At 43.8% G+C, this 62,316-nt stretch overlaps 2 protein-coding genes, 1 long non-coding RNA gene, 1 other non-coding gene and 2 pseudogenes across 5 annotated transcripts; 3 read left to right on the top strand and 3 right to left on the bottom strand.

Annotated features, from left to right (window-relative positions):
- Positions 1–6,557: 6,557 nt before the first annotated feature.
- LOC129173702 (U2 spliceosomal RNA) lies at positions 6,558–6,730 on the top strand (annotated as a pseudogene).
- Positions 6,731–9,636: 2,906 nt separating this feature from the next.
- zgc:91910 (Zinc finger protein 706-like) lies at positions 9,637–19,061 on the top strand. Of its 2 annotated transcripts, none has more exons than XM_054763889.1 (4): positions 9,637–9,656; positions 10,571–10,709; positions 17,117–17,222; positions 18,318–19,061. In XM_054763889.1, the coding sequence occupies exons 2-3, from the start codon at positions 10,575–10,577 to the stop codon at positions 17,210–17,212; spliced, it is 231 nt and encodes a 76-aa protein (XP_054619864.1). In that variant the 5' UTR covers positions 9,637–9,656; positions 10,571–10,574; the 3' UTR covers positions 17,213–17,222; positions 18,318–19,061. The 2 variants fall into 2 exon arrangements, with proteins under 2 accessions (XP_054619864.1, XP_054619865.1); XM_054763890.1 differs by lacking the exon at positions 9,637–9,656 and adding an exon at positions 9,669–9,813.
- On the bottom strand, positions 18,661–37,909 carry bmp8a (bone morphogenetic protein 8a). Its single transcript, XM_054763886.1, has 7 exons — positions 37,203–37,909; positions 23,892–24,084; positions 23,623–23,771; positions 23,372–23,551; positions 22,790–22,869; positions 20,903–21,013; positions 18,661–19,305 (listed from the first exon to the last, which is right to left on the bottom strand). The coding sequence occupies exons 1-7, from the start codon at positions 37,843–37,845 to the stop codon at positions 19,156–19,158; spliced, it is 1,506 nt and encodes a 501-aa protein (XP_054619861.1). The 5' UTR covers positions 37,846–37,909; the 3' UTR covers positions 18,661–19,155.
- On the bottom strand, positions 19,666–19,856 carry LOC129173713 (U2 spliceosomal RNA). Its single transcript, XR_008567290.1, has one exon. It is a non-coding gene; the product is annotated as a U2 spliceosomal RNA (small nuclear RNA).
- A 5,944-nt stretch (positions 37,910–43,853) lies between the features above and the next one.
- LOC129173197 (uncharacterized) lies at positions 43,854–46,525 on the top strand. The gene is made up of 3 exons (XR_008567190.1): positions 43,854–45,000; positions 46,194–46,245; positions 46,360–46,525. It is a non-coding gene; the product is annotated as an uncharacterized LOC129173197 (long non-coding RNA).
- Positions 46,526–56,727: 10,202 nt separating this feature from the next.
- Positions 56,728–58,363, bottom strand: LOC129173604 (uncharacterized; annotated as a pseudogene).
- Between the last annotated feature and the right edge of the window lie 3,953 nt (positions 58,364–62,316).

Here is a 62,316-nt window from a genome sequence, read left to right as displayed (position 1 = left end):
CTCTTGGGGCTGGCTGAACCAGGTGGGTGACAAAAAATACAACAAAGTCAAGAAAATCATACAATCATCCCTTTTTACTACGTAGAAATGACTTTTAAAAACCTTGTTTCAGAGACTTTGAACGCACCTGCATCTCATAATAACCACACCCTCCTCTGCAGTGCGTGGCTTCACCCCCCTGACACATCAGCGTACAGGTGGCAGCATCAGAGGAAGAGTTGCTCGCTCTTGATCTCCAAGATAACGTTCTGCAGGTTTTTCATCACCTCCACGTTGTCCTTCAACTCCTGATCTTCAATTGTCACCAACACTGTGAAAGGAAGCGGTATTGATCATTCTTCAACTGTTTATTACTGTGTTTTCCACATAAACATTCATTAGTATCACTATCATTTCGGGGATGGAATTCATCTTAATTGCTTCGAATTTGAGCGTTTTTGCTGTTGTTAGTCTGCGGTTGATGCGTTCAGCGACCGTCTATTACCTGAAGCTTCACTCGTTTACAGTCAATGGTGCAATTTGACAGTCATTTGACAATATCTGTCAACGCTCCATTTTCCCTTGAGGAAACTCCGGTATTTTGTCCAGCTTTCCCTCCACCCTCTTGTAACTTTCATGAAGCTACGATGTGGGTTTGCCTGACCACCTCGTGTAGTGTGCGGTATCTGCCGCTTGATGTCGCTCGTGCTTGCTAGTTAGCAGTGTGAGTCTTGGGGATGCTGAAGATTTAGGTAGTTGACCAGACTCTCCTATAGATGAACAACCAACGCTTACCATTGGGCAAATTGTCGTGTTGTATTTCGCCACTCGTCTTGATGTGGAGTCGAGAAAGGAAAACCTCCACGTTAGCCCAACACCTGGTGTGTGGTTGAGTTGGAAGTTTAATGGTGTAATTCACACTCTGCGTCACTTGGTGGCGGTCGTGACGCTCTCGGTGGCACGAAGAAGAAACCAGAAGTAGTTTAGCAAGGCGGGCTCGATGATTGCGTTTATTAAATGTTTACCGCGCAGCTCGTCTGCTTTTTGTAGCAATAGGACACCAACGTTTGTGTGTTGTATTGACTGTTCGTTGTTTTCGTTGCTTGTAAAAGACTGTTGTATGGAAATATGTTTGCCGCCGCATACTATTGGACCGACGGGAGCCACGTGATCGTGTCAAGCTGAGTAATTGTCGCTAATCATTCATTTTAAACCATCAGAAACAGCATCATTACATATTCTATCATTGGAAAAAGTGCACGGTTATTGTTTGGCTTAGTGCTGTGTGGCGTCATTAGTTGCTGCATGTAACCGTCACTTTAGCTTGTTGTGTCAGGAATCACGTCCCCCCTCTGAGTGAGTATAGGCATCGCTTCTCGGCCTTTTGGCTAAGACTGCGATCGCCTCCTACGGGTGGGGAATTGTATGCGTTTATGGCATAGGTTCCGGCCAGTCATTTGGAGGATATTCTTGACACTTTACAGTGCATTGTGACTTTATTGATTTCAAAGTATCTAAAGCAGGTGGTGCCTCCATCATGTCGGCTAGCCATACCGGAGACACCACAGCGTGCGTTTTGCTCTCAAGCAAGTGGATGGTGAAGAAGTTGGAATGTCCAGACTGGACTTTTCCCGGAAAATCATCCAACAGACCCTGAAATTCAAACCCGAAGATTGAAATTGCATTTTGACACTGCCTTTTCACAAAGGCTTTGATGTAAGTTTTCAGTCTGCTGCAACTCTGAGAGATTTTTGGCGAAGGTATGAAGATGCTAAACCCCAGTTGTCTGTGTTCAATGTGGAAAAACTGACTGACAATGCTGCTAAAAGAGTTATTGTTCGAATGTTTAATGAGACAGTGACCGCAGACGACATTTGTTTTTGGCTTGGCTGGGAAGATATTGCACTGTTAAAGGCCAGGCTATGAAGGTGAGAGATGAAGACGGTATCTGGAATTGTGCCTGGAGGGTCCCCATCCAACAATGGCAGGACCCTCAGGGCTTCCAGGGCCTGAAACATCTCCCATCGATGATAGTTCTGGGAGAAAACCGAGGCTACATAGACTACCAGGGTCAGCCCAAGCTCTGCCGCAAGTGTGGAGAGCACGGGCACCTGGCAGAGGCATGTCAGCAGACTGTGTGTCGAAAATGTAGAGAAATTGGTCACACTTTTGAGCAATGTACCAATGGCAGAAGGTGCAACCTCTGTGGAGATTCAAATCATCTCTTCAGAGACTGCCCAAAATCATTTGCCAACAAGCTGAAGGCTGGAAAAGGAAAACAAAATGAGGAAATAGGAGAGGAAAATGTGAGGGCCCAAAAGGCCTCTGAAACTGTTAAAAATTCAAATCTCCCGCCAAAACCTGTGATTGGAGGAGAGGAAGTAGGTGAGGCGGGAGAGAGGGTGGAGCCTACAGAAGCCCAGGAAACCAAGACTCAAAGTGGCCTGTTGCCAAGTGAGGGGTGCACTCACCTGGACAGCAGCCAGGAAATACCAGAGAGTGTGGAGGAAGACACCAAAATGCCCAACAGGCCAAAAGACTTGCTTCAGAGTTGTCTTCTGACTCTTCTCTTTTATCAGAAAAGAGGGGAAGGCCAGAGGTCCTCTCAGACAGTTCTATGGAGGAGCCGCGGGTCTTCCCCTCAGGCTCACCAAATGAACTGTCCTTCTTAAATATTGTTTTACAGTCAACCCCAAGGGCGAAAAGGACTTTGAATGGTAGACTCCAGGAAAGGCCGACACCCAGACGCCAACAGGGAAGGGAGCCCCTCCCCCTCCAGCCCTCACCAACTGGAGTGAAGGAGGAGCTTCACTCACAAGAAATTTCTTAGTCACAGTTTAAATTTTAAGTTGTTTTTCATTTATTTATTTATTTATTTAGGCCCTTTTAGTTGTTTATTGGTTAAAAAAAAAAAAAAATCATACTTGAGTCTCACCTTCTCCACCGTCAATGTGAGAAGTGTGAAGTCGAAAGTTAGAGCTCAGTGTTTTATCCTTCCTTCAAACTTTGAAGTCGGATGTGTTTTTATTACAAGAATGTGGTTTACCCTTTTTAAAAAGCTACAAACAGTGGGAGGGAATGTGGCCACAAACATCCTTATGGAGCGCATCAAATGAGAACAAAAATGACGGAGTGGCCATTTTAATTAACAACCCCCACGTCACGGTGAAGGGGAGCACCGTGGTGAGAGAGGGACGAGCACTATCGGCACACTTGACTTTTATGGGACAGGATTTTAACCTCTTAAATATTTATATTTATGTTAGGCCGGGTACCTATAGTGGTGGGGGTGGGGGGGGTTAATTGCATTTTAAGCAGGAAAGACCGAAGGGGGCCGGGGGAGGATTTTAAGGTTGATAAAACATCGGTTTTATTACAAGCCATGAGCAGGGATTTCAAAGTGCACGGTTGTTAGAAAGCCATGCATCCTAGAGAGGAGGGCTTCACCTGGTTCAGTGGCGACAGCACCAGAGCCTCTCGCATAGATTACACATTGACACGGGATTGGCCACCTACTGATGCTAGATTGGCCCCTGTCGTCTTCTCTGATCACCTGATTCTCTCCTGCACTCTTCCACTCCCCTCGGGTGTGGTCGTGGGAAGAGTCTGTGGAAACTGAACTGCTCCCTGCTGGAAGATCAAGACTTGGTCAGTCAGTACAGGGAGCGCTTCAGGGACTGGCAGACCCTTCGAGACTTGCAAGTTTCACCAGCACAGTGGTGGGAAATGGTGAAGTTAAGGACCCGGCTTTTCTTTCAACAAGCAGGACGGAAAAACTCTTACAAAGAAAAAAGATTCATGATAGGACTGCAAAAACGCTTACAACATTATTTTAACTTAACACTAAAAGGGCTGAATTTCAAGGAAGAAATCAAGCAGGTAAAAAATGAAACGGCTACTCTAGCAAAAATCAAAAGTAAAGGTGTTATCTTAAGGAGTAAGGAAAAAGAAACAGAAGAAGGGGAAAAATGCACCCGCTATTTCTTTAAAAAAATCCTAAGCAAGCCAGGAGGTATTTTAAAATGGCAAAGTAAAGAAGGGCGCATCGTGGAAACAACAACTGAAATAAATGAAACAATAGAACACTTTTATCAAGAACTCTATGCAACTAAAAACACAAAGCCTGAAGCTATTTCAGAAGTTTTAGGTTTTATTGAAAAATCAGTGAGCGAAAATGTGCTTTTAAAACAGGATTTTACTCTCAAAGAGTTAAATAAATGCGTCGTGGCTTTTAGGAAGGGGAAGTCCCCAGGTGAGGATGGACTCCCCTTGGAATTTGATTTAACTTCTTGGGATATTTTAGCACCAGAGTTACTCGCTGTTTTTAAGGAATTTGAACAAAGTAGCCGACTACCTGACAGTTTTAGAGCAGGGATAGTGACACTCCTTTACAAGACAAAAGACAAGACCGATCTTAGAAATTGGAGACCTATCACCCTTTTAAACTGTGACTGCAAAAGTTTTAGGAAACTTTCAGCGACACGTATGTCCATGTTTTTAGATGACTTGATTGACCCGGATCAAACCTGTGCCATCCCAGGGAGGAAGATCAGACAGCCTCATGCTGATTCGTGACACCATCTGTCTTGCGAGAGACAGAAACATTCGGTTCGTAGTCCTAAATTTAGACTTTCAGAAAGCCTTTGATCGGGTCTCGCACCAGTACCTTTTTAGGGTACTGCAAAAAATGGGTTTTCCGGAAAGATCCGTAGCGTGGGTGGGACTGCTGTACCAGGATATTACCAGCAAATTTGTGGTTAACGGGAATCTGACAAAAGCAGTCCAAGTTAACTGCGGTGTCCGTCAGGGATGCCCGTTATCTGCCCTCCTGTATGTTTTATGTATAGAACCTCTGGCACAGATTTTGAGAAGGGACAGATGGATTAAAGGGGCGACTATTCCAGGGGGACTCGTCCCAAAATGTATTTTATATATGGACGATTTTAACATTTTATGCACGGATATTTTATCTGTTAAAAGAGCACTGGACCTGACTGACTGTTATGGACGGGCCTCTGGGTCAAAACTCAATAGAGAAAAGACCCAAGCCCAGTTTTATGGACCCTGGACCGAATCGGAAAAGACGGGACTTCCCCTGACTGTGACACAGACTGACCAAAAAATACTGGGAATTAAATTTGGTAAGGACGGGGGAGGGAAAGTTAGGCAAAGACTGGGGTTTTGGGGACTGAGACAGCTGACCCTGGAAGGAAAGGTTTTACCTTTGCTTTTATTGATCAGCTCTGTTTTCACCCCCAAAAGAAACGTGCTTTTAGACCTGGACCGAGCCATTTTTTACTTCCTTTGGGGCTCCAAGTGGGAGAGAGTGAGGAGGGAGGTCATGAAGAAACCAAAAGGAAAAGGAGTGCCAGACCTCCAAACGTTCCTTGGAGTGAGATACACGTCCCTACACCCGACGAGTGCGATGAGCCCATCCAGTAATCCCAAAACAAAAGCGCTGGCACGATACCGGATGGGCTCCTACTTAAGACGGCTCAAACTGATCCCCTTAGATCAAACTGTACCTGTTTCCTTACGTGTACCACCAGCATATGCTTTTATAAGGACCTTTTTAAGACATTTTAATCTGGAAAAAGAAACTTTTGACGTTTTAAAAAATCATCGCTCTGTCGTTTCTGTTGTGCAGGAGCGGGATCCGGTGAGTCCAGTACGCGGGCTCGCACTCGGCGAGCCCACAGATATTGGGCGCAACGTCAACCACCCGGCTCTCCCAAACAGACTTCGGGACCTGGCATGGATGGTGGCCCACGAGGTCCTCCCAGTCAGGTCCGTTATGCACTCCCGAGGAATGGCAGCGCACTCAACTTGTCCCCGACCGGGTTGTGGCGCCCCTGAGACGGTGAGGCATCTCCTCTGGGAGTGCAGTGCTGCCAGAGACCTGTGGGCGACAGCCGGCGACCTAAATTTCCCGGACTTGCCAGCAAGGGAGGTCCTAAACGCACAGCTTGTTCTCTATGGGGCGAGCCACCAGAAGTTAAACTGCAAGGAGTTTGAAAAGCAGTGGCTCGCCCTCGCCGCCATCAAAGACGCCATCTGGACCTCTTGCAACATGCTGGTAAGGAGGCACAGACAGACCCCCCCCCGTGGCTGTGATCCGAATGGCTACAGCGACTCTGACAGCTGCAAGCGGCGGGCCGAGGACACAGTCACAAAGAAGAGTCGTCTGTGCCCACCCGGAGGTGGCACCCGGAGCTTCACAGCAAAGGTCTCGGCAGCGACGGCCTGGCTCTCCGGGAGAGGAAGGAGGGAGAAATGAAGAAGGATGAGGACCTCGGGACATCCTGGCAGCGTCCTGGAGAATTGCTGTCTGTGAGAGTGGGGTGAACCCACTATTGATAAGGACTCACTGCGCTCCTCTGCAACAGACGACACTGAAGCTTATTATGACTTTTTAAAATGGACTGTACACATTTTACTGCCTGCAACACTTTTAATTTTACAGAATTTTACTGATTTTATTTTTACTTAAATTATTGGTGTTGTAAATAATTGAATTTTAAAAGGCAGCTTTAAAAAAAATATTTTGAAATGTGGTGAATTTTTGTAACAGTGACAATAAACATGTTCAAAAGAGAAACAATCTGTTATCAGTTTAATATCTAATACATCCCCTATCCGGGGACTTTACATTAATTTGAATTTTGGAACAGGGGGATGGAGTAGGGGCTTGCTCCGCCCACTCCACGCATCGACCTGGCATTGCAGTACCTCCAGGAAGGGCGCTCTCCTTATCACTGTTGGAAACAAATGGTTAGGACATCGTACCATTCTCAGTTACAATGACTTGGCTGAAATCTCACATTTCTAATCTTCATGTGCACACGAAACCATCTCCTGGGCAGCTGTGTAATCACAGCTGTGTTGTATCTTACCCACATAATGGGTGACGTCTGGAATGTTTGTGTCTCTTATGGCCATTGGGAACATCAATAATAAGTTTTCTCCTCTTATGAGTTGTGGGGAGTTCTAAAGGGGGCAGCAAAGGTGCTGAATTCCCCTTATTTTTGGGAGAATGCTTCTTTTCAAATGTAAATGTTGACAGGTATGACATGCTTATTTACATTATGTCACCCACGTGTGTTTGCTCCAGGTTCACCTTCTCAAACCAGACGAGGTCCCCAAGGCGTGCTGCGCCCCCACCAAGCTGAGCCCCATCTCTGTGCTCTTCTACGACGACAACAACAACGTGATCCTCAAGAAGCATCGCAACATGGTGGTGAAGACGTGCGGGTGCCTATGAACGCACACGACGCTGACTGGACACTTTCTTGGCAATGTTTAGCCAGCACACACGTTCATCTTGTTTAAATATCAGCGAGTGCACACACATACCCTTTCCTTTTCCGACATGCTGCTTTTATTTTTACGACAAGCCACTTTACACAATTGTGTATACTCTGTAAGCTAAATAGTCATTTAAAAAGGCATACAAACATGAAGACTGGTCACGTGACATACAAAGTTGGATTTATTGAAATGTTTACAAAGAAAGGTACATCTAAAGTAACTTTTGGTATGTTTGTGTGTTGTTGAAGTCATCAGCTGCAAGAAATGAAATGGAAAGTAATGAAGGTCATTAATACTCGTTGTGGCTGATGAGTGTCAGCGAGAAGAAGAGTGAAAGGTAAACTTATTGCGTTGATGTAAGGACGTGCGTCCAAGGAGGACCACAGTGACTTGAGGTACCCTTGTGGCATCCCGCTGACTGACTGAGGAGCGGCAGCAGAGCCGTTTAGTGGTTTCCAAGTGTCACCTCTCAGCAAAGACTAACTGTCCAATTACAGGATGGAGCGCCTGGAACAACCAACACACTTCATCTTGTGATCAGGAGGAGTAGGAACTCTTCATTCAGCAAGCACAGCAAGTTGCTTTATGCAATAAATATCTTTCTTTCTTTTTTACATGGGCTGTTCTTCTCCAGCCTTACTCTTGCCTACACACTGTCCCAGTGTTTGTCATGGTTCACAAAGTGTGTGAAGAATTACTATAAAAGGAATTAACCATGTAATTATGTTGAATATTTCAAGTAAAGATAAAGTTTGTTAGTAGGAGTACTGGGTGTATGGCTTAGGGTCACAGGTCTGAAGGGGTACGCGACTTTAAAAAGTTTGGAAACCACTGGGGTACACTGTACAATATGTGTTGCTATTACTGTAGCTCACCTCCGGGCCAGAGGGGCGCTGTTCTTTTCCATTTCAGCTTTGCAGCGGACACTTTTGGAGACGTCATTTGTTGTGTCGTTCAAATATGACGACAACAAAAGAGCTACCGTCGAAGTCTGTTACTCAAATCAAATACATCCGTCAGTACACTTTAATATGTGTACTATCTACACTGCGTACTTGGTTCATTTTTTAAATTATGAATCGAGTTAGTCCCTCCTTTTCCGCCCGAAGCCAAGATGGCGATGATTGAGGGCGGTTCGGGTCACTGATCTGTATAATATATCTGGATAGCTCATACACGCACGCCGCAGTGCAAGCCGCTGAAGCCAAAGAGACGCCATCTTACTACTCACATTGACTACATTGGCACAGCGTACATAGTGTACAAAGCAGATGAAGAGGCTAACAGAACATCTATATTTGACATTAAAAAGCGGGGAGATTCTCCCATTCCTTCAAGTAACGCAACCTTCGTCCCTTAAAAACCATTTGATACGTTATTCTCTATCTTTTGGCTATATTAAATGTACTTTTCCCTTCCAATTCTCATTGCCTTTGGGACAAAATTCTACTGTGCCCCCTGGCTCAGCACTCCCCTATAGCAATGATAGTTTTACTCCTCTAGAAAGAGATTTTAAATTAACTACATATCCCATCCCTTTTATCCACTAAAATCCATGGTCATGATCCTTTACTTTTTATTCTTACTTTCATACAATTCACTATGCTCTCGTCTGTACAAAATATGAATCATAAAAGAGAGTGCCTTTGGACAAGTTTTAAAATCCATCCATCCATCCATTTTCTATACCGCTTCATCCTCATTAGGGGGCATGCTGGAGCCTATCCCAGCTGACTTCGGGCGACAGGCGGGGCACACCCTGGACTGGTCGCCAGCCAATCGCAAGTTTTAAAATCATTTTACATTTTGCAGATTTTTTTGTTTGTGTTATGAAATACAAATAAGCTCTTTTCTGATATAGAAATATATTTGAACAAAAACCACAGGAATAATATGTAATATAATATGTAATAATATATAAACATTGTCTCCATATGGGGGTTCATTTGAAATTCGGGTAAACGAAAAAAACGTATTTTTTTTAATATTTGCAAGCAACCGCAAATGATTTAGTAGTTTAGTGGCGGTTGTTTGTTTACATATCCCCCACGGCCCCCTATAAAGCCGTTATGACTCAGGTATGGTATGATATCGAGAGAATTTTTAAAAATGATCATACCCGAGTCCTTATGACTAAGCTCAAGCACATCTGTTGTGCCTTTAGTGTGAGTGGGTAACAAACTAACAACACACTTAACAACTCCCAAGTTGTCACATAAGTCATTGTGACAAGTGTTTCTTGGGAGTGGCAATATGGCGGCCGTGTGGCTTCACAAGTCATCGCCAATGAGCTATCCAGATACTGTATATCATACAGATCAGTGGGTTCGGGTACATCGCTGCACACTCAACAATTTGGAGCGTGTTGAGTAAGTGCAACATCCGGGTATTGAAAGTGCACTTCAGTCACGACGTACAATGTGGGCACACTTATGTACTGAAACTGTTCAGCGTAAGTACGGAAGTGCGCGAATTGAGATCCAGCCCCAGAATTTGGATACAACTCGAGCGTGCTAAACGTCGAAGGTAAATGAGTAAACTAGTTTGTTATATAGGTCTTTTAACATGGCACACTTATTTCCTCCCTTCGTTGCAGCGTTTAAGTTTCGACACGGCCTAAAAGCAAGCAATTTGTATATCGGAGTTATCTTGGCGGCGCTTGTTGTCTCGGGGAGCTAATTCTGTTAGCATGATAGCTAGTAAGCCCCCCCCCGTGTAATGCATTTTTACGTAACTCGTGTTTTATTACCATTAAGTTGAAATAAATTGTGTAACTGCAGGTAGTAACGGCGATGACAATACCTTGACAAATATAAAACATGTGGCATAGAGATATTTATTTATACGTACGTACAAGGTGACTCACAGGCTAGCATGCCATGTTCCATGTATGTTAACGACAAGTACTACACACTGTTATTTCTGTTCAAGTAAGTTATGAGTTCAGCTAAATACAACAATATAATGTAAGCAACAACGTATTTTCAATAGCGGTGGCGAGAAAATGCAACCAAAACAGAATAATTGTGGTTTTAAATTTGAACGAATGTTAGTACGGTGGGTGTTTTGAGGTTTGTTTAAAAAAAAGTTTATTTCATTGAAAACAAAGTGCTAAACTACCACTGTATGGCTACACAGTGTGCTACTAAGTGCACACTACCCTTACATTGTTAAAATTGACTCACTAGAAAACCACAATGGACTTAGTCGTACACACACTAACGAAAGAAAAGTGTACCCTACTAACCAACGTGGTGGTTTGATGCTGGTGTGTTTGTTGCAGCGCCATGGCTCGCGGGCAGCAGAAGATTCAGTCCCAGCAGAAGAACGCCAAGAAGGCCGCTGAGAAGAAGAAATCTCAGGGCGCCGACCAGAAGACGGCGGCCAAGGTGGCGCTGGTCCACACGTGTCCGGTCTGCAGGGTACGTCCATACCTTTGTCTCATATGCAAGCTGAAGTAACTTGTAGTAGTAGTGTACTTCGTAATATGGACATGCATACAGTCATGGAAGAAATGATGACAGCACCCTTGTTTCTTCACTTTATTGATGCATTTTAATGGCTGCTACAACTAAAGGTACATTTGTTTGGAGTAATATAATGATGCTGACCAATACAGTTTCATTGAAGAGCTTATATCGAACAACTTCCATGCTTTTCTTGATAATAACGTCTTACATGAATAGCTACAGCATTGTACTGCCAAAAGACGGAACTCTTATGAGCTATTTTTGTTGTCATTTTTATATTTGTCTAAACAAGGGTACCTTTAGTTGTACCATTCAAATGAACAAGAACTGAAGAAACAAAGGTGCTCTCATCATTTTTTTCCATGACTGTTGATACATAGTACGTAGTCTGCACACTACACTCCTGATCCAAATGTTAGAGCAGTTGAAAATGTCTAGAATGATCATGTTGCACATTTGGATCTTAATGAGGTTTTAAGTAGAGCTACAATATGCAACAACAAGAAGGGGGGGTGAGACAAAGAGCACTTTGAAGAAGTCATTGATTGAAAACAACAATTCAACTGAAAGAGGCTGTTTATCATAGGGAATCCCGTAGAGAACATTTGGGATGGATGCAAGGGAAGTTTCTAAAAATGGCCATCAGTTCCAGACAGTTGATGCCCTTGGTGAAGCCATCTTCACCACTTGGAGCAATGTTCCCACTAGCCTCCTGGAAACACTGGCATCAAGCATGCCCAAAGCCATTTGGGAAGTGATGAACAAGAACGGTGGAGCTCCTCATTACTGAGTCCTACTGAGAACATGTTTGGTTCTGCTTTGGAGACTTTGTGCTTCTTTTGTCAGCCATGGTCTTAAACTTTTGATCAGCTGATAAGCTGTGTGCCTGTTGGGTTAGTAAATAAAAGTCCTTATATTTATTGATCCAATACATCAGTAAATGAGAACTTTGGTGTGCACACGTTGCTAGTCAAGCTTCAACCAAGTGGTTGTCATTGAGGAAGATGGACATGTCATTCCAATTTCTAATATTAATGTAACATTTTTATGACACCCTTATTTTGTTTACTCAATTAGGCAAGGCGGTTTTATTTTGAAAGCCGGAAGTGTTGTGTGTGTTGAGAATGCATCTTGATGGAAAAGATGAGCCGGGTGCCAGGATAAACACGCCTCTTGTCTTTTTTTTTTTTTTTTAATATAATTTTTTATTGAGCACCGACAATGTATGTACATGAACTTACATGCAGTCATACAAACATACAGACAAGGGAAGACATTTTGGAACAGTGCTCAGGTTTTTTTCTTTTAACAATATAACATTCAGGCGGGACGCCTGTCATACCCTCCCCCCACCCACGAACAAAAGGGACACCTCCCAGCAAAAGGCAAACAGCAGGGAATCTCAGATACATTGAGAGAAGAAACGAGAGGAAAAAAAGGAAAAAAAAACCCAGAAAAAAAACAACAAAAAAAAAATGGAGACAGACTGAATGCGTGTAAGTGATAAAAATGTGGATAAAAGATATCAATAGTATCTATACCATAAAGCTGCACACTCCTCACTGATTACATGAATTGACTTCACTTTATTACATGGGCCATCCAATCCTGTCAAGTGGGGATAGTTTGGAGCTCACGCAAGTATGTCAGTACTGGGTTCCAAACAGAAAAAAATTTGTCTCTACACCCCCGGAGTGAGTATTTTATTTTTTCCAACTCCATATACTGTATTAGGTCACTCATCCATAGAGACACTTTTGGTGGCTTGGTTGATTTCCAATGGAGTAATATCCTTCTGCGCGCGAGTAGTGTTGTAAAAGCGATTATGTTTTTGTGACTTCTCCTAATTGTAGGACAACTCTCGTCTACCACACCAAATATGGCCACTGTGGCAGAGGGTTGAAAGTCAGTATGTAGGGCCTCCGACAGAGTTTTGAAGACCATGGACCAGTAGGGGGTCAAAGATGGGCAGGACCAAAACATGTGAGTTAAATGTGCAGGGGCCGTGTGGCATCTATTGCATCTTTCATTTATATTTGGGTATATTTTTGCTAGTCTCGCTTTTGAGTAGTGACTGCGGTGCAGAACCTTAAATTGTATTATACTTAACCTTGCACAAGAAGTGCTATCGTTTACTCTTTGTAGTGCGTTGTTCCAGACATCCTCCTCCAAGATAACTCCCAGCTCGTTTTCCCAGTCTGTCCTTATTTTTTGAACAGTTATATCTTTAAGAGAGGCTATACACTCCTTAACTCTTGAAATAATTTTTTTAGGGTTTAGAGGACTTTCCAGAAGCTTGTCTAGCGCAGATACCGGAGATGCATATGGGAAATTCGGATCGCTACACTGAAGGAAGTGGCGAATCTGGAAGTACCGAAATAGGCTGGATCTAGGGAGGTTGAATTTAATTGATAAGTCTTCAAAGCTCGCAAAGGTACTATTTATATACAAGTCTTTAAAGCTGCAAATACTCTGTTCCCGCCAGCGAAAAAAAACTGAGTCCGATTTAGCTGGGGGAAAGAGGTGATTGTTAGTTATTGGACCAATATGGAGAAGGTTATTCAGGCCAAAATTCTTTCTAAGTTGGGACCATATTCTAAAAGTGTGTATTACGACTGGGTTGTTGGTGAAGTCTGAGATAGTAAGGGGGAGGCTTGAGGTCGCTAGGGCCTGGAGAGACGTAAAGACGCAAGATGAGGCCTCCAAACAACACCAGTCCGTGTCAGAAGTGTGAAACCAGTACATAATTTTTTGAACATTTGCGGACCAGTAGTAGTAACAAAAATTTGGAAGCGCCAGGCCACCTTTTAATTTGGGCCTTTGTAACAGTTCCAATCGTATTCTCGGCTTCCCACCGTCCCATATGAATGAGGTGAGGGCCTTGTCGATCGTTTTAAAGAATGATTTGGGTAGATATATTGGTATACACTGAAATAGGTATAGAAATTTTGGCAACACGCTCATTTTAATACAATTGACTTTCCCTGCCAATGACAGGCAAAGCGATTTCCATCTTTTTAAGTCCGACTTAACTCTTTCAAGCAGAACGCAAAAGTTTTCCTGATAGAGTTCTTCTATGTCCCTTGTAATTTTGATGCCCAGATATTTAAAGCCCTTTCTGGATATCTGAAAGGGAAGGTGGCTGTCAGACAACAGGAGAGCCATAGCGTTTACCGGGTAACATTCACTCTTACTGAGATTCAATTTGTATCCTGAGAATGCACCAAATTTTCCCAAGGCGTGTACAATGTGAGGTACACTTGCAATGGGGTCTGACACATACAGCAACAGATCGTCCGCATACAAAGATATTCTATACTCCCGCCCACCTCTGTGAATTCCACACACTGATGGAAGCGACTTAAGTGCAATAGATAAAGGTTCAATAGCGAGAGCGAATAATAGTGGACTGATGGGGCATCCTTGACGGGTCCCTCTTGACAGTTGGAAATATTTAGATTGTTTGCCATTTGTAATTATGGAGGCTCTGGGTGAAGAGTATAGGCGTTTAATCCATGAAGTAAAATTAGGGCCAAATCCAAATTTTTCAAGACACGCGAACAAGTATTCCCACTCGACCCTATCAAAGGCTTTCTCTGCATCCAGCGAGATGACCACCTCAGGCAGCGTTTGGGACGTAGGAGAATGGATGATATTCAGGAGCCTGCGAATGTTTGTGAGCCTCTTGTCTTTTTAACTCAGAAACCTGCACACCGCTAGCGGGTATTGCGGTAAACGCTAGCTTACATGAAAGCCGTAAAAGGCAACACAGTGTAAACACTCACCCAGCCCAGGTCTGTCACCCACCCACACACACACACACACACACACACACACAGCAGCACTAGCATGCTCTGCTAAACTAGGCTAATCACGCTAGCTTCCATTCATGCTCCATAGGAGTTGTCAAGTTTTTTTTTGCCACCATTTTACATGTTAATTAGGAGGAGGAGGTTACTGTTTGTGATGACATCCTGCCACAACTGAGCGGTCTGCTGTGGAAATACTTCCCCACGCAAACGTTCCTTCTCCTTGCCATGATGCCATTTCATTCACAGCATTTCACTTTCCATGACATTCCGCATTTAACAGTAAATTCAGTTTTGATTGGCCAATTCCAATTCCAATTCCAATTGTGCGGTCCCACCATGCTGTGGTCCACGTGAGGCACCAAGGTGTCAGTACAGTGCACCGTGGTGCGCAGTCGCAGGAAAAACACATCATCCATTTGAAATGATCATTTACACCAGTAGAAGTCATTTTCTACCCCTACCACTAGTGACTTCATACTACGCTACATAGTTAGTATTTACACACTGATCAACTACGATGGTATGCATACTATAGTATACTTAAAAGTACACACACTGTTAACTGCGTAGTATGCTGCTAAGTGTACCCTGCTAAACTACATAGTTAGTATTTATGTCAGGGTTTCTGTTGCATGTAATTGATCATGGTGGTGTGCCACTACAAAATAAAAGCTGCCACACCTTAAAAATGAGTTGTTTTTTTAAGTTGAAAACAATGTTAAGTATGACTGGATCTACTGTGTATGCTATATTGATACACACACATATATATATATATATATATACACACACAGTCAAACCTGTCTTAGCGGCCACCTTTATAGAACGGCCACCTGCCTATAGCAGCCACTGAAAAATCCCCCCCGCAAATTTACATGTTATAGACCCTGTGTATAGCAGTCACCTGTCCAACGTGGCCAGCGTCCACCCATTTTGTCTCCCTTGGTCAATATCTGACCGCATATAGCGGCCAAATTACCAACTCAAGTAGAAGCTTCATGCACGAAAAAGTTTCGTTTTTCAATCAATGACGCCGTCGTGTGTAGACTTTAATTACTGAGTCCTAGCTCAGTCACAATCATTCACAAGATCCACACAAACTGTCAGTTGTTCCACATAAAAAAGCCATCTTCTTTTGAGCTTGCTATTTCCTGGTCAAACATGTAACTTTAAGAGCATTTGCACCAAAACATTACCGCAAAGTAGGCTGGGAACAGGACGTGCTCCCAGCGACGCTACAATAAAAAAAACATAGGCTAGCATGCATGCGGCAGTGGGAGCAAAACTGAGTTTGGTTGTACTTAACTGAAGTATTTTATCAGTTATTATTAAGCCTCTAGCCTCCTTTTAGTAAGTAAAAACCTTGGCTATGATTGCACTACATTGTCATGTAGACCTACAAAGTACACTTGGAAGAACAAGAGGTGAATAAATGTATTGCAACTGATGTGAAACTGATGAGGGGTAGGATTAAATAAGCTTTGCTTCTTCCTACTCCTTTTTGGACATGCAAAATTGTGAATTGTACTATGTGATGTGTGACTGTTTGACTCATATGCATGTTCAGGATTAAAACCATGAACCATGATAATAACAAGCATAGTAGTGCTGTACAACTTTTATCAGCAGTCCGCAGTGCTGGTCAACATAATAATTATTTTTTTCCCTTTTTTCCTCTACCGGTCAACATTCAAACTGGACGCCAACCTGTCTATAGAGGCCACCTGTCTATAGCGGCCACTTTTGCAGACTCCCTCTAGTGGCCGCTATAGACAAGTTTGACTGTATATATATATATAGCTTATTGTTTATGCACATATTGACCACATTTCATTTGAAACCAATGAAAAATATCATACAAATGTTTCACTGCGCTTTATTTTGATAAACATGTACTGGAATCGCCAGCCTGCCATGTTGGCGCTTGCGTATGTGTGACCGGTCTTGTCTTGACACATTCTGCCTGGCTACAGAGGCAGCTAGCCAGCTCTTTTTTGTCCCACGGGCGAGCTACCAGTGGCTGTCATGTTCATGCTAACTTACAGCTTGTAAGATCTCCATAAACATCCACATGTAGCGTGTCTAGCTTGAGGATGATGACACTATCACAGGTAGCTCATATGCTAGCAGTGGCTGGAGTAGTTCACCAAAGAATATTTGCTTCAGCTCGTAGTATTTGACACCTGTAGTTCATGACAAATGAGGAGTACTTTGTAATTAATACATGTAAAACATGAAATAGCTCACCTGTCCTTTCTTTCCGTCAAAGTAGCTTTAGTAGGAATGCAAGTTGGATGCACCTGTGCTATCACAACCCTGGACTCTCAATTATACACCACACATGTCTGGAACACAAACATTTACATTGTTAAAGAGTCTAGACGCTACTAAACTACTACTCTATATACTTAGAAGTACAACATAGTTGCCCTACTCAGGAAGTATGTACATACCAGGTGTACTTGATCAGGATGAAGCAAATAGCTGTCATGTACTATTATGCCTATGAATATGAGTACTTGTCATGTATGTGCGTGTGTATTGCAGACACAGATGCCTGATCCAAAGACGTTCAAGCAGCACTTTGAGAGCAAACACCCCAAGTCCCCGATGCCCCCCGAGCTGGCTGACGTTCAGGCTTGACAGAGTCCAGGTTGGTGAAACCATTTGCATGTAATACTGTCTAATAAATGCTTATTGGATCATCACTCATAAAAATGAGAAACCAACCACCTGAAATGCTTTCAAAAAGTAGTCGAACTCAAAAGACGTTATTGTTTATTTGGCAAACACCAAACTCAATAAATAGTCCCTTTCCATGCATAACTACTTCATATTTCATAACTTTGTTTCTGTTCAGGAATGCAAGGGAATAACTTTACTTTGGCAAGAACTACTTTACTATTTGTTCCTACACCACATGAGAAAAAGAATGGCTGACAATAATAAGCACATTTTCCATCTTACAACAATAGAAATGATTTTACCAACGTTGTGCAGTAAATGCACATGCAGTGGAATAGACCTTCCACTGGGTGGTGCTCTAATACATTTGTTAAACTGTAGAGCAGGGGTCTCAAACTCAATTTACCTGGGGCGGCTGGAGATAGGGTCTGGTTGTGGCTGGGCCGCATGAAGTACTGGGAATGGTGCTGGGAATCTCAGGGTACTCCACAATACGGGATGACACGCGATGCACGGCTCCCGATAATGATAACATCTCAGTACAGTGATAGGTGAAACAAAAAAATAAATACATTTCATAGTTTGTATTTTGCTGCATTCAGCTGGGATAGGCTCCAGCTTACTTGTGACCCTATTGAAGACAAGCAATGCAAAAGGGGTGGAATTTTAGCAGCATATTTAACCAGACAACAAGCAGCGATGGTACAAAAACAATGAGGATGTTTTTGCAACATAAGTGGAAACAGGATTTTAGGTTCAGTGTCTGAAAAGCAGTCAAGCTATTTTAAACTCAAAACACAACATCTCATGTCTCTCAAGTAGATCAAGGTGATAAAGTAGAATCAGATCAAAAAGAAATATTTTTTAGAGCATTTACACTACTCCATGTCGAGTTGCGGGCCGTGAGTTTGAGACCCCTGCTGTAGATGGACGTTATATTCTTTCATGTTTCCTGACAGTTAAAGTTACGAACTTACAGCCTACATTTTAGGTGAGGAAATAAATGGATTAGTTTTAGTGTGATCATTTGTTCAACATTTCCACTTGTTTTCATTTCTTTTAGACAAAGTACTACTTGGACTAAAATGCTGACTCATGGACCATGAAGCACTTCATAGTACGCACTTGGAAGTATACACTTTGTGGACCATGAAAGACATTGGGACCTGGCAAGTTAAGGACATTGGCCAAAGTGTGTGTGTGTGTGTGTGTGTGTAAGCAAGGGTAAGAACAGCCCATGTAAAAAAGAAAGAAAGATATTTATTGCATAAAGCAACTTGCTGTGCTTGCTGAATGAAGAGTTCCTACTCCTCCTGATCACAAGATGAAGTGTGTTGGTTGTTCCAGGCGCTCCATCCTGTAATTGGACAGTTAGTCTTTGCTGAGAGGTGACACTTGGAAACCACTAAACGGCTCTGCTGCCGCTCCTCAGTCAGTCAGCGGGATGCCACAAGGGTACCTCAAGTCACTGTGGTCCTCCTTGGACGCACGTCCTTACATCAACGCAATAAGTTTACCTTTCACTCTTCTTCTCGCTGACACTCATCAGCCACAACGAGTATTAATGACCTTCATTACTTTCCATTTCATTTCTTGCAGCTGATGACTTCAACAACACACAAACATACCAAAAGTTACTTTAGATGTACCTTTCTTTGTAAACATTTCAATAAATCCAACTTTGTATGTCACGTGACCAGTCTTCATGTTTGTATGCCTTTTTAAATGACTATTTAGCTTACAGAGTATACACAATTGTGTAAAGTGGCTTGTCGTAAAAATAAAAGCAGCATGTCGGAAAAGGAAAGGGTATGTGTGTGCACTCGCTGATATTTAAACAAGATGAACGTGTGTGCTGGCTAAACATTGCCAAGAAAGTGTCCAGTCAGCGTCGTGTGCGTTCATAGGCACCCGCACGTCTTCACCACCATGTTGCGATGCTTCTTGAGGATCACGTTGTTGTTGTCGTCGTAGAAGAGCACAGAGATGGGGCTCAGCTTGGTGGGGGCGCAGCACGCCTTGGGGACCTCGTCTGGTTTGAGAAGGTGAACCTGGAGCAAACACACGTGGGTGACATAATGTAAATAAGCATGTCATACCTGTCAACATTTACATTTGAAAAGAAGCATTCTCCCAAAAATAAGGGGAATTCAGCACCTTTGCTGCCCCCTTTAGAACTCCCCACAACTCATAAGAGGAGAAAACTTATTATTGATGTTCCCAATGGCCATAAGAGACACAAACATTCCAGACGTCACCCATTATGTGGGTAAGATACAACACAGCTGTGATTACACAGCTGCCCAGGAGATGGTTTCGTGTGCACATGAAGATTAGAAACGTGAGATTTCAGCCAAGTCATTGTAACTGAGAATGGTACGATGTCCTAACCATTTGTTTCCAACAGTGATAAGGAGAGCGCCCTTCCTGGAGGTACTGCAATGCCAGGTCGATGCGTGGGGTGGACGGAGCAAGCCCCTACTCCATCTCCCTGTTCCAAAATTCAAATTAATGTAAAGGCCCCGGATAGGGGACGTATTAGATATTAAGCTGATAAGAACAGATACTACACTTGATCTTAGCCAAAAGGCCGAGAAGCGATGCCTATACTCACTCAGAGGGGGGACGTGATTCCTGACACAACAAGCTAAAGTGACGGTTACATGCAGCAACTAATGACGCCACACAGCACTAAGCCAAACAATAACCGTGCACTTTTTCCAATGATAGAATATGTAATGATGCTGTTTCTGATGGTTTAAAATGAATGATTAGCGACAATTACTCAGCTTGACACGATCACGTGGCTCCCGTCGGTCCAATAGTATGCGGCGGCAAACATATTTCCATACAACAGTCTTTTACAAGCAACGAAAACAACGAACAGTCAATACAACACACAAACGTTGGTGTCCTATTGCTACAAAAAGCAGACGAGTTGCGCGGTAAACATTTAATAAACGCAATCATCGAGCCCGCCTTGCTAAACTACTTCTGGTTTCTTCTTCGTGCCACCGAGAGCGTCACGACCGCCACCAAGTGACGCAGAGTGTGAATTACACCATTAAACTTCCAACTCAACCACACACCAGGTGTTGGGCTAACGTGGAGGTTTTCCTTTCTCAACTCCACATCAAGACGAGTGGCGAAATACAACACGACAATTTGCCCAATGGTAAGCGTTGGTTGTTCATCTATAGGAGAGTCTGGTCAACTACCTAAATCTTCAGCATCCCCAAGACTCACACTGCTAACTAGCAAGCACGAGCGACATCAAGCGGCAGATACCGCACACTACACCAGGTGGTCAGGCAAACCCACATCGTAGCTTCATGAAAGTTAAGTATGGACAGGTATGATGTACGCATGTATGTGTCATCAATGCATGTACTGTAACTATGTAACGGAAGTATATACAGTATCTACCCAACTATATGCACGTTATGGATGTGTTTTTAATTATGTACATACAGTGCATACATACAAACGTAACCTATACATACTGTATCTGCATAGACACATACACGACATGTATGCATTGATTTTAGTAGTGCGTACTTACACACACACACACACGCATGCACACACAAGCTCTTGAACACAACAGTGATGAAGGGGGGTTTTCTTTAAAAAAAAAAAGGCACTGACTACTTGCTGGATGAGGGCGTGGTTGGTGGCATTCATGCAGGCGCCCAGAGGGTAGAAACACTCTCCATCACAGTAGTAGGCCGAATAGCCTGTGGGGGCCAGAACCCAGTCCTGACCAATAGAACACAGAGCTGACCATCACGACACAATGATCAACGTAGACTCATAGAAACATAGTAGTATTAGCTAGAAATGTCTCTGTGTAGGCTCTCTGTCGTACAGGAGTTGTCCATCGAGGGAAAGGCTTCTTGAGACGTCATCTGTACTTCTGTGAAGAAGGTGTCGGACATTTCGCTCCTCATCCGAAGAGCTTTGTCAGCGAACTAATAAGTGCTGGTAGCCTAGGCCTTAAATACAGTAAGAGTGGGCGGAATTGGTGTGCCAACACCCTCCTCCTATTGGTTCCTTACACTAAGACTGGGAGGAGTTGTGGTCTAATCCTCTCCAGCTATTAACACCTCCGATAAAAGGGAAGTGTCGCTCCCTGAGTTGGGTATGAACGACTCTTAAACTGGCTCATTAGCATCTATTGTTCTGGCTCGATATAGGATATAATAGGAGAGGACAGACAGCTACTTACAGCTACTTCCTCTCCTATAATAGGAGAGGACAGACAGCTACTTCCAGAGGTCTTTAGAAAGGCCACACACACTGACCAATACCTGCTTTTTGAATCAAACCATCCACTACAACATAAACTAGGGGTTATTAGGACCCTCCAACATGGAGCGGAACAAATACCAACTAGTGCTGAGGGAAGGAAAAAGGAGACACAACATGTCCAGAGAGCACTCTCAACCTGTGGGTACCCACGGTGGGCTTTTAACAAATGTCAAAAGAAGAGCGTAGGGAAAGAAACCCAAAAGCCCACAGAAGCAAAAAGGAGAGGAGTGGTAGTCCCTTATGTAGCGGGGGTCTCCGAAAAACTCCAGAGGATCTTATGGCAACACAAAATTCCTACCTATTTTAAACCAGTAAATACCCTGAGACAAAAATGAGTGCATCCTAAAGACAAGGCTCCAAACCAGAAACAGAGCAATGTGGTCTATTCCATCCACTGTAAAGATGAGGAATGCAAAGAGCACTACATTGGGGAAACTAAGCAAATGCTCCAAAAAAGGCTTTATCAACATCGCAGGGACAATTCTAGTGGTCCTCAATCAGCAGTACATCTACACCTTAAAGCTACCAATCACTCTTTTCAGGACAGCGAGGTAAAGATTTTGGCCAAAGAAAACAGATGGTTTGAAAGAGGAGTAAAGGAAGCTATTTTTGTCAAACAACAGAACCCATCATTGAATCGGAATGGTGGTTTGAGGTTTAATTTGGACCCTGTGTTCAGCAGGTTACTGAGACCCAAACCCACAGCTCTTAGTCTTGCAAATGAGGTGGAGCCAGGGCCGAGCCAGAACAATAGATGCTAACAAGCCAGTATCAGAGTCGTTCATACCCAACTCAGGGAGCGACACTTCCCTTTTATCGGAGGTGCTAATGGAAGGAGAGGATTATACCACAACTCCGCCCAGGCTTAGTGTAAGGAACCAATAGTAGGAGGGTGTTGGCACACCAATTCCGCCCACTCTTACTGTATTTAAGGCCTAGGCTACCAGCACTTATTAGTTCGCTGACGAAGCTCTTCGGATGAGGAGCGAAACGTCCGACACCTTCTTCACAGAAGTACAGATGACGTCTCAAGAAGCCTTTCCTTCTGTTAGCTAGAAAAATAATTGGGCCTTCTACCTGTTGCTAACATAATATGAAGTAATAATCAACATCATGTGACATCAGCAGAATCTTTGGATGCTCTTATTGCTTGTTTTGCTCCATTCATGATAGTTCTAGGAAGCCAATGTGTGGATTTTCTTCCTAAAAACAATAACATCCCACCTTCCATCCCAGGTCACTGAAGCTGACGTAGAGCTCGTGTTTTTTACACGGCTGACCTCCACTGTTGATGGGACTTCGATCTGAGTGGGAGCGGGGAAGAAACAAAAGTTGATTTCAATCAAGAAGAAGGAAATGAACATGCTGAAGTTGTTTGCAAGTCAACCAGTATTCCTGACATGGAAATAAACAAGTGAGATGGTGTTTTTTTACTCCTAAAGAGTATAAATAGAATCCATCCATCCATCTTCTAAGCCGCTTCTCCTCATTAGGGTTGCGGGGGTATGCTGGAGCCTATCCCAGCTGAATTTGGGTGACAGGCGGGGTACACCCTGGACTGGTCCCACATTCATACCTATGGGCAATGTAGAGTCTCCAATGAACCTAACATGCATGTTTTTGGAATGTGGGGGGAAACCAAAGTACCAAAGTACCAAGAGAAAACCCACGCACGGAGAACATGTAAACTCACACAGCAGAGATTCTTCCCGATCTCCTGACTGTGTGACCAACATGCTCACCACTCGGCCACCAAATATAATATCATCAAATGGAATATCGCCACAGTAAAACAGCAAACTTAACTATGAATGCTGGGGACAGGAAGGTCATATTTGGGCTTCTTCCTGCGGGGGTGTGTCTTGACGGCGCGAGGGGGTCGACAGGGGATCTGGCTCTCCCTGAAGAAGGTCACCATGAAAGGCTGCTTGGAGCGAGGACCTCTGCGGCCCACCAGTCCGATCCAGGCCGCCGAGAGGGAGCGATCTGGAACACGACGACACCCGAGTGCTTGAGAGCCCAGCGAGTCACACGTGGTGTCAAACAGCGACGCCCACCTTCCTCCGTTTCCACGTAGAGACGGATGCCCAGGTTGCTACGTGGGTGCAGGAGCCAGTGGTTGGAGGCTGAGGTGACGTCAAACGCCAACCAGCCTTCCTGGCCTGCAGGCACGGACTGCATGTCCAGCAGGACCAGCTCAGGATCCCTACAAGGACACCACACATCCTGATTAGGCCGCAAATGCTACGCCATCATCACGCGTTTCATTGCGGGTAGAGTGACAAAAGGGGGGCTAAGAGGGAAGGGCAAGCACAATGAAGGCGACCTGTGTCTGTTGTCTCTCTGGATCTCGTAGACGGAGATGTGCAACGTTCTGTTCGCCCGCTGGCCCAACGTTAGCGTCTTGTAGATGCGAAACTCGGCGGCGGTCACCGTCTCGCCCTGCGGGAGCGGGGTTAGGTCGAAGCGGAACTCCTTCCAGTACGGACGAGGCTGCAGGAGGTCTCGCTCCTGCTCCACTGCAAACGCAACAGCATGAATGAACCAATGAACAACAACAGCATGCAAATCATTTGGCGTCGCCGACACGCTTCCCCTGCACACAGACTCAGCAACACCAGTCTGCCATGCTTATGGAGCGGAAATGGGTTATTTCTCTCAAACAATTGTGTGAAAAAGTCCAGGAACAAGTAAAACCGAAACCTTTTGAACAAACTGTACGTAATAAAAGGGGATCGTTGTTTGTGGCGGGGGATATGTTCCCAAAATAGCCCGCAATAAGTGAAATCTGCGGAGCAGCCGACTTGACTTGTTTCCAATGACTGTATATGTTTTAAGGCTGTGAAAGCCCCCACCATACACTTGATACACTTTCTTTTCCTCACGTTGCTCTCTTGTTGAAACGCTCTCAAAGAAGTTCCTTTGAATTGTAATGATCGACCTACGAGGTTGGACACAAGAGACGATGAAGCGACTCGCGTGTTTTCACTCCTGTGATGGTGCCTCTTTGTCCCGGTGCCGTTCTGCTGTAGCTTTTGTATCCTGGTTAAACCTTATTGCTCCTGTCGTAGTATTTTCCGCCCCCTCATCGTCCTCCATGAACTGAAGGTTCATTTACAGCATTCCGTAATGGCGCCCTACAGCCGCGTGACTTCTGCCTTCCTTCAGCGCGTCCACAAGTCCAACTTTGGTTTGGTTTGGTTTGGTTTGGTTTAGTTTATTTGAACATGAAGGTTACAGTGGAATACATCTCATGAATCATTTTTTTTTTCACAGTTCCACATGTCCAAAAGGAGTAGGAAGAAGCAAAGCTTATTTAATCCTACCCCCCATCCATTCTACATCTAGTACAGTACATGTAGTTCACTTCCTGGATTCCATGTCGTGTTTTCAGTGATAGTCAGGATAACACATAATAGATAATGGTGAGATAGCCCTCCCCCCAAAAAATAAAAAAATTATATTTCTATATATATATATATATATACATATACATTAATAATAATAATAATGATGACAATACTAAATAAATAAATAAAAAAGAACAAAGGTTTTTCTTTTTTTTTTTTTTAAACAAAACAAAGAAAAATAATTAAAAAAAGAAAAAAAGAAAAAATAAATAAAATAAAATAACAAACCTGACAGAACAATCAGGACTCTTCTGCTTGTATTTAGCAAACATCAACTGCTTGTATTGTTTTTTGAATGTGCTCATCTCTGTACATTGAGTTCCTTACTCAATCCGTTCCATACTTTAATTCCACATACAGAAATGCTGTGGGTTTTCAGCATAGTTCTCACATATAAATGTTTTAAGTTGAATTTTCCTCTAAGATCATATTTCTCTTCTCTGATTGAGAAATACTGTATGAGGTTTTTGGGTAACAAGTTATTCATTTTATACATTATTCTAGCGGTTTGTAAGTTTACCAAATCTGCAAATTTTAATATGTGTGATTTTAAAAATAGAGGGTTTGTATGTTGTCTATACTCGGTATTATGAATGATCATCACTAATATGTGATATTAAAAATAAAGGTGTGTATATTGTCTATACTTGGTATTATGAATGATCATCACTAATATGTGATATTAAAAATAAAGGTGTGTATGTTGTCTATACTCGGTATTATGAATGATCATCACTAATATGTGATATTAAAAATAAAGGTGTGTATGTTGTCTATACTTGGTATTATGAATGATCATCACTAATATGTGATATTAAAAATAAAGGTGTGTATGTTGTCTATACTTGGTATTATGAATGATCCTCACCATCTTTTTTGCAGTACAGTGAGTGAGTGAAGATTGCTTTTGTAATTATTTCCCAGATCTCCACACAATACATTAAATATGCTAATCCTAAATAACAGTACAGGGTGTGGAGTGATTTTTGGTCAAGAACATATTTTGCTTTATTCAATATAGAGATATTTCTCACCACCTTTTGTTGTATATATTTAATATGAGATTTCCAACTCATTTTTTCATCTATTATAACCCCAAGGAATTTATATTCTTCCACTTTTTCAATATCCACTCCATTAATTTGTATTTGGTCACACGTATCCTTTCTGCTATTACCAAATAGCATTATTTTAGTTTTACTTAAGTTCAGGGATAATCTGTTCCTGTCAAACCATGACTTTAATATGACCTTTTCATCCTTGACCTTTTTAATGAGTTCATGTGTGCATTCACCAGAACAAAAAGCGGTGGTATCATCCGCAAATAAGACCAACTTTAGGTCCTTTGTTACTTTACAAATGTCGTTGATATAAAAATTGAACAGTTTTGGTCCCAGTATGGACCCCTGGGGTACTCCACACGTGGTGTTTAAACTCCCAGATGTGTATTCTCCTAGCTTTACTAATTGTTTCCTCTTTGCTAGGTAGCTTTTAACCCAATTCAAAACTAATCCTCTAAATCCGTACCTTTCTAATTTTGAAATTAAAATATTGTGATTAATTGTATCGAAGGCTTTTGTCAGATCCATGAATACTGCAGCTGCACACCTTCTGTTGTCCATAGCAGTAGTGATTTCCTCCGTGATTTCCATCAGTGCCATAGAAGTTGAAATGTTGGCTCTGTAACCACATTGGCTGCCTTCAAGTAATTCATTCTTATTAATAAATTTGTCCAACCTATTATTAAATAGCTTCTCCACAATTTTAGAGAATTGTGGTAACAAGGAAACTGGCCGATAATTTGTAAATTGGTGTTTGTCTCCTTTTTTGAAAATTGGAACCACCTTGGCTGTTTTCATTTTGCTTGGAAATATTCCAGTCTGAAATGATAAGTTACTAATATATGTTAACGGGTCTGCGATCTCATTGATGACCCTTTTCATTGTTTCCATTTCGATTCCATGACAATCAGTTGATGTTTTTGCCTTAAAATGGTTAACAATGTCAGTGATCTCCTTTTTGGTTCCAGCAGTGAGAAACATAGAATTAAGATTCCTATCAATAATATCAATCCCTTCATCAATTGTGTCTTGTTTTGGAATTTCTTCTTCCAGTTTTTGTCCAATATTTACAAAATATTCATTAAACATTTCAGCTACCGCATTCATGTCCTTCCTGTAAGTGTTTCCAACCATGAAATAGGGAGGATAGTCTGCTTTCTTAACGTTGTTCTTTATAATACTATTTAAGATGCCCCAAGTTGCTCTCATGTTATTTTTGTTCTTATTTAGTACGTGACTATAATATTCCCTCTTACACACTCTCAAGATAGTTGTCAACTTGTTTTTGTAAGTCTTATACTTTTGTTCTGCTTCTTTAGTTTGTTGAATGATGAATGTCCTGTATGATGTCTTCTTCTTCTTACAGGCGTTTTTTAGTCCTTTTGTCATCCATGGCTGCTGGTTTTTCTTTTGCTTCTTGGGCTTTTCTTGCCAGGGACAGTTCTTATCGTAGAGCTCCATATAAGTACCAAGGAAGCTGTCATATGCTTCATCCACATCTGTTGCACTGTAGACACTCTCACAGCTTTGTTCTTCTAGTCCTATCTTGAAGGCACGGATGTTATCCTCTGTACGCAATCTTTGAAAAGTCTTTTTTGCCTCCACCTGTTTTTTCTTATAATGTTCATTGTAGATTGTAAACACTGGAAGATGATCACTGATGTCACTAATTAGCAGGCCACTGATGGTGTTGTTATCCAAGTCATTGGTGAATATATTATGGATGAGGGGGGCACAGTGGTCTGTTATTCTACTTGGTCTGATGATTTTAGGATATAAACTCAAACTATACATTGTATCTATAAAGTCATCTATTTCCTTGCACTTGTGTGAGTTCAAGAGGTCAATATTGAAGTCTCCACATATGAAAATAGTTTTCTGACCTCCTGTATGTCTGTAAACGTTGTCTTAATCCAATCCTCAAACATTCCAATCTTTGACTTTGGAGTTCTGTACACACAACTTATTAACACATTTTTGCTTTTTTCTTTACAGATTTCCATTGTTATGCATTCTAAAATGTTATCAATGACAAATGACATATTCTTTACCATTTTGTAGTTCAGATGTTTGTCCACGTATACGGCCACACCTCCTCCATTTGCATTGTTCCTGTTTGCACTCATCATTTCATATCCTTCCAGCTCGAAGTCCATTCCTTTGTTAGCATTAATCCAAGCTTCTGAGATTGCTTTTACTTTGAAAGGTTCTTTGAATTGATTCAAATATTGTTTAATATTAGTAAAGTTTGCGTTCAAGCTTCTGCTGTTTATGTGGATGATGGATAACTTGTCGTCGTTGATGAAGATGTTGTTGTATTGCTCCTCCGTATAATAACGGCAGTCGTTTGTAATGTGAGAGAAAACATTTGAGTCTGGATCAATGTCTTTTTCATATCCAATTGTTTGTGATCTGTAAAGTGAAAAGTGTCCTATTGTAGATCTTCTTGTAGCATATTGAAGCTGTTTTCCCCCATGTTGGGAGACCTCAATATCTTTCTAGGTCCTTGATGTCTTTGACACCAAGAACTCTGGCCTCTGGTCCTCCATTTGCTTTGATGAAGATTTTGCAGTTTGCACTCCATGTTCCTTGAATCTTTCCTTGCTTCCTCAGATCACGTGCTTTCTTCGCAATCTCAGCGTTGCGCTTGGTCAGGTGGTCATTCATGTAGACATTTGTTCCTTTCAGCTTCTTTCCCTGTTTCAGCAGAGCAACCTTGTATTTCCTATTAGTGAATTTGACGATGATGACGGGTGTAGTAGGTTCCTACCATACAGTGGGATGCAAGTATCAATAGATTGGATGTCTACATCCACCTCCTTCGATTGCAAGAAATCAACAACTTGTTGCTCCGTTGAGGCGACATCCATTTCGTCTGGTTCTTCAGTATTCGCCACTGCTCTGGCATAGGACCTTGGTTTGATTGGAAGTCCCGTCACGACCACGTCATTCATTCGCGTGTTCTGATCCATGTCATCTGTGGTGTTTTTCAGCTTTTCAATGATTTTATCCTTTTCTTCACATTCATTTTTGAGAGTGGCTCCCAGTGCATCATAACTTTCCTGTAATTTTTTATTCTCCACTCTCAGACCTTGCATTTCCTTCCTTAATATCCCCATTTCATTTTGAAATGCTTCTCTCTGAACTTGAACTTGCTCTTTCATACCTTGCATTTCTCTTTGTATGGCGTTGGTAGTCTCTAGCAGACTATAAGTTAGTTTTTGCATGGAGTTGGAATTCTCCACAAGTTGCTGCATCTGTTTTCCATAATCCTCCATGGTTTTCGCCATGGTGTACTCACTCTTTTCCATTGAACTTCTTTCTTGCTTGTTTGCGCGGTGTTTAACCTTCTGCAAGGCTGTCGCTGTTGCTTTGTCTATATTTCCACTCAAGTGTGTCATCTGGTTAACTGTGTCATCCTTGTTGGGGCTCGGCGGCGGTTGTGGTACTAGGTGAGCACCTCCAGTTGTCTCAGGAATCTGTTCTAGATCGACATCTTCCGTATATATGACTGAATCTGGAGTACTTCGACCAGAACTGCTAGAGCCACCGCTTGTTGCGCTTCCTCTTTTGGCTGAACCCACGTGGACATTGTGGGTTTTGTCAAGGAGAAAACTCGCAACCACACAGCGTTCAGAGTCACACGCGGTTCGCTTCTTCTCTTTCCTCTATTGTTGACAGTATAGGTGGTTAGCAAGCGGCTCACACGGTTTGCTAGTTTGCTAGCCATGACCACAATTGACAATGGTCCACAGCCAATCAGGACGCGGAAGTCGATGGGAGGTGCAGACAGAAGAGAGAGATCAGAGAGACACCGCCGCTTCGTGCTAAAGAACAGAACTACACTCAACTTCCCATGATGCAGTTCTTCTTAAAGGGCCAGGCTCAGCTAGCAACAACATTCATACGCTGTAATAAAAAAAACAAGCAGCACTAAAACGGCACTAAAAAAATCCACTAAACAGCAAGTCCACAAAAGGTGAAAGACGATGGAGCGAGGGAACACCCTGCTCACAATTTCTCACCATTCGCAGGCGGTCTAGGGACTTAACAGCAGCGAATGTACTGTACTTGGTATCAGATCAACACCAAAATGTGCAGTATCACCCACCCCCACGATAAACAGCTCTTAAACCACACGTGTCCATAGTGCAGCCCGCGGCTGTTTTTTTATTGGCCCACAGCACATTCTAAAAATATAATTTAACTAGAAAAAAAAAACAGCAAAAAGGGAAAAATCAGCTGTAATTTTACAAGAGTGAAGTCAAAATATGAAAAGAAAGGTGTGACGTGTGGAGAGGGGGTTGGGACCCCAGAAGCAGAGGCAGGGAGCTTTAGATGTAGTTCAACACTTTAATGCAAGTGTGCAGGCAAAATTCCAACAGAATAACAGAAAGCGATGGTGCAGAAAAAGGCAGAACGAGGAATCACCATGAAAATAGTCCAAAAACACAATAGAAGGAGCTGGAGAAGCGGTCCACTATAGTGAGGATGACTGTCTTGCCGTTGGATGGGGGTAGTCCTGTAACAAAATCCAGTGCAATGTGGGACCAAAGGCGGGAGGGGATGGGAAGCGGCCACAGAAGGCCCGCCGGGGCCGACTTGTTCCGGGCGCAAATGGGACAGGCGGCCACGAATTCCTGGACATCAGCTCGAAGGGAGGGCCACCAGAATCGCTGCGACAGAAGGAACGTGGTGCAGGAGACTCCAGGGTGGCACGCCATCTTCGACTCGTGTGCCCACTGAAGGACATCGGGGCGAAGTTTCGGGACAACAAACAGCCGGTTAGCAGGGCATCCTTCAGGAGCAGTGACTTCCTTGATAGAGTTGACCACCTGCTTCTCAATATCCCACTGAAGGGCACCAAGAATACGGGACTGTGGGATAATAAATTCCTGGCGGGGTTCCTCTGGGAAAGGAGAATGTAGTCGGGAGAGAGCGTCTGGTTTACTGTTCGGAGAGCCCGGGCGGTAAGTCAGGGTGAAGTTAAACCGGGTGAGGAAAAGGGCCCACCGTGCCTGTCGGGGGTTGAGGCGCTGTGCCGCGCGAAGGTATGCCAGGTTTTTGTGGTCTGTGTGCACAATAAAGGGGAGCTCCGAGCCCTCCAGCCAGTGCCTCCACTCCTGCAGCGCTAAGATGACGGCCAATAACTCTCTGTTGCCAATGTCATAGTTGTGTTCCGCAGGGGTCAGGCGACGAGAGAAGAAGGCGCAGGGGTGCAGCTTCTGGTCGGTGGTCGAGCGTTGGGAGAGGGCGGCCCCTACGCCTGTGTCAGAAGCGTCAACCTCGACGACAAATTGAGAAGAGGGGTTGGAGTGAATAAGCACAGGAGCAGTAGTAAATAAAGATTTTAGCTTAGTAAATGCTGAATCAGCCTCTGGGGACCATGTAAAAGGGGTTTTAACAGATGTGAGCTTTGTCAAAGGTTCTGTGACACGGCTGAAGTTTCTAATGAACCGACGATAGAAGTTGGCAAAGCCTAGGAACCTTTGAAGGAGCTTCCTTGATGTAGGAGCGGGCCAATCGACCACAGCCTGAATCTTGGCCGGGTCGGGACTAAGTTGACCACGTTCCACAATGAATCCCAGGAAGGAAACTGTAGGGGTGTGGAAAGAGCACTTCTCTGCCTTGAAAAATATTTGTTTTCTAGTAGCCTTTGGAGGACCAACCGAATGTGTTCCTCAAGTGAGGAGGAGAAAATGAGTATGTCGTCTAAATAGACAAAAATAAATCGGCCAAGCATATCCCGAAGGACATCATTTATAAAACTCTGAAAAACGGCAGGGGCGTTGGTGAGCCCAAAGGGCATGACTAAATATTCGAAATGTCCGAGGGGAGTATTAAACGCAGTTTTCCATTCATCACCCCCTCGGATGCGAACCAGATGGTAGGCGCAACGGAGATCGAGCATGGAAAATATTTTAGCAGTATGAAGGGGGTTAAAGGCAGAGTCCAGTAATGGCAGAGGGTATTTGTTCTTAACAGTAATATCATTGAGTGAGCGGTAGTCAACACAAGGTCGTAGAGATTTGTCCTTTTTATCAACAAAAAAAAATCCAGCAGCTAATGGTGACGAGGAGGGGCGAATGAGGCCGGCCGCAAGAGATGTGGAGATGTATTGCTCTAAGGCTTCCCTCTCAGGTTTGGAGATGTTATATAGCCGAGCGGATGGCAACGCAGCACCTGGGAGAAGTTCAATGGCGCAGTCGTATGGCCGGTGAGGAGGAAGTGACTGGGCTCTCTCACTGCTAAATACCTCCCGAAGGTCGTGATAAACAGGGGGAATGGAGGAAAGGTCAATCTTTTCAGGTGGCTTTACATGCGCGGGCGAAGAGCGTGGGCATGCGGATTTAACACAGTGAGAATGACAGAAAACACTCCAGTTAATAATGGTAGACTTAGCCCAGTCAATGTGTGGGTTGTGTTTAAGTAACCATGTAAGCCCGAGCACAACTGGTGCCGCGCGGGAAGGAATGACATAAAAGTGCATAGATTCAAGATGATTACCTGAGACACGGAGAAAAAGTGGAACGGTTTGGTGTGTAACGGTTGCAAGGTGGCGCCCATCAAGGGAGTGCACTACTTTGTACACAGGTAATTTAGTTACAGGAATGCTAAATTGTGTAATAAAGGACTCGTCAACAAAGCTGTCATCTGCTCCGGAATCAATGAATGTGTAAACATCTATTTGTCCATCAGACCAGGAGAGTGTACCTGGGAGTTGTAGTCTGCCCGCCGTGTCCAATGAGGAAGTAATGCCAGGGGGCGTGTCCGTGGGAGAGCGTGGAGGGCTGGGATGGGAAGCTTGAGTGCGTGGGCTGTCGGGGCGGACGGGACAGCGGGAGATGGTATGACCATGCTGGCCGCAGTAGATGCATAGACGTAGAAGTCTACGTCGGTTCCTCTCGGCGGGAGTGAGGCGACTTCCTCCCAGCTGCATGGGCTCGTCAAACCTTGGTGCCGGAGGAGAGTCGAGAGTGGACTGGTGAGGCGGATTCTGGTGAGCAGGGTATCCGCCATGGCCGTATCCAGGAGTTGAGCGTCCCTCGTCCGCCTTGCGATCGTTGAGTCGCTTCTCAATGCGGATCGCCAACGCGATGAGGTCATCGAGGTTCGCAGGAGCTTCCAGAGGGATCATCTGGTCCTTGATGGTGTCGGCGAGCCCGTCGAAGAAAACGTCTAGCAGATCAGGGGCATTCCAGTCGCTCTCTGCCGCGAGCGCGCGGAACTCGATGGCGTAATCCATTGCGCCGCAGCGTCCCTGCTGTAGTCGTAGCAGAGAGCGTGCCGCTTCGCGGCCGGGGGGGGGGTACGCTGGAATACCTGTTCCATGGCTTTGGCGAAGGCGGCGTAGGATGAGCAGATGGGAGATCGACGACTCCACTCCGCCGTGGCCCACGCTCCTGCCCTTCCGGTTAGGTGGGACGTGACAAAGGCGACCCATGCTCGCTCGGAGCGGAAGGCTGCCGCTTGAAGCTCGAAGTGTAATTCGCATTGAGTGAGGAGAGATCTTACGTCGCCAGAGTCTCCGGAGAACCTTTCAGGCTTGGACAGCAGTGGGCTGCATGCAAGTGAGTTGGCGTCGGACGTGGGTGGGAGGTCGGTGAGTGTTTCTGAGTTAGCTGGCGGCGCCGTGGCTGAGGCGTCGTGTTGCAGGACAGTCAAGACAGCAGAAAGTTGAGCCTTCAGAGCATGCATATGGGCGTCTTGTCTGTCTGACATGCCTTTTACACGTGCACCCAAAGCGTTTAACTGTTCTTCTTGCTTTCCCAGGCGTTGCGCCTGGTGGCGTAGTGCCAGTTTTACGGGCTCAGACTCTGCGGGGTCCATAATCCTTTTGGCTAGTTCTTTCTGTGACGAGTGGAGAGGGGGTTGGGACCCCAGAAGCGGAGGCAGAGAGCTTTAGATGTAGTTCAACACTTTAATGCAAGTGTGCAGGCAAAATTCCAACAGAATAACAGAAAGCGATAGTGCAGAAAAAGGCAGAACGAGGAATCACCATGAAAATAGTCCAAAAACACAATAGAAGGAGCTGGCTGGGTAGCTGGGTAACAGCTGGGCTAGCCTGGTTAAAAGTAGAAGCGATGAAGTAGAAGGCGATGACTGGTAGCGTGGTAGGAGTCCACGTTGGGGCAGGCAGCGGTTGTCAGAACCAAAGAACCAGCAGCGTCCAGCTGTAAGCAGTCAGCTTAAATGGATGCCGAGTAATCAGTTACAGGTGTGCCCAGCGTCCCCGCCTCCAGCCCGCTCAAGGTGTGACTGCAAGGGAAAAACACAGGCCAGGAGAAGGCAGGAACTAGAGCGACATAGAGCACGAAGACAGACCACTGACGAACGTGACAAAAGGAGTTGTAATTTTATGAGAATAATGTCATAATAATAATCTCACTTTACGAGCATAAAGTTGAAATATTGAAGAAAAAAGGCAGTATTTTTTAAAAGTTTGAACAATCTGAGAGAAACTAACAAAACCAATAAAGTTGGAATTTTTGGAAAATTAGGTCGGGAGGGAAAAAAGTCAAAATATTCAGGAAATAAAGTCAGAATGACACGAAAAAATGTTTAGTAGTTGGACAATAAAAAAAACAGCAGAAATGGAAAAAGAATGACATCAAAATATTAAAAGAAAAACGTCATTTTATGAGAATAATGTTGTAATATTATAAGGAAAAATAACGTCTTTTTGTGGCATAAAGTTAAAACATGAGAGATACTGCATGTTTTTTTTTAATATGAGAAAAAGAAAAACAATAAAGTTGTAAGGGCCTCTCTCCATTTCACGTGGCTTGTTAGGTTGGGGAAAAAGTCCAAATGTAGAGGGAATAAAGTCATAATATGAGAGAAAAAAATTGAAATAGCTGAAAAATAATTTAAAAAAAATCAGAAATGTAAAAAAACAGCCGTAATTTGACAAGAATAAAATAAAAATATTAAGAGTCGCATTCTAACAAGGGAAAAAAAGTCATGATGTCACTTCGGTAGCATAGCGTTGAAATATTAAAGAAAAAAACGTTACTTGGAAAAAGTTGTAATATTACGAGAAGCAAAGAAAAGGAGAATAAAGTTGTAAGTTATGTAAAATGATTTTTGTACAATTCGAAAAAGTGTTAGTATTATGGGAATAAGTCAATATATTATGAACGTAATGTCACATTTACAAGAGGAACATTTACTAGAAGAAAGTTGAAATATTTGGAAAATGCAACAACAAAAAACGGGAAAAAGAGCAAAGACTGAAAAGGTTTGGATGCCCTCGTCTTAAAGGGACAGGCCCTCCTCCAGAGAGGCTACAAGATGAGCTTGGGGGGCACCTTCTGGCAAAAGCGGGAGAATACCAGGACAACGTGACAACATGAAAAGGTCAATGGAAGAAGAAATGTGTCGTAAAGGAAACATGAACATAAAGGAACAACATTGAAAAGGGAAGAGCAGCAAAAAGAGCAGAAGCCTTGCAGATAAATTCACGAGGGCACGTCTGCGTGGATGATGATGATGACGATGACGAGATGGGGATCTCAGCGGCTGATGTTAACAATCTTTTTTACTGCCTTAATTATAGGCACAAAACCTTCCCTGCCACTCAAACGTGACACAAGCACACTTGGTGCGCACACACTGCTGCAAACCAACATGCACACGTGTGTGTACACACAGGAAGGCAGCTGTGGACACACGCACACGCACACTGGATGGATGTTAAATAGAGATACTAAGGGTTGGACACTCCTGATGCTTTGAGCCTCTTCCACACACACACACACACACACACACACACACACACACAGAGCAGTAATTAGAGGCACTTAGTGCCGTGCACCACAGCAGCTGCCGTGCACACACACACCATAATTGCAGGTCTGCGTTGTATTTTTAGTCGCTGCCTCCGCAGCCACATTTTCATCTCTGCTCGGGCGTGTTGGCTTTTTTGTCAATGCGTGCCATTCGGGGCCTTTAATTGAGTGCAGCTGTGCGCTCCCTCGCGTACGTGCACGCTAATGAGGTCACGAGCGGGGCTAGAAAGTCAGTGTACCTGCTAAGAGAACAGGTGAGAAGCTTTCCGACGCCAGCGGGGAGCTTTTTAGGGGCAAAATGACATCAGCGAGGGTGCTGCTGTTTGCACAACACCGCTGCGCTGGACCTGCCAACGCTAACCCTTTCCTGCAGCGCTGACGGATAAATTCCAGGGTGCACTCGCCGGCCCAAAACACAGCACAAGGTTAAAGCTGTCTAAGCCTTCTTGACGTTCAAGCATCAGGCGGTGCTGTCCTGCTGCAGGAAGGAGGCCATCCAGACGAGCATGCTAATATTTATATTGTGACAGATAGACATCAGGCGGCTTCTCACACGCTCACGTCTTCATCTCAACTCGTGTTCTCATTCGCTCATGCACAACATCAAACCAAACGACTTTCAAAAATACAGAAAAGTGTTAGCCTTGATCGAAAAACATGCTAATGTCCTTCTTCAGCCTTGCCATCTGTCAACCTCTTACATAAACGCTACAGACTAAAATCACACTCACTTTCATCCAATTTCACCCAGAAAATATTCAAATATGGCAACTCCACTTCAAATTCATCAAGTGGTTCGCTGCCAACTTGATGATTTTTCATATTTGTTTTTCTTCTGAAAATAGGTGCTTTTTCCCACAGCAAGCACATCTCAGTCCCCACAAGTCAGTAATCATTGATAACCATGTGATCATACAGGTCAAATGTACAACACCCACATACCACTGTTGGAACATCACACAACCTTCACGTGTTTTTGTCTTCGCTCCATAGCCACTGAGACACGCAAAACTTAAACTTGAAATCCTAACCCTAATCCTAAATCCTAAACCCTAATCCTAAACCCGAACCCGAACCCTGAACCCTAACAGCGTGAGTCGATGGTGGCAGAAGGCATCTCCCACAGCAGTGGTGGCTCTACTGGGTTTAACGTGAGACATGAGCTCACTTCAGTGCTACACACGAGGAATGTTTCCCACGCGTTGATGGCCGCCATGTGGCGCTAACTAATCAACTACTAAGCATCAACTCTGTGGAAATGAACTAGTTGTTATTCTTCCTGTTGCTGTGGCGTAGTAGCTACTGTTGGTCATGTCATTATGTGTGTAGCGGCCACGAGCTAACAAATGTCAAACTACTTCCTGTGAGAACTCACCCAGGTTGACGAAGCTCATAACAGTGTCGGCCTCGGTGACCACGGTGCCGAGCGGCGGCGTGTGCGTGCTGAGGGTGGGCAGCGCCGGGTGGTGGGCAGCCGCCCGACGCTCTCCGCCTCTGAGCTTGACCACGGGCCCGATGATGTCGTTGCCGTCATCCTCGCCGTCCACAGCCATGGCGTGGTACAGGTCCAGCATGAAGAGCGGCGCCGAGGAGGGCGGCCTGAGCGGCGGGTGGGGTCTGGGCCGGCCCGGCAGGCCCAGGATGGACAAGATCTCTTTCTGCATCTCCTTCTTCTCGCGGCCGCTAAGGCGGCGGAAGCTTGAGTGGAGGGCTGCCTGCGCCTGCTGGGCGAGGAGGAGCAGCAGCAGCGTCCTGGGGAGGAGGTGGAGGAGAACCTGGCTGCTCCTTCTGGTCATGTGTCGCTGTGGAGACTTCCTGCAGGAGAAGCTGAAGGACTCCTGTGAGGCCATGACACTTTGTCGTCTTCTACTTCCTGTCTCGTCAGCGTGTTCCACCTTGGAGGAGATGCTCACCTCCTCCGCTCGTCTCCCCACTCCCCCAATGCAGATCTCCTCCTTCCGGGCGAGGACCAGCTGCAGACCTTTAGGGAAGAGCAGGTGGTGCTGAGATTGTCTCATCGGGATGATCCCAGCTGACCTCTCAGAGGGAACAACAAAGACAACTTGAACAAGCGGAGCTTCAGCCTGCTGGAAGTGTGTGAGCAGCTGAGCTGCACTTTGAAGTGGCAGGAGGGGGTGTGGTTCCACCCAAGCTCCGCCTCCACCAGCCCTCCCTACCAAAGGAGCTCATCTCTCGCCTCCTCCCCCTCCTCCTCCTCATGACTGCTTCCTTTCATCACCCCCTCAGTCCTCCTGAGGGTCCAACAGCGGCCGTGTTTACTCACAACTTGCCAAAGACATGAAACCTTCAACTGACTTGGCCAAAACCACCCAAGTCCTCCATGATGGCTCAAAATGTCTTCACACAAACATGTCTTGGGAAGGCTAACACAAGAAGAAGACTTATTCTGCAGTCTTTTCCACATCAACAACAGGTGGGGCTCTCAAACATCTGACTCACTCGCGCCACACCAGGACCACAGCGGTACTGCAGGAGAGTAGACTTTGAAGTGGCATTGTTGCCAACACACACACAGATGAAAGCTTATTCGGCATGAATTGCGTGGCCTGAGCAGCCTTTCACACAAACACACACCGTGCAAGGAAGGAGTGAGTCAGGTTGCGGTGGACTGTGTTTGCGCACGCTGGCCTTCAAAGTGGACGACGTGCTTGCGGTCGGAGGGCCCACGCCATCGTGTTCACATGTGCGAGCGTCCTCCAGGTTCGTGCGTGTGTGCGAAGACGGCCAACATTCACAAGTTTGAAACCACCGCCGCCGCTTCCTCTTTGCTCGCAGTCAGCCGGGCGTGTCCTTATCGCCTGGTGGGGGAATTACTCAGAAATGTCCGGCTTTCAGCTTCTAGCAACACTCACAACACACAACAAGCAGCATAAACACACAGCAAAGTACGCTTCATGGATCACATCCTTCAAGCTCGGGTGCTCTCCCAGAGGCCTGGGACCTTGAAGGTTCTAGATGGACAGCTCAGTGGGGCAACCTACCGGACAGGACAAATGGTAACACCCATGACCCATACGTCACCTGGGTCACATAGGGCCGTGCCAGGTGTTTGGGAACCAGGACGCTCTGGTGTGATATTGGCTCCTGGAACAAAACATTGCCTGTGAGGGGACACTTTAAAGTGGTGGACCATATTTGATGTGCACACACTGTTTTCCTTATGAACTTAATGATGTGTTTGTTCACAATAAGTAAGTTCTTTTACTTTCAAGCGTTTCAAACAAGACTGCTGAAGATGAGCACGGTTTTGGACGTTTTTCAGAATATGAAAGGATGAATAAATGATGGCTGTTTGGTGCTGGACTAGGGTCTATTATTACTCCAAACATATGGAAATACACGTGATATGCAGTGCTGTGGTCACTAGGTGGCAGTAATGACACAAAACATTGAGACATTAGCTTACATGACATTACCTTAACACTGCATGAAGTCATGGCATGTCCCACATGACAGAGTGAAACAACGTTCTCCTCCCACTCCATGTGGAAGTGGTACATTTTTGACTTCTTAAGTTTAGAAGACCTAAATTGGAGTCTAACCGGTTATCTCACTAGCGAGCGGCCATCTTGAGTCCCTGCAGCATAAGTGTTGCAATGCAGTGTAAACAAAGAATAAAAGTGACCATAGGGGTGTTATTTCCAAACAGGTTTTCTACACTGTAACTATGAAAATATTCCATTTATGAATATATCTTATATCGCGGTTGTGTCTGGAACCAGTTAACTGCTATAAATGAGGGACAGCTGTATACATAGATATATACACTAAGTCCCCAACTAACGAACACAATTAGTTCCAGACGACCGTTCTTAAGTGGAATTGTTCTTAAGTAGGGGAAAAGGTAAGATTACCAATGATATAGGTACTACATGTACGTGTATACATAGTATATATAGTATGCCATATAGTATATATGTATATGTGTATGTATGTAAATATGAGTTTGGATGCAGTAGTAATATTAAACCAGGATAATGAATGAAAAAAACAATAATAAAAGTGATATAATAATACGTAATGATAAATGTTATTTACCTTTGAAGAGGAATGCTGTGGAGGAGTTGGAGGAGGAGTTATTGAAAAAAAGGACAAATGGTGGTGGTGGTTAGACTCTTCTAAAAGAGGTAGTGTTCTGTGGGTGGTGTAGAATTAAGCAGGCCTATTAACTCTTCATAAACTTTAATCACACGCTCTGTCCGGGTTCTATCATAAAGCTACAATTCAGCTTTTCCTCAGTCTCCTCCCCCTGGTCTTAATGGCCTGTTGGTCCCATTAGCAGTGTCACAGTGCCCTCTACTGGTCAAGCATGTGAAATATGGACTTAAATGTAAATAATTATGGGCTTCTAAGGCAAAACACAGGGAAATATAGACCAGTTGGCTTGTGTTCGTATTTACGAGTGTTCGCACGTCGGATGTTCATTAGTAGGGGACTTAGTGTATAAAAATACTTATACACACACATATACATATTGTGTATATATGTATGTACACTCCTGATCCAAATGTTGAAAAATGTCTAGAATGATCATGTTGCACATTTGGATCTTTATGAGGTTTTAAGTAGAGCTACAATATGCAACAACAAGAAGGGGGGGTGAGACAAAGAGCACTTTGAAGAAGTCATTGATTGAAAACAACAATTCAACTGAAAGAGGCTGTTTATCAGCTGATCAAAAGTTTAAGACCATGGCTGACAAAAGAAGCACAAAGTCTCCAAAGCAGAACCAAACATGTTCTCAGTAGGACTCAGTAATGAGGAGCTCCACCGTTCTTGTTCATCACTTCCCAAATGGCTTTGGGCATGCTTGATGCCAGTGTTTCCAGGAGGCTAGTGGGAACATTGCTCCAAGTGGTGAAGATGGCTTCACCAAGGGCATCAACTGTCTGGAACTGATGGCCATTTTTAGAACCTTCCCTTGCATCCATCCCAAATGTTCTCTACGGGATTCCCTATGATAAACAGCCTCTTTCAGTTGAATTGTTGTTTTCAATCAATGACTTCTTCAAAGTGCTCTTTGTCTCACCCCCCCTTCTTGTTGTTGCATATTGTAGCTCTACTTAAAACCTCATTAAGATCCAAATGTGCAACATGATCATTCTAGACCAGGGGTCTCAAACTCGCGGCCCGCGGGCCATTTGCGGCCCGCCAAGTCACATTGTGCGGCCCGCGACTTGACAGGAAAGATGAGTGTAATACAGCGAGCGACAAGCCAGTGTTACTCGTAGGATGCACACGGAAGCCTACAAGGAACTAAGAGTGAGTGAGTCACTTAAAAAATGTGGTAAAAAAATTCCACCCATTTTCTATACCACTTGTCTTCATTAGGGTCACGGGCAAGCTGGAGCCTATCCCAGCTGAATGCAGCAAAATATAAACTGTGAAATGATTTATTTACTTATTTGATTCACCCTATTACCGTATCAAGATATCATTGTTATTGTGAGCCATGTATCACGTGTTGTATTGTGAGGTACCCCGAGATTCCCAGCCCTACTCCCAATACTTGATGCAGCCCAGCCTCACTCAGACTCCTCCAGCGGCCCCCCAGGTAAATTGTGTTTGAGACCACTGATCTAGACATTTTTCAACTGCTCTTAACATTTGGATCAGGAGTGTATACACACACACACACACATATATACGTATATATATATACATATACATATATATATATTCTAAATGTTATCCTTATTCTTTTGTGAGCTGCATCAAAACATGCAATGGAATGCATGAGGAAAATACTGCAAATGAAAAATGCTGTCATCACGTAGCCCAAAATAGCCGCAATAAGTGAAATCCGTCAAGTAGCCAAATGAATGTTTTTGCAATGATTGGATCGACAATCCCTCCATAGTGTCTGTTGCTCCCTGGTATGAGCATATGTAACTTACTGTATGAGAAATGAATATCATAGGATGTCCTATTCTGGATGTTTGTCATCCACAGAGACACAAGTGAGGAAGTGCAGGCATAAAAGCAGGAATATGAATAAAAACATCGATGGTGTGACGTGGCCAAAACAATGGAAAGTAATGATGTCACGGCGTGGCACGGTGGTATGCTGGCTATGACCTCAGGATGCAGAGTGCTGGTAAAAAGCCTTCATGCTTGTCAAAAGCGGAAAAGGCAGCAGCGAAGCTTGCAGAAGGCACGTAATGAGATGCAGCCAGGCAACGAGCCAAAAGGAACCACCGGCTAGCAGTCACCGCAAAAGATTTAGCACGTCAGCAACGTTTGGAACGTCTTTGGATTTTACAGGAAGGGTCAAAACATGACCGGCCGGACCAGCAGAGGCGAGCATGGTAACCTTTTTGCTTTTGAACTTGTTGACCCGGAGTATTGAAAACACTACGCTCAGTCTGAAATGTTGCAAGATGACTTTTGTTGTGTCATGTTGACCGTGACATTGTTTACTTTTCCAAACTAACATTTCCATGCCAGCCATGGGACCATGTGACCAATAGTCTTATTTACTTATCTGTGTCATGATGGGAGGGGTTGCCATCACCATCACATGGCCCTGTGGGAAAACATGATTGGAATGGAGATCTATCTGTGTGGAAAAGGTTACAAAGCCATTTCTAAAGCTTTGGGACTCCAGCCAGCCACAGTGAGAGCTATTTACCCACCAATGGCAAAAACACGGAACAGTGTTGAACCTTCCCAGGAGTGGCCGGCCGACCAAAATGACCCCGAGACCTTTGGGAAAATACTGTGTGGTGTGACGAGACCAAAGTAGAACTTTTTGGAGGGTGTGTGTCAGGGTTTGTACAAGGCCACACAGAAGCTAATGGGCTCATTGCAGAAAGAAACACAACTCAGCAAAAGTGGGAAAGTACAGCAACAAGTTGTCATGTCACTAGAAAAGGCTTCCACGTGTGTCGAAGCATGTTTGAAATGATTGTAAACATCCTGGGACACCCCCGACATAAACAGAGCGAGACAAGTACAGCTGGCACGGCTACACGCTGGAACTATGAAGGCTGCACTTCAGCCAATCAGGAGCTCACATACTACTTGGCACTCATGGATAACGTAAGGCTTGATTTGTTGAACGCCGTCAGCACTTGAATCCCAGTGAGGGTCCATGACAGCGTATGCCAATGTAGATTATTATCCTCATTGGTTCTCAAACAATACTGGCCCTCATCGTGTCTGCCAAGACCACGTGTGGCTGGTTCAGTCCTCGCTCACACCTTGTTCTCCAGCCGGCCTGCTGGCAGTCGCTGACCAGTCCTGCGTACTTGGAGAGCTTCCTCTCAAATACATTTCAGATAAAGTCATCATTATGAGGAGAAAAAAATTACAAGAACAAAGTTGAAATAGTTGGAAAATGTTATTTAATAAATCAAAAGAAGAAAGGGAAATGTTATGAAAATAAAGTCAAAATATTAAGAGGAAAGGAACAATTGTATTCTAACAAGAAACAAGCCTCAATTTTGACAGCAACAAACCTCTAATATTATGAGGAAAAACGGTCATTTTAGTAGCATAAAGCTCTCAGTGGGAATATTGATATATTGGTAATATATATTTTCTTTCATCCTTCCTTTCAAAAGTTTGGACACCCCTGGCGTAGAGACCGTTAAATATGCTATTATATGACGTCATTATTTGCAAGCATTCCGTTCATCTGCACCCAATTATACCACGTTCGGTTTTATTCATGAAAGTTGAGTGAAAAACAAGAAAACAACCTGTTTTAGTCGCTCCAAAATCCTGCAGACACCCTCGGTTGTTCCTCCCGGTAGTCTGGATGGTGTGCTGCGACAACATGACCGACAGAGGGCAGCAGAGCAGCACACAGAGCATGACATATAACTTCTTAGCATATCTTCTATCCTTTCATTTTTCACGTGATAAAAGCTTTGGACACCCCTGCTTTAGATTATTCTCAGAACTGTTTCAATGTGATAGATCTCTACGGACAACAGATGCTAAGTTGCAGTTGACTTATACTCCTTGTTTGTTATATCAGTCACACTGACAAAGCTTTTAGTTCAATTAGGACTTTCCAGTCAAAAATCATTGAGCTGAGAGGCTAAAGTAGCAAGCAGCGGACACGATAGTGTGAATGATAGTGTTCTTACTATTCATTCCCTAACAACAAGTTATTAACTTACTAACTCCCTCAAAACTACTCGTAATTATAAGGAGAAATGGAGCATTTTCGAACAAAGTGATGGCTACCTGTTACTTTCGTAAATATGGCGTCACGTGACGCCCAGCCAGGATGTATTTTTCACGCCGCGGGGTCTAAAGAGTCAAGTGCGCAGGTGCGAAGGAGGACACAACCGGAATCGGGAAGACTAGCTTTCAAATAAAAGGGTGAGAGGAACGCCAAATAACTGGACCAAACATACAAATTATGTTTGGAAATACTTTTCAGAAGAAGAATATGTACATATATAGAGAGAACGTGGTTGTCCGAAGTCCCCGAGGGGACATGGAGAAAATATATTGCCGAATAAGGTACAGGAGACACTTCCGGTCACAGATTAAGTCCACATTGCGAAAGTCGGGTGGAAATGCGTCATTCATCTTCAACATTTTCCATCCATTCCTGTACAAATGTAGAGGTATAAAGGGATACTGTAACTATAGCAACACGTTTTCAATTACGTGATGGTTATTCTGTTTGTCTTTTGAAAATAAAATACGAACGTCCAGTCCCAGCTAGTGTTGCTGGAAACACGTCTCTTTGAGTACTGGTACTGGTACGTTAGTACACTGATTAGCCATACGTGGGATTCTTTCACTTGTGTGCACTGCTTGTCCTACAAGGAAACACTCGCAAACTTGAACAATGTGTTGCTCTTAATTTGAAGTCTCTACGCAAACATCCGCTGTAAAAACGGAAGTAGCGGCTGTGCAACGCTCTTAACGGAAACCAACACTTTTTCCAGATAACACAAAACAGTTTTGCCTTATCTCTCAAAAATCCGTCTTTTTAACCCGTCAGTTTTGTCGTGTGCTCCGAAGTGTTGTGTGTGTGTTTTCCGACTGCGTTTTCGGATAATTATTTTAAGTATGCCAACGGAAGTGCTCACGATGACCTGTAGTAAAAGTTGTTATTCCAGCACGTCTAAATCATGTCGGCGGTGGTGAAAGATTCTTCTGTCATGACAACAGAAATCCTGGCCAGAGTAAGTGCTTTCTTGTGCTTTTTAGAGGGCATACTTTGGTGGGCTTGAGTTCAAGTGTCATGTTTGCAACGCTAAAAAAGTACGTTTTGAAAATGTGCTTGGCGCCGCCTGACCTTCTCGTGCGGACTTGTTCACTGCCAGGTACAGTAGCACACGTGCTGGTATGTACATGTTTTGATTGAAAAAACCACGAGGCACACCACTAGCAGAAGATACCAACAAATGAACTCTGTAGCCTACATTGATAAGATAAAGTTGTCAGTCTAGGAATCATAAACAAAGATAAAAAGAATTTTAGAGTCATTCACATTTCTCCTCACTCAGTGTGAAACCTGGCCTGTTTGATGAAACAGAGCTAATATCCTGGCAGGAATCGAAGAAAGGCACACACGACGCTCTTCGTCAACAACTCTCAGGCTCTTGTGGAGATGGTGTTTAAGCTTACTTGGGACCAGAGCATTGTTGGATATCTTTCGCCACACACCAAGCACAACGTAGTCGTTTCCTTGCATCCCCAGTGAAAGTAAATCCAAATGAAAGACAGTTAGTGTTGCCTCGTGCAAGAGATTTTGCTTCAGCTAGCCGTCTTTGCTTTCTTTTGACCTCCACTCATACTTGAGCCTTCATCTGAGTCCGAATTTTTCCCAGGGTGCAGTTCAGAGTTAGCATCTTTCCTTTTCAAAAACTTGTCCATGACTGTTTGGCTCGCCACAATGCCGCTGTCATCGCCATCTGACATCCATGCATTGGTTCTTTAGCCTGTACAAAGGAGTTAGCTACCTGCTGCCACCTACTGATATGGAAGTGTATTACATGGCTACTCTGCCGATCACTACTCGACAGCACAGACACTCGGCAACGGCACAATATTTGCGAATAATAATTAGGTGAAATTGGATACTTTCCCACGGCACACTAGTGTGCCACGGCACAGTGATGAAAAACACTGCACTAGACCACCGTGCAGCCAACCTGAATATGCTTGTTTAACATGATTAGAGCCCTCCAGACATGAAATAACACCCCATAGTCACCTTTACACTCCTAGTACCCAATACAGTAGACATAATGAGAGAAAATAAGACATAGAACACCTGTTTACCAACTTCCAAACACACTTTTTACATGATTAGAGGCTTGTAGACATGAACTAGCACACCATAATCATGTTTCCTCTCCTATCACCGATACAGGAGACCCAATGAGGGAAAATAACACACAGAAAACCTGTTTACCACCTTCTAAGTATGCCTTTTTAACATTATTAGAGGAGTTTGAGGTGTGCACTTTGGATGTAGACATGACGTGTGTGTGTGTGTGTGTGTGTGTGTGTGTGTGTGTGTGTGTGTGTCCACACAGGGCGCCACCCTGGACGGTGCACTTTGTCAATTCCGATCAATATGCGGAGAGGATGGCGTGTCGGTGGGATCTGCTGTCAGAGGGCGACACGGCAAAGATGAATCCGTGCACAGGTGAGCGCCACACTCCCCATTCTAAGAAAAGCTACGACCTTTGATAAAATGCTGTCCAGATGCCGTCCGCCGGATGTGGTGGTTTTTCCACGTTGTGTGGAGGAAGTCAGCGGCCTGGTCCAAAGTCCGCCATAGCCGATGCCTTCCCATCATCCCGTTTGGTAGCGGAAGCGGCCTGGAGGGAGGGGTCGGAGCAGTGAAGGTGAGGCGTCTGCTTCAGTCTGAGGAAGATGGATCACATTGTGTACCTGCACCAGGAGGATTTTGATGTGACGGTGGAGCCCGGTGTGACCCGGAAGACTCTCAATGCCGACCTGCGGGACACAGGACTCTGGTTTCCTGTTGGTCAGTCCAACTCTTAGCAGGCTCATGACCACCCAATCACAGCCATTCTCTCCCAATACATGACATTGCTGGATTTATCTGATCACAACTTGACGTTTCCTAAACCAAGATGGCTGATTTCAGTAATGGCAGCCAGTTTTTAGCATACAATTAGCAAATAGACTCCTCCCTCGTTGATGGCGGTTCATTTGGACCACACCCCCCACCATATACTGGAGCATTCAATGTTAATAAATGGAATATTTTAATAGTTGCATCATAGAAAACCTGTTTAGGACTTTCTAAATATGCTTTTTAACATGATTAGAGCCCTCTAGACATGAAATAACACCCCTATAGTCACCTTTACACTCCTTTACCCAATGTAGTAGACATAATAAGAGAAAATGAGACCTAGAAAACCCGTTCCCCACCTTCTAAATACACTTTTGAACATGATGAGAGACCACTGCTGAAGTAAAACAACATGAAGGCCAGAAAACATGTTGATGACCCCAGGACCTTTGGGAAAACACTCTGGTCTGACCTGGAAGTATGAGAATGTCCAGCCATCCGTTGGTGACCTCGAGCTGAAAGCAACTGGGGTTCTGCAGCGGGACAATGACCCAAAACACACCAGCAAGTCCACCTCTGAACGGCAAATAACGAATGACAACAATCCTGCTAAATTCCTCCACAGCGCCGTAAGAGACTCATTGTTGCTGCTGAGGGGGGGCCAAGCAGGTATTATCTCGAGGGGGCCATCACTTTGTCACAGCCACCAGTGTCATGAGTAAACATGTGATCATCCAGGCAAAGCATCCATGTCCCGTAGCGTCCACAGTGTTGACATATTGATCTGATGCTTCACTCATCCAGCATTGAGATTTGACACTTTGTTCAGCAGTCATTCAACTGCTGCGTTCAGGTGCTCGGGTGCCGAGACGCTCCGAGGCTGCCACAGCTTCATATGAATGAAGTTTGGAGGGGGAGGGAGCGAGCCGTGTGCTAAAAATAGACATGTTCACGGGCATATCAACTACTCTCACATTTTGGCCATTTGCTGCCGCTGGTCTCGGCGTACACGCGCAGGAAGTTCAGTGGCCGAGCGGCACGGACTTGGTGAGCGCTGGTGAAATGAGAGAGAGAAATGAGTACCCACCTTTAGTCAAAATGTGATGACGTCATATAAATGTAATCGTTAAAAATAATAGCTGGAAACTAAGTGTCAAAAAGTGATTGATGATGTGTATATATGTAAGGGGCCGTTTTGCTCATATACGGTGATGTCATTTTGGGTTTGGTGTGGATGTGTGCGGGGTGTGCTGATGGTCTGGTAATTGTACCATTTATGTCGTGTGTATTTCTCATGGCATTAAATTGTGAGTAAGTTTAAACATGTAAGTGAAGTATGTGAAATACCGGGCCCAAATTGTCATATGGAAAAGGACTCAACTACTCCCTCTGCTGTTTAAGAAATGAATTGCTGGGCATTGTTGTTTGATCAAGTGACAGCTAGCATGATTGTTCAATAAACCGTATGGTAAAAGCATAGGTGTATGACACGTCTGTACAGGCATTCTCATGTTTCATTACAATATCAAATATATTTTTCTATTAGCATCCTGCTAATTCATAAAAATTCAAAAAAGTTGTCCACTCCTTCAGATGCATAAAATCTCAAATGTCTCATTCAACTCTCTTAAAGTTCCAGAGATCTTCTCCACACGTAGCAACGGTCTGAGCTGAGTTTGTTGTTTAAACTTAAACTTTGTCTAAATACGTTGTTTAAATAAAGTATATGATCCTCTCGTCGTGAACCTTCGCGGCGTTTACTCACAAGAAGCAGATAATGTTGGCCAGGGGATTTGTTTAAAAAAAGCATGCGTCTTGTTGTTTAAACATGTCTGGGACGTACATGACACTGTCATCTGAACCTTCGCGCCGTTTTCTCACAAGAACCAGATCACAGTTGACCACTGTATAAAAAACCATGCGTTGGCATGCTAGGATGGCATAACGGACACAGACTGAAATCAGCGATCAACGTGAAGACAGAAAAGCTTCAGGACGAGACGCCTGATCGACACAATGGGAAGCTGCATGTAATTTATTTATTTTAAGTCATTTATTTATTTTATGTAAGTTATCTCTGGAGTTTAGCTTGAAAACCAAATTAGTTTTTTCTACTAACAGGAGAGCTGCATCTTCACCAATTGAAGGTACTTTTCAAATCATGTAATTGCATCTTACTGCGTCTCTGTGCCTCTGTGTGTGTCTGTGTGTGTCTGTGTGTGTGTCTGTGTGTGTGTGTGTGTGTGTGAGGAAGAGACCAGGCTGAGAGAGAGAGAGAGAGAGGTATGAGAGGGAGGAGGGGGGGTGTTTGGATGGGAATAATGTAATATATAAGGTGAAAATAAAATCAATTGAGCATGTTTGATTTCCTGTACTTTACAACGCCACTGAACTCAAGTCATGGTAAGTTCAACAAAATGTGTGTATACACATTTATGTCAGGAATTATCTCTGTATGTAATGTGTAAATGCTGATGAATAACATTATTCATTCTGCGCTAGGGATTGCACCACTCACGCCCTCAACGCTTGACGACATAGAATTCGTGGAGAAAACAGCAGAGTTGGACGTGGGACAAGAAACAGGAGGGGCGGAGACGTCTGGCGGCGGAGTCTACAACCAGGAAAGATATCATTATTTACCAGATAGTGAAAGTGAATATGTTGACATGCAAGCTCTCAGAGGGATATAGTCTCAGACAGTGATGGAATTGAAACAGTGGATTTCAACACCTCTGTGCTAATTGTCCAGCAAGTGTTCAGAAGATACATGTATGATATAGCAGGTTTAAATCGGCACATGATTGAGAATTTATATAATCTATAACTCAGACAGAACATTAGACGCAGACATCCTGTCAATTCACATCAAGCTAACGCTAGGCGTGCCACTCGTGAACAAAGAACTCTGTCACAAAGATCGCAGGTTGCAATTTGAAGACTAGTGATGAAGTGCGTGTCACAATCCGTGAAAGATTTAATAATGTTGAGATTCGCTCTTTCCTTCGCTTTCCTCCACCATCTACAATTCCCAATTTTAGTGAATTATATTTGAATGTCACAAATGGTTTTCACGACAGGATTTAAAGCATGACTGAAAGAGCTGATGTCCAACCAAACGATGTTATCCAAGTTAATCTGCGTGCTGATCGTTTGCAAGACGACGTCTCAATGAGCGTGCATTATGGGGGGGGACAGTCTCACAATTACAGGAACTTTTAGACAGATTAGTGCAAAGTAATATGGCTGTTTTCAGTGATGGGTCGCTACAGCTAATTGTCAATTTTGTCAAGGCTCCACGAGGGGGTGGAAAGAGAGGAATTGAATCATGTCTTGCGAGCGAGATTGTAAAAAAAAAAAGCACGACATTTATTTGTAATTCCCAATCCTGATCAAACATGTTTTGCTGTAAAGCTAGCATTACTGGCAAATCCTAAATTGACGATGATGGAAGCCATAAGTGCAGGCTGGGACATCCACACCAGAGCAGGTCTGACTGCTGATACAATGGTCGCATTCGATGATGTTGTCAGATTTGAAGAGCTGTTAGCGTGTAAAATTGTTATCTTTTACCAAACGTCTGACAGACAAAAAACAACAACCTGGTTACATTTCAAACAGAAACATCCGAACGAGACACAATACACTATTTCCTATTACACAATAATCATTTTTACGGGATAAATAATATTAAGGGGTTGCGAGGTGTCACGTTTTTCTGTAAACATTGTCACACAGGCTATCAGTGTCAATATAAGCATTTCTGTGAAAAAAGCTGCAGCATCTGTTGTACAGATTGTAAACAGGGTCCAATTGAAGAAACCTACTGTGCTGATTGCAACCAAATCTGTTCAAATAGACAATGCTATGAACGTCATGGCGAGAAAAAATGGCATCCGAACATCAAAAAGATGGCTAGCAAATGTCAGACCACTAAAAAATGTCAGAGATGTAAATCGGTGTACTACATATCTATCAGAGATCCTAAAGAGCATACTTGTGCTGTCAAGCTGTGCACAATTTGTAAGCATCCTAAAACGACAATGTCATCTCGGAACAATGTGTTAGCGCAAACATCAGCTAATCACTCTGTGGTTGAAAGCAGTGAAGATAAACATGTTTGTTACATGCGTACAAAACCAATCAAATCTGAAAAAGAAATACATGAAAAAAAGATTGTATTTTTGGATTTTGAAACCAGTCAATCCACTGGAACTCATCTTCTGGTTCTTGTAGTGACTCGCTTGATGGTGAGCACCGTGTCTGGAATGGACATTTATGAGCTTTAAAATTTCTTCTCCATTTCCGACACAAAAAACAAACAGACAACTTTCATTTCCCATTTTGGCAAAGGTTTTGATCATCATATCATCTTGAATGCTTATGTAACTCAAGGTTTGTCACCGTCTGTGATAGCCCAAGGGAGTAAAATAATCCTGATCCTGGATAATGACTTTCAACTTAAATTTATGGACTCGTTCTCATTTATTCCTATCCCACTTAGAGAATTTCCGAAAGCCTTGGGCTGTAAAACTCAGCTTGACAAAGGTTACTTCCTGCACAGATTTACCGATCTTTCAAAAAATGGCTACAGAGGAAGCTACCCACCGGCCGAGATGTACTCACCTGACGAAATGAGTCCAAAACAAAGAGAGGATTTCCTTAACTAGTATCAGACTGTCAAAGATCAAGAGTTTGACTATGATGCAGAGTTAGTATCTTACTGTGAAAATGATGTTGAAATCTTAGCCGAGGGTGCAAGCAATTTCCGTAATGAATTCATAAAAACAACCGACTGTGATCCTTTTGACAGTGTGACCATTGCTTCAGCAGCTTTGAATGTTTTTCAAACTAAATTTTTAAAACCCAATACAATCGCGATTCCCTGTCCTAACAATTACAAAACAAACAGCAAGGCTTTCTCACATGCGTCTATACAGTGGCTTGAGTATGAGGCCTTCTCACGGGGGATTTCAATAAGACATGCTTTGAACGGCGGTGAAGTTAAATTTGGGCGTTGTTCAGTTGATGGATATGGAGAGTTAAATGGAGGGAAAGTTGTCTTTGAATTTCTAGGTTGTTTTTTTCATGGATGTCCAAACTGTTTTGTGGGAAGCGATGTTTCTCCATTGTCAAAGACTTGTTTTAGCGAGCTGTACTCTGACACTATGAAAAGGCTGGATCGATTACAGAAAGACTACAAGGTGCAAACTGTGGTGATCAAGTGGGAACACGAATGGTGTGTACAGAAAAAAACGGATCCAAATGTTAAATCTTTCTTAGAGAGGTTGAAAGAACCAACCTCTAGATCCCAGAGCAGCCTTATATGGAGGTCGTACGGCCGCTATCCGTCTCCGCCATGTTGTCAGCCCAGGTGAGTGTATAAATTACGTTGATTTCACATCCTTGTACCCCTTTGTAAACGCACATTTTCACTACCCTTTAGGGCATCCGAAAATAACTCGAAGGGATTTCGACAGCGTTGAAAATTACTTTGGATTAATACATGCTAAAGTTTACCCTCCACGTCAACTGTTTTTCCCTGTACTGCCTATAAGAAACGACAAAGGGAAATGAATTTTCACACTATGTCGATTATGTGCACTCATGAACAATCAAACTACTGACTGTAGACACAATGACGAAGAACGGGCCCTTCAAAGGGTGTGGGTAACAATAGAAGTAATTGAGGCACTGCGAAAGGGGTATTTTTTGGCTGAATTTATGAAATATGGAACTTTGAAGAGAAATGAGATGTGCTGTTTAAAGACTATATCTACACTTTCCTTAAACAGAAGCAAGAGGCGTCGGGGTACCCTGCCGGAGTTGAAACTCTTCAGAAACTCTTCAGACTAAACTCTTGATCTGGAGACAATTGTCTACAACCCCGCAAAAAGACAGATTGCCAAAGTCCTGCTAAATTCTCTCTGGGGAAAACTAGCACAAAGATCGAACCAGCTCCCAACCAGCCTGGTGAGCACACCACAAAGCTTTTTGGAATTTCTCTTTTCTAGCAAGTACGACATTTCACAGTTTCACTTCATAAATGACGATATTGCACTTGTTCAGTGGCGCCATAATTCTAGGTGTGTCTTACCCCCAGGCGACGCAAATATTTTTCTAGCGGCGTTCACAACTTCTTATGCACGACTTGAACTTTACAAGCAATTAGATTTGCTCCAAGATCGTGTTCTGTACTGTGACACTGATTCTATTGTTTACACAAGCACCCCCTCTGATCAATATAACCCTCCACTCGGTAATTATCTCGGAGATCTGACATCGGAATTAGATCCCGGAGACTACATATGCAACTGGAGCGCTGCCAGTCCCAAATCCTATGCGTATCTTACACAACAGGGTAAGGTGACTTTACGTGCTAAAGGGATTACACAAAATTATGAAAACTGTAAAAAAAAAATAACTTTGACAGCCTCACAGATCTGGTAGAGGATTATCTCAGAGAACCGGACAAGCGGCGTGAAATCTCTCTGTACATTACAATAAAATTACACGCAATATGAAAGCCTTTGAACTCACTAATAAGCAACGCATAATCAACTTTGCAGTTGTCTATGATAAAAGACAACTTCTTGCAGATGGAAAAACATTAGCATTTGGCGATTAGTCCCAGGATGAAACACTAGCAGTTTCTGAAAAGGAGTGGGTAGATTTATGATGGTATGACCTGATGACTTTTCTACACAGTTCTTTTGGAATTATATTCTTGTTTTGTATTTTATTTCATCATGTACTCTGTATTTTATTTCATCATGTATTCTGTATTTTATTTCATCATGTACTCTGTATTAAACCTTATATGCACATATGCTATATCAATAAATCCTTCTTCTTTTGTTTGCGTATACATCTTCATGTCTGTGAATAAAATCAGTGTTCTGGTTATTTAGCTTGTCAGTTTACAGAAACAGCAGATGCGTAACATGGAAGAAGTGTATTTCCATCTTCCATTCACAGCCCTCCTTGTTGGGGCAAGTGGTAGTGGTAAATCCTGCTTTGTAAAACATATACTCCAAAATATGAAGGATACTTTATCTAGAGCTCCTGATCAAATCATCTGGAGCTATTCATCCTACCAGACCATGTATGATGAATTGGCTAGAGATGTGAAGATTAAATTTATTGAAGGAATCCCTGACTCTTTGACGGATGAAAATATTTTTCCATCAAATCAGCACAATCTTTTAGTTGTTGATGATTGCATGGATGTTGGGGCCAATCATGATGAATGAATGAAGGCATTTACAATGTATAGACATCATCGAAAATGATCTGTAATCTTTCTAGTTCAAAACTTGTTTCATCAAGGAAAACATAGCAGAACTATCAGTTTAAACACTAATTACATGGTCCTTTTCAAATCCCCTCACGATAAACTGCAGATTAGAATTCTGGCTCAGCAAATGTTCCCCGGACGAAGAGAATATTCTTCTGAGTTTTAATGACGCGACTAAAGACCCCTACTCATATTTAATCGTAGACTTGAGACCCGACTGTCCAGAACATTTCCGACTGAGAAGCGGCATACTTCCAGACGAGTGGCCCGTCGTCTATCAGTATAAAAAGTGATTTAAAACATGTCAAAACGGATTAAAAGAAACCTTCCCATTTTAAAAGCCCTGCTCACTCTCAAACCAAAAGAGAGACGGGGTCTTCTAAGCCACGCCTCGGAAGATCTCATCCTGGCACTCTGTGAGATCGCATTGAATGTTTTGAAGGGGAACATCCCACTATCCTCTGAGCAGTACAGTAGGTTAAAAAAGCAGAAAAAAATCATCAAACTTTTTGCTAACCATAAAACTGGCATAAAACATCAGCGTAAGGTGCTGACACAGTCCGGTGGTTTCCTTGGGGCGTTATTAGGAGCAGCAATCCCACTCCTAACCAGTTTGTTTACTGGTGGGAGATAGACACAGACCGCTGACATGGCGTCATTTTGTAAAATGTACATGATTTCCCCCCATCAACTAGAGGCTTTAACACAGAAGAAGACTCCTGCAGAAAACATCAGCGAGAAAGCTCTGCACGTTTTGGAAGAGAAAATGGAACGTTTGCTAAAACAACCCGGACCCGCATACACCAAGTCACTACATTATAACGATCTACTATTATAAATATCTAGCCTTGCTCAGAAAGGAGGAGAGTCGAGGCCGTGAAATCCTTTTCAAACTACCAACTACATCCACAGAGAAAGCAACTGAAGATGCAGATGGCTATGCCAAGGTTGAAGAGGAAGAACATCCTGACAACATTGAAAAAGAGATTTTAGACAACATAGGACCACGCAATCGCAAAAAAGCGGCATATATTCTGCAGAAGCTTCGTAATTTGGACCTTCTAAGATGGAACCGTTCAAGCGAGATAATTGTGGGGAACAACCTCATTAAAGGTTCTCATATTTTTGATTTAATGAAAACTCTAACAAGCCATCGGTTCCATGCACGGACTGTACCTCGCGGCTGGGATATATTTTTAAAAACAATTTCTGAATTAAATATTCCAATCACAACTGTTATGAACGCTCACGCACGTGAGCAATTACCGCTTAAACCCTCCAAAACCACGAGTGAACCCCAACCTCAGATACGACGGAGTAAGAGAAAACGTGGGGGGAAAGAATCAGGGATGACATCATCGTTAGACACAGATTATGACAGCCCGAATCTCGTTAATCAACTGTATACTCCTACAGCATCTGAATGGCGGTTGCCTACACCGATCCCCTCCAACTGGCTAGATTTCACTTGATACAAATGAATTCATGCAGACTGTATGCTTTTTTACCAATAAAACTTCCAGAGGAAAACATCCCACTTCACACCGGTGAACATCCAGGGAGCGGACATAGAGTTGGTAGACAGCTACAAATTCCTGGGTGTTCACCTTAACAACAAACTGGACTGGTCCGTCAACACCCACGCCCTCTACAAGAAGGGCCAGAGTCGCCTCCACCTGCTGAGGAGACTGAGGTCCTTTGGTGTGTGCAGGACTCTTTTACGGACCTTTTATGACTCTGTGGTGGCCTCAGCCATCTTCTATGCTGTGGGCTGCTGGAGAGGGGGCAGCACGGACAGGGACAGGAGCAGGATCAATAGACTGATCAGGAGAGCGAGCTCTGTCCTGGACGGTTCTCTGGACTCCGTGGAGGAAGTGGGGGAGAGAAGGATGTTGGCTAAGCTGACATCCATCATGGACAACACCTCTCACCCGCTACATGACACTGTGGGTTCCCTTAGCAGCTCCTTCAGCAGCAGACTGTTACACCCACGGTGTAAGAAGGAGAGGTTCCGCAGGTCCTTCATACCGACCGCTATCAGGCTCTACAACACCTGCACCATTTTGTATTCACTATGTCTATGCATTGCATGCATTGTCTATGACTATGCATTCTTGACTTGTGTACATACTTGTGTATCTTGCTTGCTGCTGTAACAGATGAATTTCCCTGCTGTGGGATTAATAAAGTACTACTACTACTACTAAAAATGTATTGAAAATGGTACATTGGAGTAAGAGCATTTATTCAGAACAGATATAACACTCATTAAATAGTTTTAAAGAGCATGCTTTCTGATTACAGGTTTTAGCGGTCTTCACATGTGAAATACATTTCACATTTTTCTTGACAAACTTGGTGACAAGAGCATCATTCTTTTTTAAATTATCAGAATACAACCTGTAGCTGTATACATACAAATACTGATGCCCGGTCTGGACACATCTTCAGTGATTTTCCTGGGATCTTAAGGCGTTTCGGGTCTTTCAACATCATACGCCCTCCTCCAGGTGACCCAGCCGGGGCTGATCAGACCCCAGCTTGTGTCCACACGGCTAGCTAGCTTCCATGACTCCATGGCTCCCCTCTTTTGAGCCAAAGCCATCTTGAGGCTCTTTCTGCCGCATCGGTGGAACTGCGGATGGCTCTCCTCTTTCTCTCTCCCTCGATGCCTAACCTGCGGAAGGCTCTGGCCAAGGATCGGGCTGCAAAACCCCAACATCCAACCTCCACAGGGAGACACCTTGTTCTCCAGCCGGCCTGCTGGCAGTCGCTGACCAGTCCTGCGTACTTGGGGAGCTTCCTCTCAAAGGCTTCATCCAGTCGATCTTCCCACGGGACTGTCAGCTCCAGCAGCACTATTTGCCTGGTGGACTCTGACACAAGGACAATGTCTGGCCGCAGGGTGGTGACAGCAATGTGGCTGGGGAACTTCAGCTGATGATCAAGATCCACCAACAACTGCCAATCTCTTGCAGACATCAATATGCCTGCAGATGTTGTTCTTCTGACAGGAGTTGGCTTGTCCCCAGCTCTGACAAAGGCGATGGTTTTCTTGGAGGGACGGAACTGCTTTGCCCACTCCAGTCCTGAGCTGATGGATTCAGCGAAGGTTTTAAGGACTTGGTATTGCCTCCACCTGTACCGTCCATCTCCAAGTACCCTTGTACAGCAGCTGAGGATGTGTTCCAGGGTTCCTCGCTTTGAACACAGTGGGCATGCTGGTGACTCTACTATGCTCCATGTGTGCAGGTTTGACGGGCTTGGAAGCACATCGTACACTGCCTGGATGAGGAATTTAATGCGGTGAGGCTCAGATTTCCAAAGCTCTGCCCAGGTGACTTTCCTCTCGACCGCATTCTCCCATCTCATCCAAGCTCCCTGATGTTTCATTCCCACTGCCTTGCAGGTTCTGGTCTCCTCCACTGCTGCTCACACCTCCTCCTGAACAAGGCATCGCCTTTCCTTCCCCCTGGTGTTCAACTGGGGACACGGAAAGGAACCTAGCCCTGCTCGGCTTCGTGTGACCACTCCCACCAGGCTCCTGTGGTGCAGCCTAGCATCAGCTTCTTGAACTGCTTCCTCTGCCCTCCATTTCCTGCCCGTCCTTACTTGGATCGCTGCTTTAGCCACCTTTGGATCACATGAGTCCCTGTACTGAACCACTTGCCTGGCTCTGGTTACCTTGTATTCCTCCTCCAGGGATTGAGAGTCAGTTGCAATTTGTTGGTGTTTCCATAAAGTGCAATGCTACTCAGGCTCCTTGCCATCTCCGGAGGTGGTTGCTGACCCTCCACTCCATGGTTTCAACTGTCGAGATGGGGACTGCGTAAACAAGGAGGGGCCACAGGATCCTGGGAAGAATGCCATGTTGGTAGACCCAGGCTTTAAACTTCCCAGGCAGGCCTGAGTTGTCCACAGATTTCAGCCAGCCATCCAACATAGATGTTGTGTCTCTCAGAGAGCAGTCCAAAACCTTTCCCAGGCTCTTGACTGGTTTCTCTGAGATAGTTGGGATGGCTGTGCCTGTGATGTTAAACCGGAACTTGTCCTCTACCTTTCCTTTCCTCAGCACCATTGATCTGGATTTGTCAGGTTTGAAACGCATCCGGGCCCACCCCACCAGCTTCTCAAGCCCCTTCAGAATCCACCGGCAGCCTGGGACTGATTCTGTCATGACTGTGAGGTCATCCATGAATGCCCGGATTGGTGGTTGCCGTTATCCAGATTTCGTGCGGGGCCCTCTGCACTCTGGTTCAGCAGACTTGGTGAGCATGTTCATGGCTAGGGAGAACAACGTCACAGAGATAGTGCATCCTGTGACGATACCGATGTCCACCTTGTGCCAACTGGATGTTATTGCTCCTGAAGAGACCCTCATCCTGAAATTGTTGTAATAATCAGCGATGAGGTCTCTGCACCTGCTGGATACGTGATGTTTCGTCAGAGTGAGCTGAATCAGCTTGTGTGGAATGGAACCGAAAGCATTTGCCAGATCAAGCCACAACACTGACAAGTTGCCCTTGTTCTCTCTGGCCTCCCGAATGAGCTGTGTCACCACACCCGTATGCTCCAGACAACCTGACATTCCTGAAATGCCTCCTTTCTGGACTGATGTATCGATGTAGGTGTTCTTTGCCAGGTAGGTTGTTGGAGAAATGTATATAAATGTTATCATATATTTGTCTTAAAGAATGTATCTTCCTTTGTTTGAACCACTATAACCTCTGTATGTGTGTGTGTCTGAGCAGTAAAGTTTTATGGGGCTACGGAGAAGAAGATGAAGGAACTCCTCTTGACCGCATGAGCGCTCAGCTGATTTTGTTCCTTCCTTCGTCATGATTACTTGTTATCTTTTCTATGTACTCATCCACAGAGACTCTTTGTAGATCAACAAGAACAAACAGGAACTGCTAAACAACAGATGCTTGGAATGTTCTGGTGTAACTGTTGGATTTACGATGTGCTTTCTTTTATACACCGGACCTTTTGAACCTCCTCTTTCTAAGCCTGCTGCATGTTTACAGATTCACACTCTTGATTGTTGTTGATGTGAACACCCCCACACACCCCCACATACACAGTTAGATACAGGTTGTATTGGCACGTTGCAGCTGTTGTGCTCCCCCTCCCCTTAGAGCTGCAACGTGCTCTGTGTAACTAGGGAATCCCCAACAGAATAAAAGGGAGGAGAACGCAGAGTTTACTCAGAACGGATCGAGGTTGTAAACTGAGTACATCTCTGTCTGTTCTCCTTGGAAGTAAAAGCAGTCTTCGAGGGAAAGGCTTCTTGAGACGTCATCTGTACTTCTGTGAAGAACAGCTTCGAAGAGCGAAACGTCCGACACTTTCTTCACAGAAGTACAGATGACGTCTCAAGAAGCCTTTCCCTCGATGGACAACTCCTGTACGACTGAGAGAGCCTACACAAACGTAAAAGCAATCTTGTTGTCTTCTTTCTTCTTTCTTAGTGTGTTTAGAATGTTTTAGGTTGCTTAAACCTGACATTAATTTGGTCCTTCGAGCCGGATACCAAGACACCTGAGGATTCCAGCTGAGCGGACGACAACCAGAAAGACCGTGGCCACGGCAAACAGACCCTTTCCAGGACTGGCTCTCGTTTCACTGGCTGGAGTCGGATGGTTGACGGTATACCTTGGAGAGGGAAGACAACTTGGTGAGTTATATTTCCTCAGGGGGGAATAAGAAGAATGAGTGAAACGTGTTAAGAAAAGACAAGCGGAGTCAATAAAAGCCCACTAGGCCTGCTTAGAGTAAAACCTTGTGAATACTAGTCAATGGCAAGTAATTGAAGGACACCGAATTCCTACAAAATCCGTGGTAAAGATGGATTTTGATACGATAGATTCTGATAAATTCCGTGGTAAAAAGGGACGCCGGATTCCCATAAATTTCGTGGTAAAGAGGGATGCCGGATTCCGACAAATTCCGTGGTAATAACAGGACGGAGGAGTCCTATGCGCATTTAAATTCCGTGTTGTGTGCTTGTGAGTGTGAGTGGAGACTAAGTTTCACTAGAAACTTATCTCATACCAAAGCGGTGAGATTGTAAGTGGTGACTTGTTGTGGAAGCAGAGGCAAGAATTCTCCGCCCCCACCGGGGTAGAAGCTTGAGAATTACCACAATAAGATTATTTTTCACCACCTCACTGACAGAAAGAAAACCCAGTTATTAGAATTCCCTAAGAATTCACATCATAACTGGGACCAAATTGAATTAAAATGGGAAATGGAAAAAGTAAAACAAACTATAAAGATAACTTACAGAGTAAAGACTGGCGATTCGTTGAAAAACAAGATTCAACAAAGTTAAAATACCTGGATAAATGGGTGTCTAAATACGGGTATGATGGCCAATTAAATTCCCCAAAAATAGTGTCGTTACAGGACTAGATACTTTAGTGGATGAAAAATAATGATAAAAAGAAAATAATTATAAAAAGATGAAAAAAGAAGGATATGAAGAGACAGTTTTGGCTTAATACAGCTCAAAAAAGAGAAGAAGGAGAAAAAGAAGAGAAAAACAAAAAAGAAACGTGTGTGTAAAAAGAAAAGAAAAAAGGAACAGCAAAGGTGGAAACAGAAGGTTGAGAAGTTAAAAATAAGAGAGAAGGGACTGAGGAAGTGAAAGTTAAAGATAGAGAAGAGGATAATAAGATAGTAAATGTTCAAAGGACTGAGTAAAGTAGGGAAGAAAGACAGCAAGGCAGACCCTCACTGGATCCTCTCTTGCTGGTGTCTCCACCACGATATGAGGAGCAGTGTAGTGATATTCCACAGCAGAGAACTGGAACACCGAGTGCAAGGCCTGATCAACCGAACCACTCGACGTTTCCTAAAAAGAACAGATGACACCGCCATGGGTAGAACTAAACAACAACTAGATGAAACATTTGATGTTTACAGAGCCACAATGATAACGGTATTTAAAACAAAGTGGCTAACGGGATAATGATGACCCACAGGGTCGTTATAACAACAGCTGAAAAATGCGTTACACGCTAATTCAAAAGACGCTATAAGAAATTGGTTCTTCAAATATTACATACATTTTGCAACAGGCATGCAAGAAGAATATGTTAAACATGCCATACGTGGGGAAAGAAAATGACAAAGGAAAAATCTTAGGCTTAAAAAATGAAGATACCTTCATAAATGAAGAAGGTCAAATATACTTTCAAAGTAACGCACTAAACAGGAGGATTTGGAAGAGGACAATTTAGACAAAATGCGTCAGGCTGTTGGCGTTGTGGAAAAGAAGGGCATATTGGACGCAACTGTTAAAAAATAAATAAATAAATAAAATTAAAAGTAAATAAACACCAAGAAATCCTACACTGTGTGACTAGGCCAGCCTGCTCCCACAGCAGAAGAAAGGGACACTTCTGAGTCAATGAACAAAAACTTAGTGGAGCTCAATTTACAAGAGCTGTAAATCCTGCTGTGGTAGTACTTGTAGTACCACAAACAGTATGGAAAGGCATGTCAGTTGCCCATTTTATTGGTACCAAAATGTCCTGTCAATCTGCTGTGGAGAGATGGCTTGTCAGCCCTGGGACTGGCTTTAGTTCCAACTAGTGATGGAAACATGTCAGGTTCAAGCAACCTAAAACATTCTAAACACACTAAGAAAGAAGAAAGAAGACAACAAGATTGCTTTTACTTCCAAGGAGAACAGACAGAGATGTACTCAGTTTACAACCTCGATCCGTTCTGAGTAAACTCTGCGTTCTCCTCCCTTTTATTCTGTTGGGGATTCCCTAGTTACACAGAGCACGTTGCAGCTCTAAGGGGAGGGGGAGCACAACAGCTGCAACGTGCCAATACAATCTGTATCTAACTGTGTATGTGGGGGTGTGTGGGGGTGTTCACATCAACAACAATCAAGAGTGTGAATCTGTAAACATGCAGCAGGCTTAGAAAGAGGAGGTTCAAAAGGTCTGGTGCATAAGATGAAAGCACATCGTAAATCCAACAGTTACACCAGAACATTCCAAGCATCTGTTGTTTAGCAGTTCCTGTTTGTTCTTCTTGATCTACAAAGAGTCTCTGTGGATGAGTACATAGAAAAGATAACAAGTAAACATGACTAAGGAAGGAACAAAATCAGCTGAGCGCTGATGCGGT

Source organism: Dunckerocampus dactyliophorus, chromosome 20 (assembly GCF_027744805.1).
Source record: "Dunckerocampus dactyliophorus isolate RoL2022-P2 chromosome 20, RoL_Ddac_1.1, whole genome shotgun sequence".
NCBI lineage: Eukaryota > Metazoa > Chordata > Actinopteri > Syngnathiformes > Syngnathidae > Dunckerocampus > Dunckerocampus dactyliophorus.
Note: the sequence above shows the minus strand (reverse complement) of the source record. Positions and strands in the feature narration are given on the sequence as shown.

Excerpts from the sequence above, each read along its gene's own strand:
- bmp8a (XM_054763886.1), bottom strand. The coding sequence starts at position 37,845 with ATGAGACAATCTCAGCACCACCTGCTCTTCCCTAAAGGTCTGCAGCTG. Across the intron at positions 22,870-23,371 it reads TCCTGTCCCCAGCATTCATA|ATCGAAGTCCCATCAACAGT; the intron begins GTTAAGTTTGCT and ends GCTCCCACTCAG. Across the intron at positions 19,306-20,902 it reads ACGCCCTCATCCAGCAAGTA|GTTCACCTTCTCAAACCAGA; the intron begins GTCAGTGCCTTT and ends TGTTTGCTCCAG.
- zgc:91910 (XM_054763889.1), top strand. The coding sequence starts at position 10,575 with ATGGCTCGCGGGCAGCAGAAGATTCAGTCCCAGCAGAAGAACGCCAAG. Across the intron at positions 10,710-17,116 it reads ACACGTGTCCGGTCTGCAGG|ACACAGATGCCTGATCCAAA; the intron begins GTACGTCCATAC and ends TGTGTATTGCAG.